Below are 72,089 nucleotides of genomic sequence, written 5' to 3' on the forward strand. Positions count from 1 at the left end.
ATGATGCCCATAAGCTTGATTTTTGTACCAGCCAATGTGTGACATTGAACTTTATCACGAGGATGAGGTGATACTGATTCACTTTTTTGAACAACCGAGTTTTGTCGGAATTCTCTTTAACTCTGGTCTAGCCTCTATAATGAAAACGATTTGCAAAAAAATAGAAATAAAATAAACAATCTGAATTTCAGGAGATAAATATAACATAAAACTACCACCAAAATAATGTTAAGACACAAATTAATATAGATATATACTAGGTTAGTTCCCCGTGTGTTACACGGGTTGAACAATTTAAACTATATAGTATAGATATTTCCTGTAAATGCAAAACAAAGACAGAGACATTTACATACCATATTGACATAAATGAGTTAATATAAATGTAACCCATCAACTCGTACATATTAATTAATGTCGTAGAGTTCGATAAGACGGCTCTAATGTCGGTTGAATGAGGTCAATCAGAGTCTATTTGATACCCTTTGTACGACTTCTTATTTTTTAAATCTTTGTATTTGATTCTAAACCTATTAATAATATTATTGATAATAATTTTAGTTATATAATATTATTATGAATTTGGAAACTTGTTTAGCTAGGATTTAAGATTCTATTGAAGTTTTAGGGGCTGTTTGGTAGCCTCTGAATGGTTATTAACAGGCTACCTCTTAATGGAACCACTAAGAATTTTATCAATGAGAAGGTAGAAGAATGTGACATGTGATGGTTTACCATTCAGAGGTTACCTCTTAACCATTCAGACTTGAGGTTACCTCTTATTCATTCAGAGGTTTTAAACCATTAAGATGTAGCATCTGAATGGTTATTAAGAGGCTACCAAACAGCCCCTTAGTTTAACAATAGGTCAATAATATATTTAGTCTAACATATTGATATTATTATGAATTTCAAAACTTGTTTAGCTAGGATTTAAGATTCTATTGATGTTTTAGTTTAACAATAGGTTATTGAATTAATAATAAGAATTTGTATTAGATTAGATTAAATATTATTATTATTATTTGTATTAGATTAGATTAAATATTATTATTAGTATTATTAATAATTTTAATCAATTAAATGAGAGAATGATAAGTGTCCCAAAATAGGTTTCTTATATTATATAGTATAGATTAGAGAACTCGGCCTTACGAACGGTTTTTAATTTTTTATCAAAAATTCGAAAAAAACCACTTTTCAAAAAAAAAAAACAGCCGTAAATGTTGTTCTAAAAAAACGGATGTCATGTTAATGTTATCAGCTTTTTACAACAACTGTAAGGGGCCGAAAACACGACTTCGAATTTTTTTACGGCCATCTTTATAGCATTTTAATCTAAGATTGTAAAAAAAATAGAGGCAAAACTCAAACGTTAAGGCCGAGTTTTATAAGTTCTCATAACTCATAGAAGTTTTCCCTTGATTATATATATATATATATATTCAAATGAAAACAATTTCTCTATCTTACCATAGCTAGTGAAAAGAAAACTAGGAAAGAAGGTAATGACTTCATGGTTCTAAATACTAGTTTATGAAGCTTTTGGTATATGAATGAATGGAACGGTGTTTCTATTTATAGCAAAATGCTTAATACTTTTTACTATTAATATGAATAAAATATTAAACAAATTACAACCTTACATTTTAATACACAACTAGTAATAAGGCCACGCGTCTTGCGGCGAGGGTACATCACAAACATCAAATAGATTAGCGCAAGCGTTATGTAATGTGTCAACCATATAAAAACGTTTGTTTTGACGTATCCGATATAAATCAACGTAACTTATACAAGCATTTAAATCAAATAACAAAATCCAAACCGGGTTGGTTCATTTAGTGGGGTTCCACCTAATTACTACACAACCCTTACATTTTCATTAAGACTTGGTGGCATCAATACGCATAGTGACTCGTATGTCAAATCATAAACCAACTAAAAACGTACATAAAAATAAGTACGAAAACGTATTATATTTGACCATGTTCGTTAACATGAATTTATATTGACATGTACATATAAAAATGAGCATGTGAGAAAATAAAGTGTTTACATCAAAACGTATAACAACCTAAAACATACATAAAAATAGGCATGAAAACGTATTATATTAGACCCGACTCATTTTTTGGAAAACTTTACGTCGGAACGTAAATGTGTACTGTTTACGTCCAATGCCGATACATGAATATGTACCGAAATGTCCATAAAAATAAGCACGTGAGGAAATAATTTTTTAAGTTAAAGAATGAAAATAAGGTGCTCGCGCATTGTGGCGTGACATTTAAGGGCACATTATCGTTCATTAAGCGCGTTGGCACCGTGACATTAACGTGTTTAAGCACACGAAAGAAACATATATAGATACGGTACGATTAAACAAAATGTATTAAGTTGTGACGAACCAACTACCCGTTTCGAATTTATAGCAAAATGTACACGTGATATAAACTAAAAACACAAAGGGAAAAACAGAAAAAATAAAATAAAAAACCAAGGTAGTAAAAGTGAAAAGTTAAAATTTTAGATGATAGAATTATTATTGTGTAAGTTTTAGGAGGAAAACAAATTAATTAAAAACTTAAAAAAAATGAGGGAGCCAAAATGAAAAATTTCAAGGAAGGCAAAATAAAAATTACATTAAAGGACAAAGTTGTAATTTTGAGTTGCTTGTCGGACTTTAAGTAATAGTAGAATTGAACGTGACAATTTTAACTCGTAGTTGGATCATTTGTTATTTAAGTCTCCCCATTCCAAGCTGTCAATTATACCTATAACATTTAGGGTTATTGGATTTTATCACCCCCAACTATCGGCCTTTGGCCATTGCCACCCCCAACTAACATTTTAACACCCGACACCCCCAACTTGACTTTTAGTTTGTGCACTCAGTTAAATTTTTACTAACTGAGTTTGTTTATAATCCTACGTGACACATAGCTGATGAGTTGGACAGGATGACGTGACGAATTCGTGGCACAAGTAGGCGTCATCATCATCTCTCTCATGGAGTCTCTCTCCATCATCCTAAACATTTTGCACGCAGTTGAATACGACTAACCAAACAAACCACTTCTCCACGTTAAATAAACCGACCAAATACGGCTTGTTTTCGGCACATGAAAATATCATGAAGTGAAAAAAAAAATCTTAGCCATGAATCAACACAGTAACATGTTCATCAAAACCACACATAGTTATACCCATGACCAAACCCAAACAACATTGGACCTAAATCACAAAATCACAAAATCGGTATAATCAGATTCAACACCACTATGTTTTCCTATTCCTGCAAAATCACAAAATTGGACCTAAATTGTTACAAAAAAAATGCAATTTGATGTGAAAATTGTTAAAAGGGGAAGAAACAAAGAAACCCAACACAAACTTCACCCCACAAACCACTGTCCATGAGATCCTCCGCCCAGCACCGCCGCCGTCTCCGGCGGCGCCCATAACACACATTGATTGATGAAACTCCGGCGACAAATAAAATCCACCACTAATCTAGCAACACCCATTGATCAAAAGTAAATGTAACCATAAAATCCACCACCATCTCCAAAGCACCACCTCTACCAACCACCACCATCTCCGACTACCACCCTCAGGGCCTCAACCCACAACCACCCTCGAATTACCCTCACCACCAACATCTTCACCAAACTGTCGAAGTACTCTCCGGGCGTCTACGGATACGACTCAGGAGTTTAGGTCTCTGCCTCCGAACGACGGCGTTTGGTGATGGTTTAATGTCGATTGGCAGGTTTAATTTGCAGTTAATTCTGATGTTGATTCAAGAGTTCAGATGAAGTGATCCTGGTGAATTTATTGGATGAATTGGGATGTGTGTTTGCTGGATGAATTCGGATGCTTTCTTTAATAAGGTGCAGATCAAAGAGAGAAGAGAGAGATATGTGCCACGTAATCGCCAATATCATCCTATCCACGTAAGCTAAGTTGTGTCACGTAGGATTGTAAACAAACTTAGTTAGTAAAGATTTAACTGAGTGGTGCCAACACAAACTAAAAGTCAAGTTAGGGGTGTCGGGTGTCAAAGTGTTAGTTGGGGGTGGCAACGGCCAAAGGCTGATAGTTGTGGGTGATAAAATCCAATAACCCTAACATTTACGAAAACGCATAAACAGTGTTTTATTATTTATTTAATATTTTTTTTTCTTTATTACTTTTTTTCCTATTTTGTCTTTACCTTTTTTTATAGTTTTATTTTTTTCCTTTTTGACTTTTTTGGCCTTTTCCTTTTTTTTAATTCTATTGCATGAGTAGTGGTTGACACCTGTATGGTAGGTATTTATTGCTTTTGGTTTTTTTCTCTGATTCAACTTTTTTTATTTGTCTTCTCTTTTTATCTTCTTGAGATTTTTTTATAGTTTTGTATTCTTTTATATTTTTGTGATTTCTTTTATATTTTGCTTTTTATTTATAGTTTTGTATTCTTTTGCCTTTTAACTTTCAGCGTTGATGCTTACAACCCTTTAAATTTATAAAAACATTGTAATCAAGTTTTACATGTTTCTATTTATTTACGTGTTGGTATAAATTAAAATTGATTTGCGTTATTTTGCATTTAGACGTAAATTTTTCGCGGAAATGAGTTGGGTCAAGTATAATATGTTCTCATCCGTATAATTATGTATGTTTTCAGTTAGTCTATATTTTAACGTAGTTTTTTGGAAAATGAGTCGGGTCAAATATAATACACTTTCGCGCTTATTTTTATTGACGTTTTCAATTTATGTGCGTTTTGACGTAAATTTTGTTCATAAACGAGTAGAGTAAAATATAATACGTTTTCATTAGACGCTATAAATTCGATTCACTTTGCGTTTTTACATCGCTGCAACGCACCGTAACTATTTTCTTGCATGCTTATTTTATTGCACGTGTCGGTATAAATTCAAGTTGGTTTACCTTTCGATGTAATTTTTTTTTTCAGAATATGTCAAGTCAAATATAACACGTTTCTATGCTTATTTTTATATACTTTTTTTTATTTCTTGAATTTTTTTCTAAACTTTATTATTTATATTTCTATACTTTTCTTTATGTTTAGTGTTTTACTTTTATGTTCCTTTTTTATTGAAGTTATATTTAAGATAACGTTTAATCTTTCATTTACAATTAATTTAAAATCATCCCATCTCGCTGTCCAATTTAAATTTATTTTTATGATTTTCGATCAATGTAAAAAATGTGTCAATATTCTTTTGAGTTTCTTACTTTCGGTTGGTTGTTATATTGAACCAGAATAGATATCGAACGAAACCCCGCAGCGTAGCGCGGGTAATCTCACTAGTTGTTTAACATAAAACATGTTTATTACGTTAAAATGGTTTTACCTGTAACTTCTTTTTATTTATTTTTAAAACATGCCACTTATTTAGTTATTTAAATTCAGCTTTACCAACTACTTTTTTTTAACGTCCAACATAAGAATTGTCGGATACTCCGTACGCGTCACCCATTGGCCGAAAGGTAGCCCGCGGCAGCCCAACCTGCACGCATGGAGCCCTTAGCCCACCATGCCACCAGTTCCGGGGAAAACCCGACCTTGCACCCGCCCGAGGGCACGACAATGCAGAGCCGGTAAAATCCGGGTGGATCAGGAATCGAACTCGAGACCATTCGATCAGGAGTCTTTCCCTCATTTCCATAACCACTGAGCTATAAGCCCAGGGTTTCAGCTTTACTAACTACTAAATGGGTTTTTGCTACTGTATTTTTGGTCCAATAATACAAAATATACAGTTATCAGTGGAATTATATATATATATATATATATATATATATATATATATATATATATATATATATATATGAAAACCATTAAGTGGAAGTTACCTTTGAAATCAATATCATCCGTTCGATTATGCTGAGATTAAATCTGGGCCGTTTAAACTCCTAAAAATAACCGCTTGAGTGGCGGTTCACGGCGGTTTTAGTTGGTTTCTTTAGCAGGTGGTTTTCACCGCCTTTTCCTGCCCATGATCTCCATGTTTACCCCCACCCCATGCCCACGCTCCCAACCTCCCACTCTCCCCGTTATTGTAGGTCAGTTATTGTCACCTACCCATAAAACTATCGTCCCATATCCACAATCTGAATCTCCTAATCAAAGCACAGAACCTCAATTTTCTCAATTCCATCTCCTTGTCGCAATCGTGCTTTGTCGTCGAGTAAAATTAGGTTTGTTGCTTCACTTTCAAATTTCAGTTGCATCTCTGCGCTGGTAATTGTGTATGTGTTTGTCTTGATTTATTAGTAAATCGAGGTTCGATTAAACTTGCTTTTGCTTTGTTGTGTTAGTGTTGACCATAGGAAACAGATAAAGACCACTGCAACGATTTAAGCGAGTTTATTTATGAAATTGGACCTCTTTTCGGACATGAAAGAGGCACAATCATTATTAAATTATTTGAATTCCCAACAGCCACCTGATTGCTAAAGAAATTGACATATGGATTCCACCGTTGAGTTATTTAAATTCATCTGATTATTGAATTATATTGATTGGTCTGTTATTAAATCATCATTTGGCTTATTTCTATGTCTCGGTGCTAACTCCATCAGCTGCTACCAAACACTTTAGTTCGATTTCATGAATGATACAAGACATGCTGGGTAATGAATTTTATGTTGGTACTTCCCTGGTATGTTTTTGTTGCCTGGTGGTAATGAGCAAGATCTTAAACATGTTTTTGACTTTTATTTGGTATTATTAATTTTGTGTTCATTTTTGCAGAATAAAGCTACGTGTTTTCCAACAATGTTACTGATGTTTGTCAATTTCCCATGGGTGATTCACCTGAGAGCATTGACTACTTTACCGTCCTTGTTCAGAACTCACGGGTGGATGCAACTCTTTCAAGAGAGTACAAACTTTTGGAACCTCAATAAAGAACAGGTTACTTGCGGAAAATGGTGAAGCTCAAGCAAAGGAGCTTATGCAAAGAAGAGAACAGGTTGACGAGCTTATAGAAAAGTAGAGTGGCCACTAAAGCGTGTTAAAAAGCGTGTGGCACTAATTATTTATAGAAGGGCTGGAAGTTTTGAAATAATTATAATTTCTAAACCACGTGTGACACTAATTATTTATAAGAAGGGCTGGGAGTTTTAAACAAAAGTGTAACCACGTACCAAAAATACCCGTTACATGACCCACCATCCGGTTCCTGTTCATTTTGCCACCTCTAATATGTAGTTGTGAGCTAAGGTACAAGAGTTTATGTTTTTGTTTTTAAAGCTTAAAGTTAGTTTTGATTTTGGCACACGTTCTTTTGTACTACAGGTCTTGGATGAATGGACGTAAATGCTACACGTATTAACATTATTTGGCAGAGGGTAGGGTTGAATTTTCTTCTCACAGTGGGCATTCATTGGATGGGGATTATTTTAGATATGCCATGTTATCTCCCTAAATGTCACCTGTTTGTACTTGGTGCTCAAAAGGCGAAAGCTTGTGATGTTGAGAGAAAAGTTTTTTTTTTTAAATGGTGGAATAATGTTGCAGCAACGAATATCTACAGATGGGGGTTCTCATGATCAAGCAAGAGTCTTCACTATAAAGGAGCTAAAGATGGCAACCAATAACTATGATGAGAGAAGGATTATTGGTAAGCGTATCTTATGATTTTCATATGAAAAAATACTAGTAAATTTGTAGTGGGTTAAATGTTAAAATTTGTCTCTATTAATTAATTTCTTATCTATATCTGGCATCTGGGGAAACTGGCGGGTCGGGTCAGCTAACGGGTCAAAATGAGTTATGGCCGAAATGGTTTATGGCCAAAATGGGTTCAGGTTGAAAGGTCGCCTTATTTTCTCAAAAATGGGTTCGGGTTAAAAGGTCGCCTTAGAAAAGAAAATAAAGGTATCAAAATGGGTAACCCAAATCGGGTTCTGGCCAAAATGGGTACGGGTTTAAAAACATTATATGCAAATTGCAGCTTGGTGATTGCAGGCGCTCTATTTCGTTAGATACCAAGTTGAAACTTCATACAGACCCAATGCTACTAATTGAAAACTTTTATGGCGAAAATAATCAGGACATGCAATTGTAAGATTAAATATATTATGTTTAATATTTAATCTATAGCCATCTTAATCATTTACATTATAGAGATCAAAATATATTAGAACCTATTATTTAATTAGTTGGTAATTGTTGATGGACCATATTACCCTTAGTAACTAATTAGGTTTCCTCCTGGGTGCTTATATAAGGAGAGTTATGTGGAGGTTTAAGGGTTACTCAGTTTCACAATTCACACCCCATAAGTCATAACATCAATAAGGTTTTAGGCCTCCTCTCCATAACCGATACCCTTTTCGGTTTCTAAGTTCCCATCATCAGTCAGCACCCTAAGGAGGAACCAGATCAAGATGACAGGCATGTCGAACTCCCTTACAGGATTCTCCTCTGCACTATCTGCTGTGACAGATATGATTTTTTTCCTTCATGAACAAACAGAACTGAACCAACATGTGGTATCAGAGCATATGTTGATTAGTCAGTTCTGTTTTCGTATCCATAATTCTGGGATTGATACTTGGAAAACGGAATTTTGAAACCTTTAAAACCTTAACAGCCGGTTTCGAGTCATAAGCATCGACTCGAAATCATGATTTTCGATGAAAAAGATTAATTGTTTGTTCACCGAATTAACTGGATTATAATTTTAGCCGAAATCTGTTTAGTAAAATTATTAAAATTCAGGTTTCGGGTTCCAGAATTTTATTTTTTATGATTAGGGTTCATCATGTTCATGTGAAAATTCGAAAATTCTGTTATGATTTGGAATGATTTAGGATTAATGGGTGTTTTTTCCATGTTTGATCTAATTTTATTTTTTAATGTTTATTCGAAACTGTTATTAGATAAACAGTTATTATTTTCGAAATATGTTGATAAAATTAGATCACTTTAAAACAGGAAAGAATATCTCTTAATCCCTTAGATTTCGAATTTTCGGTTATGATATCACAATTAACAGCTGTTAGCGAGGTTGCTACTCGAGACCACGAGGTTGCTACTCGCAACCATGAGGTTGCTACTCGCAACCATAACGTCATCACTCGCAACCATGAGGTTGCTACTCGCAACCATAACGTCATCACTCGCAACCATGAGGTTGCTACTCGCAACCATAACGTGATTAGTCGAGACCGTAGTTGCGACTCGCAACCATAACGTGATTAGTCGAGACCGTAGTTGCGACTCGCAACCATAACGTGATTAGTCGAGACCGTAGTTGCGACTCGCAACCATAACGTGATTAGTCGAGACCGTCGTTGCGACTCGCAACCATAACGTCATTAGTCGAGATCGTGGTTGCGACTCGCAATCTCATTATTTTAAGCTGTTTAAATGTGATTAAATGAATGGTTTTGTAATTTACTTAGTTAATTAATCAAAATCAGATAATGTAATGTTTTACAAAACCAGAATAGCTTAACTTGAATGAGTTTTTGATATATCATTTCTGGCCAAAGCTGACTTGATACATCTACTTATCATTCAAGTATTACGAAAGCTATGCTAAGTGTGCATCATAAGCATGAATGTTTTAATATCTGGCCAAAGCTGATTTAATTCTTTCATAGATGGCATACTTAGCAAGTGCATAACTAAAGTGATTGTTTCAATTTCTGGCCAAAGCTGATTTGTTACAACCACTTTGCACATATGCTTAAATGATTACACTTCTGGCCAAAGCTGTTTTGTTTTCGTTTAAGTAGAATTTTATAGTTAAGTCTATTATTTTGATGTTAGTAATAGACATTATCACAGCTTCATTATGTAAAATGGTCATTATTTTGCCTGCCTTAGTTTAACGTGCCCATAGATCACATTAGAATTTCTTCCTTAGTATCATAACTTGCTCATCTTATTTCCACTATCAGCACCCAACTGCGGGATTCCACCTTTGACTGGTGATAACTTTGCTGCATGGAAGGATGCTCTCATGCTTACTCTCGGATTGCTTGATTTTGATTATGCTCTAAGAGAGAAAAAGCCAGCGGACCTTACCACTCAAAGTACTGCTGCTGAGCAGTTAACTCATGAAAAGTGGACTAGGTGTAACCGCATGTCTCTCATGTTTATGAAGCAATCCATAAGCAAGGCAATCAGGGGAGCTATTCCTGATTCTGAAGATGCTAAAACCTACTTGGAACATGTGGAGGCGCAGTTCAAAGGGACGTCTAAGGCGCACGCTAGTACTCTTATTCTTAAGCTGGTGACCACTAAGTATGATGGGAGGAGCGGCATTCGCGAGCACATCATGATGATGAATGACATGGCCAATAAGCTGAAGGGGCTGGAAATGGAAATCAGTGATGGTTTCCTTGTTCATTTCATCATTACTTCGCTTCCTTCTTCTTTTGAAGCATTCAAGATCAATTACAACACTCAGAAGGAAAAATGGACGATGAGTGAGCTGGTCGCTATGTGCGTACAGGAGGAGGAGCGTATGAGGATGGATCGCCATACTGATGTTGCCAACTTTACTACCTCCAATCCTAAGAAAAGGAAGCACAATTATCAGAGGAAGGATGCTTCTAAAGTCCATAAGTCTAATCCTAACCCTAATACAAGTGCACCTTCCAGCTCTAAGAACTCCTTAGGCAGTATCCGCTGCAAGTTCTGTAAAAAGACAGGACACATGCAGAAGGAATGCCCTGACTTTAAGGAGTGGCTGGCTAAGAAAGGTAACGATTATTTTATGATACTTGAGTCCTATAATTTAAGTGTTCCTGCTAATTCTTGGTGGTTTGATTCTGGTTCTATGGTTCATGTTACCAATTCTACTCAGGGATTCCTTTCAATCCGGAAGCTGGAAAGAAACCAAAGAACGCTTAAGGTTGGGGATGATCGAGAATTAGAAGTGAAGGCCATTGGAACATTACAATTAGTTATGAAAACTGGTTTATGTATTAAACTTTATGATACCTTATATGTTCCTGAGGTAACTCGGAACCTTGTATCAGGACCAAAGTTAGACATGGACGGTTTTATTGTTTCCCATGGTCATCGCAAACTCTCTATCCATTATGATTCTGTTCTTTATGGTACTGGTGTTCTGGATGGAGGTCTCTATAGATTAGAACTAGATGATGGCTTTTCCAAATCTTTGTTGTCATATAACATTAATGAATCACTCACAAAGATGGAAGAGAAACGAGACTTAGAGACTTCATCCATGTTGTGGCATCAGCGTTTAGGCCACATTTCAAAAGAGCGATTAAATCGTCTCGTAAAGGATGAAGTCTTACCTCCTCTCGATTTCTCTGATTTTGGAACATGTGTCAAATGTCTTAAAGGTAAAATGACATTAGCGAATAAGAAAGGTGCCACTAGGAGTTCTAATTTATTAGAACTCATTCACACTGACATTAGTGGTCCCTACCAAATCGCTGGCATAACAGGACATACTTCATTTATCACTTTTATTGATGATTATTCTCGTTACATGTACTTGTATCTTATTAAGGAGAAATCTGAATCTCTAACAACTTTTAAAGATTATAAGGCTGAAGTTGAAAAGCAATTAGATCGTCAGATTAAAGTTGTGAGATCAGATAGAGGCGGTGAGTATTATGGAAGGCATACTGATGTGGGTCAAGCTCCTGGTCCATTTTATGAGTTTTGTAAGGGCCAGGGGATTGTGAACCAATACACCATGCCTGGTACACCTCAGCTGAACGGTGTCGCTGAAAGAAGAAACCGTACCCTTATGAACATGGTGCGCAGTATGTTAGCCAATACTAACTTACCATTATTCCTCTGGACTGAAGCGTTAAAAGCAGCTGTTCATATACTCAATAGAGTTCCTTCGAAGTCTGTCCCTAAAACTCCTTATGAACTTTGGACAGGAAGGAAACCGAGTCTTAAATATATGAAAGTATGGGGCTGGATTGCTGAAGCAAAACTTTACAATCCTTTCCTAAGGAAACTTGACCCTAAGACAGTTACCTGTTTCTTTATCGGGTATCCTGAGAACTCTAAGGGTTATCGTTTCTATTGTCCTTCCCATGTCACCCGTATTGTTGAAACCAAGCGTGCCGCGTTCCTGGAGGATTTCAAGGTCAGTGGGAGCAGTACCAACCCTTACGAAGAATTGCAAGAAGTACAAGACGCGGGGGGGAGAGACTCGTCGCTTACCATTACTCCGATTACTCCTCTTGTACCCAATGCAACTATTGTTCCTGAAGCTACTGCACCAACTCCAAATTCACCTCTACAATCAGAACCCATTATACCTCATGACGAAGGCACATCAAACGCTCAAAACCAAGACAACGCTGAACCCGATAATCCACTCAGGAGGTCATCCAGGCAAAGAAGGCCTCCTAATTGGGATGATTATGTTACCTACCTGACTGAAATGGATCCCGGAAAGCTCAATGATCCTATCTCTTACAATGAAGCCATTAGCAGTGATCAGTCTTCTGAATGGAATAAAGCAATGATTGATGAGCTTGATTCCATGAAGAAAAATGACGTTTGGGATTTGGTAGAATTACCCAACGGAGTCAAACCCGTAGGATGCAAATGGGTGTTCAAAACAAAACTGGATCCGAATGGGAACGTTGAACGCTACAAAGCGAGATTGGTCGCAAAGGGCTACACTCAGAAAGAGGGAATTGATTATCAAGAGACGTTTTCACCTGTCTCTCGTAAAGATTCATTGAGGATCGTCATGGCCCTAGTAGCTCATTTCGACTTAGAGCTGCATCAGATGGACGTTAAAACCGCTTTCCTTAACGGAGACTTGGACGAAGATGTTTACATGAAGCAACCTGAAGGCTTTGAGCCTGAAGGTCAGGAGCATCTAGTCTGTAAGCTGAAGAAATCCATTTACGGGTTAAAACAAGCATCACGTCAGTGGTACCTCAAGTTTGATGAAGTCATGAAGAAGCAAGGTTTTATGAAGAATCAAGTGGATCAATGCACCTACCTCAAGATGAGTGGGAGCAACTTTACTATACTTGTCCTTTACGTTGACGACATTCTATTGGCAAGTAATAGTTTAGACATGTTGCATGAGTCGAAGCGGTTACTCTCGCATAACTTCGACATGAAGGATCTCGGAGATGCATCTTACGTTATTGGCATCGAAATTCACCGAGACAGAAACAAAGGGATCTTAGGATTGTCCCAAAGGGCCTACATAGATCGTGTCCTTACACGGTATAACATGCAACAGTGCAAACCCTCCGTCGCTCCAGTAGTTAAGGGAGATGTTTTCGGTTCGTTTCAGTGTCCGACAACAGAGGTTGAGAAGGAGCAAATGAGCCAGATACCTTATGCATCAGTAGTCGGGAGCTTGATGTATGCTCAAGTCTGTACTCGTCCAGATATCGCTTATATTGCTGGAATGCTAGGCCGTTATCAGACTAATCCTGGCTTAGATCATTGGAAAGCAGCTAAGAAGGTACTTCGATATCTGCAAGGGACGAAAGACTATAAGCTGACTTATAGAAGAAGTGATCATTTAGAAGTGGTGGGCTATTCTGATTCTGACTTTGCCAAATGCAAAGATGACAAGAAATCCACTTCGGGCTATATCTTTATGTTAGCAGGCGGCCCTATCTCTTGGAAGAGTCATAAACAACAGTTGACCACAACTTCCACAATGATGGCAGAGTACATTGCTGTTTATAACGCAACCTGTCATGGAATGTTGCTTAGAAATCTGGTCACTGGACTCAAAATTGTTAATTCCATTTCTAGACCATTGAAGTTTTACTGTGATAATTCAGCTGCCGTTAGTTTCTCGAACAGTAACAGTTCGACTGGAGCTGGTTTATATCTCGATACGAAATATCTATTTGTACGTGAACGTGTTGAGGAAAATAATCTTTGTATCGAGTATATTAGTACTAAGGATATGCTTGCGGATCCGATGACTAAAGGTCTTCCTCCTAAGGTTTATGAAGAACATGTTCGGAATATGGGATTATGTAAAGACCTTATTTGAGCATATTGTACTAGCTTATGTTTTATGTTTAATGAAATTTCCTCAAGTTTGATTTTGTATGTCTATTAGAATATGTTCAACCGGTATAATGGCATATAGACAAATAAAAGTTACAAATCAAACAAAGGGCTTATGCGTATTTTGATCATAACGATTAGGTTTTAAATTAAGGCTATAGTATGATTAATGGGGGTCCTGAGTCGCATAATGATTCAACGGCTGTATTTCTCTGCTATAGTACTTGTTTAAGGCTAAAATGAGTGTTAACTCCTGATCAGGCTTATCTAATACTCATAGTAAATGATTACTCGGCTAAGTGGGAGAATGTAAGATTAAATATATTATGTTTAATATTTAATCTATAGCCATCTTAATCATTTACATTATAGAGATCAAAATATATTAGAACCTATTATTTAATTAGTTGGTAATTGTTGATGGACCATATTACCCTTAGTAACTAATTAGGTTTCCTCTTGGGTGCTTATATAAGGAGAGTTATGTGGAGGTTTAAGGGTTACTCAGTTTCACAATTCACACCCCATAAGTCATAACATCAATAAGGTTTTCGGCCTCCTCTCCATAACCGATACCCTTTTCGGTTTCTAAGTTCCCATCATCAGTCAGCACCCTAAGGAGGAACCAGATCAAGATGACAGGCATGTCGAACTCCCTTACAGGATTCTCCTCTGCACTATCTGCTGTGACAGGTATGATTTATATTGTTTTCCTTCATGAACAAACAGAACTGAACCAACAGCAATTTCCAACCACTACACTCATCATTGTGTGTGGGATGAAGCACAACAAAATAAACATTTAAATAAATACAATGACACGACAACTAATGAATAATTCATGTTTTATTAGGAATCGTAACGACCAGATACGTTTGGAAATTCCAACTTATGGTGGAGCCCCTACTGCATATGCTCACAACCAGTGAAGACAGTAAGGTTTTGTCACATTTAGATAGTGTATCTTAATTCTCTTTAATTGCTTTTCTAACATCTAATATTAAGTGGTTTTCATCTTTGGTGTCTTGTACTGATTCTTGCCTTTTTGCAGATTAACTATGTGTTGCGCGTGACAATGAGATTCTCTTTGACATTATTAGTTTAAAGGTACGCTAAATTAAACTTGTACAAAACTAAGTGTTTTTGTATTATGTTTCAACTTATCAAGGGGCAAAGACAAAATTGATGGTTCGAGTATTTTCTTGTAAGAATAAAAATGCTTTTATTTAAAAATGATTGTATTTAAATATGGTAATTTATTGATGTGTGTTTAAATTACGATCGAATTCGGAATGCGGGGCTTGGTGGGTCTCTATTAGGCCATCCTCTTTAACAGGGTTATCTTTGCAAGTAATGCTAATGTATCATTAGATTTCTGTTTTTTTTTTTTTTTTTTTTTTTGACTTTTTATAAGTTAATAAGTCATTTTTGTTTGGAATTGCTTATTTTGAGCTACTTTTAACCTTTTGACTTTTTATAAGTTAATAAGTCATTTTTGTTGTGTTTGGATAATTTGTTAAGGAGTATGGTTTGAAAAGAAAAAAAGGAAAAGTTAGATGGTTGTGATTTTTTTTTAAAAAGGAGATGAAAAAGGAGTAAAGAAGAAAAGGAGAAGCAATCCCAAATACCCTCAATATAGATTATTTATGTTTGTTACGCTATTCGTCCGACGGACGGGTATTAAACTAGTTTATTATATAACCTTGTTCAGTGTTCACTGACGAATTTGATCAAAGTTTTGACTACAATCTATACCCATTCACTTGGTCAACACTTACTAGATATCCACTTAAATCTTTTTTTTTTACTTTTTAATAATAGTATTATTACACTTACTAAATTACTTTTTTCCTAATTAATTAAAAAAATGTTTTAATTTTATGTTAATGTTGGCTATGCTCATGTGTTGCGATGGATTTTTTATGTTTCATATACAAATTTGTACTTTTAGATATTCTCTTATTTGCGACTGCTTTAGACGGTCGCAACTATTGCTTTTTTAATATATTTCTCGAATTTGCGAGCGCTTTGAAAGACGCAAATTTTGTTTTTTCATATATTTTTCGTATTTGCGACGGTCGCAACTTTTCCATTTTTTGTTTTTCTCGCATTTGCGACCATTTTCCGACGACTATTCAACTGATCTCCGACCAGAAAAATGCAGTCACAAAATTTCAACCGTTTTGCGACCGAATCTGGGTTTGTTTTTAATTTTGCGATTGTTTTGGTCGCAAAGCAGTCGCAATTTTCCGACAGTTTTATGTTGGTCGCAAATGCCTAGTTTTCTAGTAGCGTATACAGTTTGTATTAAATCTTCTGGTAATAAAACCTGTAACCAGTAAGTATTAGAATTGGAAAACGTTGTTTAAATATTAATGGCTATGCATGTATTAATAATAACATCAAAAAGGGCGGAATGTCACACATTATAACTAATTGCTTGATAGGATGTTAGAAAGCCGAGCACTCAAAATAATCACACATCATTGAAGGTAGTTTGAAAAACAAATGGCAGTCATATTTGCAAAGATTACACATAAGTGGCATGCTTTAATACATATTGTTATTTACACATTTGAATCCTCTTTTTCTTTCTCTCTCCAACTATTAGACAAGATAACAAATTGTTAGTTTTAATTTGTAATTTGTAATTTTATGGACAATATGTATACACTATTGTAAAAGAATGGACCTGTGCGGGTCGATACTTATCTCCGATTCATCCTAGATCTGCAAACAAGAAGAGAGAAACGTGGCAATGTATAGACGGCCGGTAGAGGAAAAAAATCCTCTATTTTCAGCTACAAAAGTGTGTTGCCCCATATCTCATGCCCTAATAAGGAGTTGGAGACCTCCTTATACACTACTAGAAAATCTGAAACTTCTTACACCAGTTTTCCTAGGAAATACGTCATAAAACTTCAATGGGTCAGGCCCAGTTGGGGGTTGTCTCTACGAGCCCACAACCTAGTGTAGTATAAACTACAACGCGTTAGGCTTCGCGGGTTAGTACGCAATAATAATAAACATTAACATAAAATGCGATAAGTAACGTGTAACCATTTGGGCCAGGTCAATTACCTTACCTCGTCAACTATGAGTTTTGTCATCTGCGTTCTGCAGCCAAATTTTTATTTCACAACTTTTATCTTTTATTTGTGTTTATTATTATATATACTTTAGCTTCAAATCAAATGTTCATTTTGCTTTTATAATCATAGTGGGTACAATATCTTCTTTTCTTTGAATAATTGATTATCAGTGAGTGAAAAGAAAACTATATGACTGAACATTCTGAATAGTAATTTGTATGAAGCTTTGGTATATGAACGCAATGGTATGGTGTTTCTTTTTGTAACAAGATGCTTATTTTATTTTTTATTATTATACTATTAAAATATTTAACAAATCTTAAACATAGATTTTGGAACATAAATTTAAGGGATAATTTAACCGGTAGTGTTAAAGATTAGTTGTACGTGGATCATTAGTTTAGTTATCTAGTACATGTAAACAATTATTTTACATAAACACATGTTTATTTCTTTAAATGTTTATAGAAAGCGAAAATCATGATGTTAACAGTTTGATAGAACAAATTAAGCTAAAAGAATAGTCTTCTAACTGTCGGGTTTTTCCGATGAATTTTGTATAATTTCTCTTTTAAAAATGACACATGCCGTCCAACCACGTAAATGCACACTTTAGATCATCTACCATATGCGTCAACACCAATGATATTGTCAGTGGTGGAACTAGCCCATTAAATCAGAGGTCTCCAAAAAAAATTACCGTACTATCATACAATATTAAAAAAAGATAATAAATAAATAAAGTAAACAAATACCTAATAGATTTGGCCTCTTCTTTTTTTTTTCATAGCTTGAAGTCGTGCCATCACATCGTCGTCTTTTACTTTATGAAAAAAAAAACCCTTTTCGACAACACAAACATGGCATTGTTAAAAAATTCAGGACCCATTTGATTGCGTAAATCCGTCTTGATAATCTTCAATTTCGAAAAACATCTTTCAACGGTTGGGGTTGCAACCGGTAAAACCAAAGCTAGCTTCACTACCCGATAAACCAAAGGACAAAAACTGTGTGTTCCCATTTCAATCATAAGACACGCAAGATCACTTATTCTATTATATGGGCTTTATTAGCTATTACAATTTGCACTTAATTATCATAAAACTAATTATTTGGGCTTTCTTACTAAACAGGTTTTTGGCTTAATGAATAATAGCAAGTTTCATAATTTTCTCTTAGGGGTTATCCTCGTATAAGTTTTTGGGTATGTTATGGTATAAAACCGAAAAAAAAAATTACACTGCGAATACGAATATGAATACGAATACGAGGTTGAGCCGTAGTCCGTGCTACGGCTCAATCTACATTGGTTCCGCCCCTTGATATCGTCGCATGTTGTACAAATACACCAACATGCAAATGTGGATAGCATGAGACAATCTGCCTCAGTCTAAACCACTTACTGATCCGACTTAACCGATGTTGGCGCATGGACTCCCCCTTGACCCGCCCAATCTATTTCACAGTAAAAAAATGGTTCTTTTTTAATTTCATCCATCCAACCACCTTTCATACTACCAGGACTAAAAAACTTTACAATTAAGCCAAAGAAACTCTAAACCTACTTTTAAATATACACCAATTTTCACCATGAGACTAGAACTTGACCCATTTGAAGAGATTGCGTCTTATAGCATCTCCTTACGGTTCACCAAGATACTAAAAAGATTTTTTGTTTTCGTTAACAAAATAAACAAAGAGATCATCTTACACCTGTAGGTGAATTTTAATTCAAACTATCAACTATATACGTTTCACCGTGTATTTTATAGATGATATTTCGACTTTGCACACTTTATCGTCACATGTTGTACAAATACACCAATATGCGGGTGTGGACCGCATGAGATAATTTGCGTTCGTCTTGACCACATACTGATCCGACTTAATTGATGTTGGCACATGGACTTCCCCTTTACCCGGAAAATCAGTTTCACAATAAAAAAAAAATTGTTCTTATTTGATTTCATCCATCCAAAACTAGTTTTTACCCTCTCGATTCTTTTAGAACGGCTAGGTCACACACACTCTAAATTTACCCTTTAATGTATGTTAGATATTTTAGTGTAATCGGGGATTGACTTGGTGATCAAAGCGAATAATAATACACATCAAGCGAGTTAGGAGGTGCAGGAGTGCACTCTTGTTTGAGTTATTATAATTTGGAGTGTACGGGCGGAGCCCGTATCCTACGGGGGTTCCAAGGGGGCTGCGCCCCCTTGGCGGGGGTCCGGGGGCAGCGCCCCTGGGAGCAGGGTCCAAGGGGCAGAGCCCCTGGCTGGGGTCGAGCTGTATCAGAAAAATTTATTTTCTGGAATTTATCACATTTTCGAAATGATAAAAACCGGCAGTTTTTGAGCAATTTTGTCTGAAAAATAGAGGTAACTGCCTAACGGCAGTTATAACCCCAAAAATACCAAATTCGTAGACAGTTTTTTTTTTATCATTCTCTTCTGGTTCATACAATTCACGCAAAAAACATACCCTGGTTCAATTTTCTCAAAATCAGAGTTGTATCCGATTGAATTATTCGGGTGAACCACCGAAATAATTTGATCTGAGAGTGATTACACGCCTCTCTAATCGTCCGGTTTCTGAAATTTCCCCAACAATGTACACCAATTTTCAAATATGCTTTACATGGTTCGATAAAAATGAGACTCACACTTTATTCTTATGAGGCATAAGTTTGATAATTATATGGGAATAAAAGCAAATAAACAATATGTTATTAGATTCTGTGTTGTTTTGGATCTGTTATGACTCTTAAGATTATCAAATATGCTTTTACGAGAAATTGTATGTTGAACAAAACTTATGATACCCAAGATGAAGAAGTAAAAACACGTTGGTTGATGACATGGTTAACGATGTCAGGCTTAAGTTGCAACTATTGTATGAAGAATAAGATCTTCATATGTACTGTATCCACTGGCGGAGCATGACCCTCCATGATTTTATTTATTTGTTTATTTTTTTGTGTTATTTATAGGCTAAATCCAGATCCACCCCATGAAAGTTTCATACTGAGTCCCATGGAATTACAACCGACATCTAAGAAAAACCAAATCAGAAATATGGAATTACAAAACTGTCAAAAATCAAATTAGAAATTTATAAAATTTCAAATATAAATAGAAAAACTGAATTAAACATGAATATAGTAATATGAACATTTAAGCCCATTTGTTTAAATGTTAAGTTGCATAACAGTTTAAGCCTAGCTGTTTAAATGTTAAATTGGTTAAGTCCAATTGCACAAATGTTAAATATTTTAAGCCCATTTTCTCTTTTAACCTTATCCATGACATAGACCAATTATGTTACGTTTTTGTATTAAGTTTAAACTAATGGTGTACTTCATCATACTTAGGGACCATGTTCAAAATTTTAACAAACCTCTAAGAACTTCTCGTGTACTTTATTTATTAAAAAGTAAACAGATATACACAACGTTTATATAATATTTAACCTATATATAGAAAATATCTATAATTTTGGTTTACATACAACAAACACACTTTATAACAGAATTACATTAATAAAAGCTGATAATAAAGCTTATTTTTATGACAAACTTATCAACTTCATATCCCATAGATATGCACTTGGTATTGCTTTTAGTTCTTCATCATATATCGTAACTTGTAGCACTTGGTCTTGGTTCCAAGTCTTTGTCGAAAGGTGCATTGTCCTTTGTGTTTACTCTGTTATCATAAACAGTAGCACTTGGTCTCGGCTCAAAGTTTGTATCAGACGTTTTCATGCCATTTTGACCAGCTACATAACTTGTGGCACTGGGTCTAGGTATAAAGTCTATATTGAAAGTTTTCTTACCATTTTGACCAGCAACATAGCTTGTTGCACTGGGTCTTGGTTCAAATCCCGTGTCAAAGGTTTTCTTACCATTTAGACCAGTTACATAGCTTGTAGCACTTGGTCTCGGCTCAAAGTTTGTATCAGACGTTTTCATGCCATTTTGACCAGCTACATAACTTGTGGCACTGGGTCTAGGTTTAAAGTCTATATTGAAAGTTTTCTTACCATTTAGACCAGCAACATAGCTTGTAGCACTGGGTCTTGGTTCAAATCCCGTGTCAAAAGTTTTCTTACCATTTAGACCAGTTACATAGCTTGTAGCACTTGGTCTCGGTTCAAATCCCGTGTCAAAAGTTTTCTTACCATTTTCACCAGTTACATAGCTTGTAGCACTTGGTCTTGGTTCAAACTCTATATTAAAAGTTTTCTTACCATTTAGACCGGTTACATAGCTTGTAGCACTTGGTCTTGGTTCAAATCCCGTGTCAAAAGTTTTCTTACCATTTAGACCAGTTACATAGCTTGTAGCACTTGGTCTTGGTTCAAAGTCTATATTAAAAGTTTTCTTACCATTTAGACCGGTTACATAGCTTGTAGCACTTGGTCTCGGTTCAAATTTTGTATCATAGGATTTCTTGTCACTTACACCAGTTACATAACTTGTAGCACTGGGCCTCGGTTCAAAGTCTGTATTGAAAGCTTTCTTCTCATTTAAGTGTGTTATGTCTTCATGATCTTTATCTTTTATGTTGCCATATGGACTTTCATCCTCAAAACTAGAAGCTTTGAGTGTTGTCTCCTTCAACGTGTGACAATGAGCTTTATTTCCCTCAAAAGGTGACACTGAATCACTCTTTTGAAATATTAAGTTCTGCCAGTATTCTCCTGAATCTGGTCTAGCCTCTATGATGAAAACGACCTGCTCAAACAATATTTGAAATTACAAAGTTGAAAAAATAATACAAATAATTATCGTAGTATTTAATATCCTTAATTTATAAGGATAAATATAACATATCTATGTATGAAAAGAAATTATTCTATTTTACCATAGTGAGTGAAAAGAAAACTAGGAAAGAATGTAACGACTCCATCTTTGTGAATAATACTTATTGTATGAAGCTTTTGGTATATGAGTGAAATGAAATGGTGTTTCTATTTATAGCAGGATGCTTTCTTTTTTTATTATTGTTAGTGTTACTAAAAAATATTTTACAACTTTTATAGCACGATGCCTATTTTATTTTTTATTATTAATATTATTAAAAATATTTAACTAAATCTAAACCGCAGATTTTTAAACATAAACAAGAAAACCATTGTTTAACAAAAACATGTTTATTACGGAAAACGTTTATAGAAAGCGAAAACTATGATACTAACGTTATCCAACAAATTAGAAAGAATAGCCTTTAACTTTTTGGTGTTACCTGTGACTTTTGTGTTAGCTTAATGATTGATTTAACCCCTCTTATCCTAAGTTTGTTGTATTAAAGGGTTAGGAGTCATTGTGAACAAGTTGTATATCTTTTGGGTTTTATCAAAAAGGTTTGGGTATAAATTTGATAAAAGGTTTGTGTTAGCCTAATTATTGATAATAAGGTTTGTTGTATTAGTGGCGTTTTTTTTGTAGAGCAAGACGATAAAATACACTAACAAAGAAAATAGATTTTATTATTTGGCGTTTTGTATTCAATGACTTTTGTGGTTTTTTTTTTTTTTTTTTTTTTTTTTTGACGTTTTGAAACTAAGGAGAGAAATATAGTATTTTATTATTTGAAAAAAAAAATTACACAAATGAAAAAGAAATTAAAACTTCTCGTCAGAAATGACTTTGTATGGGAAGTATCCATCACTTTCTTCGTCGTCTTCTTCGGAGCCTTCTTCTAGTCGTCTTCTTCGGAGTCTTCTTCTAGTCTCTCATCCAAGTATTCGCTTTCACTTTTATTGGCTTCTTGTTCTTGAAGATTTTGAATCCTCCATTTGAACATGTCCTGCATCAATGCCATTTTTATGTCCATGTAAGTGTACAAACATGTGGCGTTGTGTAACTCTTCCATGAACCCAACCCCTGCTTGGTCATAATGTCTTCAAGCATGTAGTTTTCTTGCTCTCCGCTGTCACATATAACAGTCACTATGTCTGTTTATTCATCAAAACGCCATGATATGATAACTGGGTCCATTTTTTCATCTGCTTTGCTTGGTCCAAATATCCTGGTTAATCTTCTTATGAACAGGTACTCAGGGAAATCGGGGGAATTTGTGAAGAGTGATAATAAAAAGCTAGAGTTGGAAGCAAATTAGAGTTTAATAAAACTATATATATTTAATAAATTTAGACACTTATGTTATTATGTTTGAGACCGTTGTATCGTTGTGGGGGTTTTCTTTTTACATATGGAATTTATATTTTAATTAAGTTATTAATTATTTCTTATTACCGAATTGTGTAACACGTCAGCCCTAATCGAGGCGGGGTATTAGAAAAAAACCTTTACAATTAAGCCAACCAAAACTAGTTTTTACCCTCTCAGTTTTTTTAGAACGACTAGCTCACACACACTTTAAATTTACCCTTTAATATACACCAATTTTCACCATTAGACTAGAACTTGACCCGCTTGAAGACACTATGTCTTACTTATACCATCTTCTTACGGTTTACGAAGAAAAGAAATTGATTTTTTTTAACAAAACAAACAAAGAGATCGTCATACACCTATTTATGAATTCTAATTCAAACTCTCAATTATATACGTTTCACCGCGTATTGTATAGATGATATTTGGACTTTGCTCCACTAGGTGAGATTCTACTTATGACATGTAAGAAAGAGCTGTAAAAAAAACAAAGATCTAATTTGCTAATAAATATCTAAATTACAAAGACGACTTATTAAATGAAGTTCAAATCGATTCGCTTAGGGGGCGTTTGGTTCGTGGAATGTGTAGGAATTGGAATTAGGAAGTTTTTCTTTGTAAAATTGATCTTGGTTGGGGGAGGGAGGAATTTGAAATCCTTCACTCTAATGAAATTTGTGACTATTTCAACATTCCATTTCATTCCTTCATTAGAGTGAAGGATTTCTAAGGAATGTTGAAATAGTCACAAATTTCATTAGAGTGAAGGATTTCAAATTCCTCCCTCCCCCAACCAAGATCAATTTTACAAAGAAAAACTTCCTAATTCCAATTTCTACACATTCCACGAACCAAACGCCCCCTTAGGTTTATGCAAGGAAGTTAGCTAAGTTACTAGATATCTTTAAAATAAATAATTACTTTATAGATTGTTGGTTTAACATATGTGATATGTTATATTATACTGCATCGATTTTTTATGAAATATTGAATATTGATATTACTTTACATGGTTCAATAAAAAGGAGACTCACACTTTATTCTTATGGTGAGGCATAAGTTTGATAATTATATGGGAATAAAAAAAATAAACAATATGTTATTAGATTTTGCGTTGTTTTGGATCTGTGTATGAATCTTAATTTAAGATTATCAAATATGCTTTTACAAGAAACTGTATGTTGAACAAAACTTATGATACCAAAGATGAAGAAGTAAATACACGTTGGTTGATGACATGGTTAACGATGTCAGGCTTAAGTTGCAACCATTGTATGAAAAATATGCTCTTCATATGTACTGTATCTATCCACTGGCGGAGCATGACCCTCCATGATTTTATGTATTTGTTTATTTATTTATTTTTTGTTATTTATAGGCTAAAATCCAGATCGTCCTCATGAAAGTTTCATACCAAGCCCCATGGAATTACAAACCGACATCTAAGACAAACCAAATCAGAAATATGGAATTACAAAACTGTCACCTAAGAAAAACCAAATTAGAAATTTATAAAATTTCAAATATAAATAGAAAAAACTGAATTAAATACGAATATAGTTATATGAACATTTAAGCCCAATTGTTTAAATGTTAAGTTGCATAACAGTTTAAGCCTAGCTGTTTAAATGTTAAATTGGTTAAGTCCAATTGCACAAATGTTAAATATTTTAAGGAGGGTAGGGGCGTCCATCACTCACCACTCATGCATCACTAACAACATCCAATCAATTTCCATCATGTCATCGAGCTTTATTCCATCACTAGTGATGGTTTTTAGTGGAAATATCCATCACTCACAACACACTATCAAAATCATTAAAAACAAAAAACAAAACTAAATTGCATGTTCTTCACGCGTGAAAATCTCAACGCGTTATGAAGTTGACAAGTGATAAAAAGTGGTGGCGGCAGTGTTCCCTTGCATTCCACGAGTGATGGAGGTGCCATCACGGGGTGCCCCGTCTCCCCTAAGACTTTAAGCCCATTTTCCCTTTTAACCTTTATCCATGACATAGACCAATTATGTTATGTTTTTGTATTAAGTTTCAACATTTTAACAAACCTATACGAATTATACGAACTTCTCGTGTACTTTATTTATTAAAAAAAAATAAACAGAAATACACTTTTATATAATATTTAACCTACATATAGAAAATATCTATAATTTTGGTTTACATACAACAAACACACTTTATAATAGAATTACATTTAATAAAAGCTTATAATAAAGCTTATTTTTATGACAAACTTATAAACTTCATATCCCATAGATATGCACTTGGTATTGCTTTTAGTTCTTCATCATATATCATAACTTATAGCACTTGGTCTTGGTTTCAAGTCTTTATCGAAAGGTGCATTGTCTTTTGTGTTTACTCTGTTATCGTAAACAGTAGCACTTGATCTCGGCTCAAAGTTTGTATCGAAAGTTTTCATGCCATTTTGACCAGCTACATAACTTGTGGCATTGGGTCTAGGTTTAAAGTCTATATTGAAAGTTTTCTTATCATTTATACCAGCAACATAACTTGTAGCACTTGGTCTTGGTTCAAATTCTGTGTCAAATGGTTTCTTACCATTTAGACCGGTTACATAGCTTGTAGCACTTGGTCTCGGTTCAAATCCCGTGTCAAAAGTTTTCTTACCATTTAGACCAGCAACATAACTTGTAGCACTTGGTCTTGGTTCAAATTCTGTGCCAAATGGTTTCTTACCATTTAGACCAGATACATAGCTTGTAGCACTTGGTCTCGGTTCAAATCCCGTGTCAAAAGTTTTCTTACCATTTAGATCAGCAACATAACTTGTAGCACTTGGTCTTGGTTCAAATTCTGTGCCAAATGGTTTCTTACCATTTAGACCAGTTACATAACTTGTAGCACTTGGTCTCGGTTCAAATCCCGTATCAAAAGTTTTCTTACCATTTTGACCAGTTACATAGCTTGTAGCACTTGGTCTTGGTTCAAAGTCTATATTAAAAGTTTTCTTACCCTTTAGACCGGTTACATAGTTTGTAGCACTTGGTCTCGGTTCAAATCCCGTGTCAAAAGTTTTCTTACCATTTAGACTAGTTACATAGCTTGTTGCACTTGGTCTTGGTTCAAAGTCTATATTCAAAGTTTTCTTACCATTTAGACCGGTTACATAGCTTGTAGCACTTGGTCTTGGTTCAAATTTTGTATCATAGGATTTCTTGTCACTTACACCGGTTACATAGCTTATAGCACTGGGCCTCGGTTCAAAGTCTGTAGCACTTCGTCTGTATTCACTCTTTTGAACAATTAAGTTTTGCCAGCATTCTCCTGAATCTGGTCTAGCCTCTATGATGAAAACGACCTGCTCAAACAATATATGAAATTATAAAGTTAGAAAAATAATATAAATAATTAGCTTAGTATTTAATATTCTTAAATTATCGGGATAAATATAACATAAAGGTATACCAAAATATTGTTACCAAACATATATATATGAAAAGAAATTTTCTATTTTACCATAGCGAGTGAAAAGAAAACTAGGAAAGAAGGTAACGACTCCATCTTTGTGAATAATACTTATTTTAATGTATGAAGCTTTTGGTATATGAGTGAAATGAAATGGTGTTTCTATTTATAGCAGGATGCTTTCTTTTTTTATTATTACTAGTGTTACTAAAAAATATTTTACAACTTTTATAGCACGATGCCTATTTTATTTTTTATTATTAATATTATTAAACAACTTTTATAGCACGATGCCTATTTTATTTTTTTATTATTAATATTATTAAAAATATTTAACTAAATCTAAACCGCAGATTTTTAAAGATAAACAATGTGAATGATTGGGTGAACTGGATCATTATTGTAGCTATTTAAGTCGCACGATACAAGAAAACAATTGTTTAACAAAAACATGTTTATTACGGAAAACGTTTATAGAAAGCGAAAACTATGATATAAACTTTATCCAACAAATTAGAAAGGATAGCCTTTAACTTTTTGGTGTTACCTGTGACTTTTGTGTTAGCTCAATTATTGATTTAACCCCTCTTATCCTAAGTTTGTTGTATTAAAGGGTTAGGAGTTGTTATTGTGAACAAGATTGTGTGTCTTTTGGGTTTAATCAAAAGGTTTGGATATCTCTTTCTGTTGATTCACAGTTCGAGTTTTGATCCCATAAATTTAACAAAAGATTATCATGTATAGCAGGATAGGGAAACAAAGTACAAAGAAACATATTCATATGACACTTGAAACTTCATGTATAGCTGTTTAGTGCATTCACAATCGATTCTCTACCCCATCTGTATAATTACACTAAAACTCACTACATTTCATCTTCTTTTTAGTTAAATAATACTTTTAATTAAATAATACTTTCAATTAAACAATACTTTATTATACTTTTATCTTTCTTCCACTTACAACCGCTTTCAAATAATTTAAAAATTATAGAGAAATTGTGTCCCTCCAAATATACTTGAAGGGGAATTGTCTCAGATCTCGCGTCAGCACGACCGCGAGTGACCATTACCCTTATCAAAACCCCCACTAGCTAACAACTTACATGTGTCCGTGCGGGTACACGCGAACAAAGCGGTCGCATCCAATCTGCCCAATGATGGAGGAGGACTAACCTGGAATATGAGAACGGTATAGCAATGCGGCATGGCGCCGCATCTGGTGTATGAGAACGGAAGTGGTCATAAGCGATGTGGCCTAGCACCACATCCAGTGAACACTTCTATCAATACAAGGGAGCTGGATAACAGCAACAGTCACCACAAGTGGCGATGCGGCCTAGCACCGCATCCCACAGTCTTCGCCATAGTGAGAACGCGGAAACGGCAGCGGTTACCGCAGGCAGTGATGCGGCTCAGCACCGCATCTTGCCCACGAGGCAAGTGGGACTGACATCGCAAAGCAAGTGGCACCAATGACAGTCGCCTGTCAGACCACACGTAAGCAACAGACTGACACTGCAGTAAGACGTGGCGCCACCTCCACAACCGACATGTCTGACACACCTACATGAAGGCTGCACGTCGTCAGTCCGTCCTTTCAGCTCCTCCTACCCTCCTCGGCTATAAATACCAACCCCCAAACCAAGTTTGAGGTATCTCTTCTCAACTCTCTCACTACTACTACTATCACACTTTGCTTCCCAAGCAAATGACTGATTCTCACGCCGGAGAGTGGTAACAAGGAGCACCCCCCCACCCTATCCTCCTTGTTACGAGTCACGGTTTGTTTCCTTGTGCAGGAGATCAACCAGCGGACGATCTAGCTAGCGATCCTCGGGAGGAAGGGATTAACCCTTCTTGACGAGACCATTGAGTTAACCCTGCCCGGTTAACCATTGTTTCATCATTGGCGCCCACTGCTACTCTTAGCACTTTCTTAACCATCCCTCTCCCTCTCAAAAGATCATGTATGATCGTCTAAATAACACTACTGGGATAACCTAAATCCCACCAACCCAGGGCCTGCGGGGACCATTCCCCTAGTCCCAAATCCTGGCCACATCGGCACATCAACGCAAGGGGCCGCATCCCTTACGTTTGGACATGACCTATCACAGTACGCAACGGTGATCCCTCCAGGCATGAACCTTCATACCTGTTACGACCAGCAAACAGCTCTACTGGCAGCAACATACAACAGAGCCTGCGCAGATGCGCAGGTATCTGCCGGCCCTACCCCGGCACCACATACCCCTGCGGGTCGTATTTTACAATACGACGGCAGGGCTTCTTCACGCCCAGCCTCCCGAAGCAGGCGTGAAGACCGCAAATCCTCTTACTGTGAGGTCCGCACAATTGATGAGGACGATTCCTCATATGAGTCTCGTGTTAGAGGCCCAATACAAAGCCGCCTCGGCCCTCAAGGCGATAACAAGCGGCAATACACAGCCCACCGCGGCTCCGGCATCCAAAGTCGGCTGGGACCGCAGTCCCATCAAGAAGGATATGGTCGTACTGACCCGGACGACCATACATATTGCGGGGAATCTCATGCCACTAGCAGCAGACCAGGAGAAGGCATGTGACACTTCGGGTTTCCCGAGCAACCTTCTTGATTTAACATTGTGTGTACGTATATTATTAAATGAGAAATTATGGATTTTTCTGTTATTATGTGTTGTATGTATGTACGTTATATATATATATATATATATATATATATATATATATATATGTGTGTGTGTGTGTGTATATTACTAGTGAGCCGAAACCACAAGACCCGACTCGAGACCACCTGGTCTCGAGTAACCCACATCGGTTGGGCCGCAACCCCCTTTTTGGTCCACCCGAAAGCCCATTAGTGCACACCATGAGATATAAAACCCATCACCCACCTTTACCACACTTCCCTTACACTCTCCCTCATCTCACTCACTCTCTCCTTCACTAAAACCCTAAAACCCTAGATCATCATCAACCTCCTCTCATCTCCTTTCTCTCTCGGATCAAAACCGGTAATAGCAAGGACTTTCGGTTCAAGCTTCGGATCTTACTTGGAAGCTTATTCATCATAATCTCACACCTTAAGTCTAGCCGGTTAGTATCTCTTTTGGTTGAATGTTTAAAGATTGTTGTTGTGTAGGATGGTTATGTAAAGATGCTTGTTTGATGATATGAGTAACATGTTTTGCTTGATTTACCATGCTCCTTCATGTTTTGTATGTGAACGGTTTGGTAAAAAAAGAGGATTAGAACCATTCGGATTATGTGAAGTGTTAGAGTGATCCTTCTATCTTAGCTATTTTGCTCATAATTGATTGGTTGTAAAGGATGAACATGTGTGTGTATGAATCAATGTTTGATGATTATTACCATCCGATTTATAATGATAAAATAGGGCAAATTTGGTGCTTAATGATTGTCTTATCTCATGTTATGAAGTTGTGTTAAGAACCAAGGATTAAATGTTAGTTGATTTGTTTGAATATTTGAATATGCATGATGAACTACTTGAAGATCATGAAAAATATTTGAATAGGCTATGTTTGATCTGAATATGTGGTAAATGAGACAACAAAACATGTTTGTGCACCCTCATTGGACAGTACACATTATCATGAAATCAAAATGCTATTGGTCAGTACATTGGACAGGTTCTAGAAGGATTCTGGTGCACGTAACAGTGGTTGCGAGTCGGAACCCTTGGTTGCGACTCGAGACCAAAGCATGATGAACCGAGACGGGCTTCAGGGACTCGAGACCGACTAAGTCTCGACTTGAGACGACATGATCTCGACTCGAGACTGGGCTCGAGACTCCTGAGATTGCGACTCGCAAGCAGCACACTCGAGACCAAAACGTGATTCTTCGAGATCTCCTGGTTGCGACTCGAGACCGTGTATTCTCGAGTCGAGACCACCCTTGTCTCGACTGGGCTGCCTACGTGTTATTGGGCCACGACTTGTTGGGCTATCTGTTGACTGGGCTGCATGTGTATCTGTTACTGTTTGTTTGTGAAAATGTTAAGGCAGGCCCAATAACCCAACTGTGAATGTATGCATGTTAAGTGTGTCTATACGTGTTTGCTATACGTGATTACTTGTACCCCAACTTGACCCATATTTGGTAACCATGCTAGGACGTGGTGACCAACGTGATTGACCCGGGTAATTATCTACCGAGCAACCCAAGGTGAGTTCACAACCTAAAGCATGCGTTCCCGGTGGTTTGGGAAACGGAACTAAAAACAACACTATCCCCTTATGAGGGATACAACTTACTTTTCTTCCCTTGTTATTGGGAACCTTTAGTTAATTATTGTTTATACGGATTGCAACAAACGGCACTAAACGAAACTCTATCACTCAAGTCCCTACTACATAATACCGATTAGTCGCCGGGGCCAGGCGAACGGGTTATTAGTTGATAGCGCTATTTAGGTCTTACCAACCTCACACCGTGCCATGGTATGGGATCGGCCGTGAACTAATGTACTCAGGCATCCGTCAATGATGATAGAACATTGACATCGGGGCATCCTGCGGAAACGCAAACGGTTACCTAGTGTTCGGTATTGGAAAAACAGTTTAGTCGCTAACTTTTGGGGTAGCTCCCCATGGCATGTATAAACGGGTAAATTAACTGGTGAAACAAGTTTTTTTGGTAATTAAAACTGGACAACTAGTGAACTCGCTCAACATTATTGTTGACACCTTACTGCATGCTTTGCAGGTAACCAGTGACTGAGGAGCTTGCTGCTTGGGGATGTGTAGTGTTCGTCCACCCCTGTGTTGGGTGTTAAATAAGCATGAACTATGAACCTTGTTTCAAACTGTTTTATTTATGCTTCCGCTACGTACTACTATTTGAACTTAAAACTTTAAACTCTGAACATGATATTTACTGATCGTATGGTTAGTAAGTATTACTATGGTTATTAAATTCAATTATTCAGTATAATTGGTGGCTGGATCCTGGTCAGTCACGCCCTCAAGCGGATGGTACTCCGCAGGTGGAATTTGGGGGTGTGACAACGCAACTATTTTGCTCCCACTCACCCCCGAAACACATACCTCCACGCTGCAAAGCGCCCCGAGAGCCAACCCTACAGGCCAAAAGCTGCGGCCGAAAACTCCAAATTCGCCCCAGAAATCGCCCACGCCCATGTCACCACCACCAAATTCACATTTAACATTGAGAAATACAACGGTTCGTCCGACCCGGACGATCACATGAACATTTTCATGGGCGCAGGGTGAAACGGCAGGTGGGACGAGCCCACCTGGTGTCATTTTTTCCCCCAGACCCTCACGGGTCTGGCAAGGGCTTGGTTCGATTCTTTGCCAGTAGGATCACTGGCCTCATTTGAGGACATACATGCAAAGTTCCTCGCACATTTTAGCCGGCAACGACACCACGAACGTGATTCGATGGACGTCATGAATATCTGGCGCAGGGACGATGAATCTCTTGAATCGTTCGTCGTCCGATACAACTAAGAATGCCTGTAGATAGGCGACGTGGCAGACCAAATGGCACGCAACCACTTCATCAAAGCCGTCAGAGACGAACAGATGGTTATGACTATCTCCGGCAAGGACGGCTTGTCAAAAAAATGGGAAGATGTCATGGTTGCGGTCAAGACATATGCCCAGACTCAGCGGTCCCTTAAACCGCACCTCGCAAAGGCACAGCCCCAATCGGAAGGCCAAGCCTCCCGCCACAAGCCCAAGCGCAACAATAAGCGCAACCGGGACACAGGGAATCGCGGCAGCGACCATAAACCATATTTCCCGCGTACCAACCAGTTCGACGCAAGGGCAACAATCAACGCCCAGCAGGATAACCGAGCGTCAAAGAAAGAATCTCGGGACCGCAACTGGACCGGGATCACTAAGTCGCCAAGCGACGTCCTTCTTACGGACGCGCAGTACCTGAGACCGGCCCAACCAATGAAGTCCAAGAAAAATCAGGATCTCACTCTCTATTGTGAGTACCACAAGGACCAGGGCCATACAACAAACAACTGCATCAGTCTCCGGCTGGAGATTGAGCGCGCCCTAAAGGAGGGGAAGCTGCAGCATCTGTTACCAGGTGGGCAAAAAGCCACCAAGCGCATCACCCCCCATGGCGAGGGCACCTCCTCCGGGAAGAAGACCATGTATATGGCCTCGACCCATATGATTGATGGAGGCAAAGGAAGACCGCGCAAGGCGGCGAGAAGACCGGACAATGACTGGAAAGACGAACAAGTCGTCTTTCCAAAAGTCCGAGGCGGCCCGCGCGACAGGCTCGCCGTCGTTATTACAGGCCACCTAGCTCATTACTGCACCGAGCGATTGTTCATCGACCCGGGCAGTACTTCTGACATTATATATGAGCAATGCTTCAACCAGTTCGATCAGGAAGACAAAGATCGATTGCAACCGGTGGACTACCCTTTGGCCGGGTTCGCAGGGGAAACTGTTTTCCCCCTGGGCCAAATTACTTTTCCTGTGCGCCTCACAAGCGGAAGGCACACAAGAACGGAGGAGGTGAACTTCATGGTTGTCACACCCCCAAAATCCACACGCGGAATATTACCGCTTGGAGGCGTGACTGACCAGGATCAAGCCACCAATCATATAGAACAATGTAAATAGTAAATGTAATTAAACCAACCCAATCCATATGAAAGGTGTTCCAAAACATAAGTATAATAACAAAGTTTAGCGGAAGCGTGTGAGTAAAAGCCCATTCATAAATAAAGTATGTAATGTCATAATGTTTAAATCAAGCATTCACGATCCTTGTCCACAACGATCGCGCCTCCCAGTGCAAGCTCCATGTCTACCTAACGACCTGCGAGGCATGTAACAGAGAGTCAACAACTAGTTGAGCGAGTTCACAGTAAGTAAGTTTGTAATAGTAAGTTCCTTTCGTAACGTGTGGCTCTACTGGGCCGATAGTATGTTCTATTGTTGGGGGCTTCCCATGTTTGCATATACACTAGACGATTCGTAACCATATGTGTTCTTCTTAACCTGAGAACAGTAGTACGTACAAGCTTTACGTAGGTTTTACATAAGTGTCCTTCTTTACCCGAGGACAGTAGTACGCGTGGGGTTTACGTAGGTTTTACGTAAGTGTCCTTCCTGACTCCGGAAGACAGTAGCATATGAGTGTTTACGTAGGTTTTACGTAAGTGTCCCTCGAAACCTGAGGACAGTGGTAAGTACTTGTTTACGTAGGTTTTACGTAAGTGTCCTGCTTATCCCGAGGACGATGGTAGATAGTCTAGTAACAGTGTAAGCACAAGTATCTATTCAATCTCATTCCTTCAATCCCATTCCCAAACCCCGGGAATCCCATGCCTTGGTAAGAGTGTGAACTCACCTTGGTTTGCTCGGTATGTTATTGCTTCTAGTGTTAATTAATAGTTAGGTCCTTTACACACGACCTAAGGTACATTGCACATAATTCGATGTAAGTGTTTATATTCAATTAGGGTTTACAAGTCTTTGGTATCCAAACAAATGTGATGCGTATGATAATTGTGTACTGAATGGCATGAGATAGATTGTTCACATATACGGATCATCCAGCAACATACAATAACATACAGTTATATACAGTAATGTACAGTAGCATATACAGTAACATGCAATGTGTTCTTCATTCAGGGTTTTGACTCAGCATTATACGTAAACTCAGATCCCTATATCACATACAAACTCGGAGCATATACATCATATGAAATTCGGACAAGGCATCATCAAAAAGGTCGGACAAGGTTATCAAGCATAAAAGTCGGATCATATAACAAGCCAAAAGTCGGACCAAGCATTCATGTTACACAAATTCGGACCAAATCCCTCCTTGTGAAACTCGGACATACATAAACATCACAAAGGTCGGACCCTAGCAACATCATAAAAGTCGGATCCCCCCTTAACATTCAAAAAGTCGGACCACTTCAATCCTTAAACAAAACTCGGACTCCATGCTACACAATCAAAAATTCGGACTCCCTTGTTTCACAATTAAAGTCGGACCCTTGTGATATGTAAAAAGTTCGGACCATACTTGACATCACTAAAGTTCGGACCTTTATATCTTTACAAGAGTTCGGATATTACAACACAATCAAAAGTCGGACGTTTATATCTTTACAAGAGTTCGGATATTACAACACAATCAAAAGTCGGACCTTTATATCTTTACAAGAGTTCGGACTATATGTGAAATCAAAGGTCGGGCATCAATCATGCGAACATACCAAGTCAATGTAACAGTTATGTTTATACGTTTATACGATCATGAAACCCTAATTTCATACATTTGCATTGCAGTAATCAAATCCACAATCAAACATTCTAACATATCATGCATCTTAACATTCAGCAAGTGATTTCACAACTAATCATAACCATTTCACAATACTCAGAATTGATCAATAAACACAGAACTATTATGTGAAGAACTAGGGTTTTTGCATGAATCAAACAATCAATGATTAACAACAAATAGCCATTAAACAATTACCTTGGATTGATTCTAGATAGAGAGAGGAATCAAGAGTGATGATTGAGAGCTTGTGCCAATGATGAAGAAGATGATTGTAGAGAGGATTAGAGGATGTGAAAGTACGTGTATTGATTTTTGTGTGATGATTAGTGAAGGAGGTTAGGGTTAAGGGTGATTAAGGTTTCACTAACTACTCTACTCACCCCCAAGTATCATCTTTTACATAAAACACCCATCACAATATAATTTACAGTTTCATCACCAAGTTCATGTATTTGTCAACACTTAACACATAACCATGCACAATCACAATACACTTTATTGAACCAAACGTATACAGTTACAAAGCAAACCAATTGTGCAAGTAAACAACTAAACAAACAGTGAACGTGCAATAAATGTGAAAGTGGAATCTCGGAAACTCGAGTTGTCACAATGGTTTTGCCTCACACCTCCAAATATGACGTACTTCTCGGGAGAGAATCCCAAGGCGACTTTAATATGATTACGTCCGTACCCCACTCTGCTGTCGGTTTCCCAACCGAAACAGGGGTCGCGATAATCTACGCACGCAGAGACGTCATGCTGTCGGACGAGGTGCGTCCGACCAAGATAGCAAGGCCTACCCCCAACAACCAACCAGAAAAATGGGCTCTCAACGCGAGATACCCAGAGCAAAAGATCACGTTGGGCCACGCCTTGTCCCCCAACATCAAAGCGCACCTGAAGTAGCTTCTCTTCAGGAACCAAGACATTTTTGCGTGGACACCCGCAGACATGACTGGGGTCCCACGCGAAGTTGCGCAACATTTCTTAAATACCTTACCAGGTATCAAGCCCATGATCCAAGGCCATCGCCACCTTGGATCCGCAAAAAACCAGGCGATGCAGGAGCAAGTCGAAGAGCTGCTCTCCGCAGGTATCCTGCGAGAAGTCAAGTACCAGACTTGGTTGTCCAACCTAGTCATGGTAGAGAAACCATCCGGGGGCTGGCGCATGTGCGTCGATTATAAAGACCTCAATAAACATTGTCCCAATGATTGTTATGCACTTCCAGAGATCGACGAAAAGGTCGATAACCTCGCACCATTTCGATGGAAGTGCTTCCTCGGTTGTTACAAAGGCTACCACCAGGTACAGATGGCAATCGAGGATGAAGACAAAACGTTCTGCACACCTACCGGAAATTACTGCTATACAAAAATACCGTTCGGATTACGCAACGCGGGCGCAACCTACCAAAAATTGATGAACGACACTTTCCGCGGGCAATCAGCAAAAGTGTCGAAATCTATATGGACGACCTGGTTGTCATGAGCATGGAGGAAGATAACATGCTCACAGATATCAAAAGAACATTCCAAACTCTGCGAAGCGTCAATATGAAGCTCAACCCAGGGAAATGCGCGTTTGGAATGGAAGAAGGCAAATTCCTTGTATTCATCGTAACCAAAGATGGATTCAAGGTAAACCCGGAAAAAGTCCAGGCGATCGAGTGCATGCCATCGCCTTCAACGATGAAAGAGATGCAACAACTAGCCGGCAGCTTAGCCGCACTAAACAGATTCTTAGCCAACCATGCAGCTAAGTCTTATCCCTTCATCAAGACCCTGCGGAACTGCCTAAAGAAATAACAATTCCAATGGACCGCAGAGGCTGAAAACGCTTTCTGGGAGATGAAAGAGTGTTTGATATAACTCCCAACTCTAACCGCACCACGCAAAGGTGAACCACTTATATTATACCTATCCGCCGCGGACAACGCGGTAGGGGCGGTACTAATAGTGGAGCGCGAGGGAGTTCAAACACCCATCTACTAAATCAGCAAGATGCTCAACGACCCAGAGACAAGATATTCAATAATGGAGAAGTTAGTACTAGCACTGCTACATGCGTCAATACGGCTATGACGCTACTTCGCAAACCATGTCATCACGGTATTAACCAACTACAGGATCGGCCCGATCCTATCCAAACCTGACATCTCCGGGAGATTAGCAAAATGGGCAATCGAGCTGGGCGCGCACACATTGAACTATAAACCGCGCCCCGCAATTAAAGGCCAAGTTCTGGCAAATTTCGTTGCCGAAGTACTGGCAAATCGCATCCAAGAATGCGAAGAAGAACAAAACCCTGCACCACCACCATCTTCTTCAGAAACCTGGGCACTTTTTACCGATGGTGCGTCCAACGACGAAGGTGCAGGCGCAGGTCTACGACTCGTCAGCCCTGATGGTCAAGAGCTTACCTACGCAATCCGCCTCGATTTCAAAAGCACAAATAACGAGGTAGTATATGTGTTACACCCTAACACGTTTAACCTTAAAAAAATGACGCAGCGGAAAAGAGCTTTAAAATTTCTTTCCTTATTAACGACATTACTTTCACGAAGGTTCCAAATTCTAAAAATGTTAAACGTTCTATAAAAGAATTCACAACATTCATACTAAAATTTAGATTTCTAGACGTTATATACTTCAACTATGTGACCGATCTATCCGTACAATCCTTGCTCTTGACTCGATCTACGTCCGCTTCATTTCCTTAGCACCAGAAGAAGTCCGTGTAGTACCTGTGGGCATCACATACAACTTAGCCATTAGTCGATGACAACATCATATAACATTAAACTCAAATAATTAAAGATTGAATAACGTTCGATAATGTAACTTGATCCATTCGAATAACCCTTCTCCTTCTCTTGTTCCAGGTTCGGCTTAAATTTCATAAGAATCCAATGTACTCATTCCTGCATTACATACCGACCTCAAACGCATAATTAGTAACGTTAAAATTCTAACATATCAATTCATGCATACATACGTACTTATATACAAACATACATACACATCTACATACATACATACCTTTCCTACAACTTTACATACGTGCATACACTCATACATGTCTTTACACATTCATACATACACAACTACATACGTACATACCTTTCCTACATCTTTACATAATCATACTATATTTACATGGGTCTTAGGCTTAGGTTTAAAGCCCATAAACATCTAAGGAACCATAAAAATCATGTTTGGAAGGTCCGTCGTAGTCCATGGATAACAAACCGAGGCCTACGATACATAAATCAACTTAAATAACAAGAATTTAGCTTTTGAGACTTGAGGAGGCCGTCGCCGACGGCCCTAGGGGCGTCGGCGACGGGCCTTGCATTTCCCCGTAGCCCAAAAACCCCGTAGACAGGTAATTAACCCCGTCGGAGAAAAACTGACTTTCCCTTACCCGTCGGCGACGCCCCCATACCCGTCGGCGACGGGCTCTCTAAAATGCATTTTTCCTGCAGTTCCGTTTCGTCGTCCGTGCGCACTAAAACGCCCATAACTTTAGAACCGGTTACCCGTTTAACCTCCCGTTTCTTCCTACATACTTGTAAATTCACATTCTATCATATGAACTTAAAATCCTACCTCCGGATTAAGGAACTTCTTAACTTACATGCATTCGACTTATTATCATTTTCTAACTATTTGACCCGTTCGTGCATTTATCAACATAATCTGTTTATTTGACCTCAATCTCATATGAACTTTAATAATTTCATTGGCGCCTATCATAAAAGATTAAATTCTCGGACGTCTTGCATCCTCTTAACCCATTTTCGCTCAAAAGCTTATTTTTGACCCGATATGGGTATTTGCGCATTAAGTGGACTATGACATACAAAACCCTATACTTCGCTTTCATACTTGACCAAGACATTACTCTAATCGAATAGCTCGTTTCCAAACGACTTCTAAGGTCGTTTGCCCGAAATACCTATCAAGGGCATTTTAGTCAACTTTGCTCTATCCTTAATACCAAGGAATTCCTTACATAAGTAACCAATCCTACTACTTAGCTTCAATTCTTAATCACACGTACCTTGCTCGGATCAAAACTAAGATCCGTTTAATACTTCATTGACATCATACAATTCATTCCTATTTGACCTCAATTATCATATACAATTAAGTTGCATATAACATTACCTAAACAACTAAGAAGTGATTACGGAATCACTTACCTCATGCATCCGTGTTCATATTCGTTTCCTCGCCGCTTCTTGACCCGTTAGCCTTCCGTGCTTGATTCCGTCTCGACATGATTCCTATACTTCCACGTCATCGAAATCACATTCTTATTAGCATACACAAGTTTACATGTTGAAGATCATATCAATTTCATATTTCACATTTGACTTTCAATAGTCAATTATAACAAGCTTAAGACATATACCCACTTTCACATCCTTTCGACTCATATGATTCACTATGTCATTCTATATAACGCGTATTGATGTAACATGTAACATACGATTTTCTAATATCCTACCTTTACAACAACAAGTCAATTTATGCTTCTTATGCGTAGACGCGTAGTTGACTTTCAGAAGTCAACAATTTAACATATAACTTACGATTTAACCTCATATATCCGTGTCATTATATTAGGCTATACTAACATCACTAGACATATATCACAATTATGATGTAATAGGCTTACAACCACACCATCACCTAACTATAAACACTTACGCATTCACATATACATACTTCCACATGTTCATGCTTTCATTATCTCACATTTGACATCTACATACAAGGTGAGCTTATATAAACGAAGTCATATCATCATTACTATCAAGTTTACATGTATTCCTCCTACTATGCTTCTCTTATGCTCAACTATCGATAATTATACCATTACCATACTCAACACATAATCACCCATTAGCTAGCATGCAATTTCATATACTATTCTACACTAGGCATTTCATCAAACACCTCGTGAGCGTACTATTATCTAAGCTCAATGTACAAGTATCTTGTGCATACTCTTACTATCTCATATCAAAATCACTAATTCAATAATCACCATACCATTTTCATTCAAATTAGGTTCATTTTACAACATCATACAACATCTAACTTCACCCATCTAAATTCTATAGAACATATCACATATAGTCATCATCAACTTCATTCTATTATGACTACAAAAGGTTTTTTTTTCCCAAAACATCAACATAATCGAAATTAAGCATGCTTTAGTCTCTATGTAATCATATTGCCTAGAATTCCTACTCAATTTCAATAAACATTCACAGATTACCCATAACCCACTTAACCAAACATCACCAAAACACTTAATTCAACTTACTTTGTGTTAGAGACACTTAATTGATTAACATTCAGGTTCATGCATCCGAGCTTTCTTGAGATTTCTTCCCAATTTGATGAAATTAGTGAAACTAGGGTTCCACCTTTCCCCTTGCCCTTGTTCGATCGACCCAAAGCCAGCACACCCTTGGCTTCTTTTTTTTTATCAAATATATAACACATTTACACATTAGCCCCCTTGTCTTTCAAGGTATGTTTAAATTTGTTATTTCCTATACTAACTTGATCTCTTTTCTTAGTTTAACTTAGTTACACACATAAATCTAAACTTACTGTCATTTTCTTACGGTACCATTTAACGGTCACCATTTTCTGTTATTTAGCATCAGAAAATAATATTATTTCATAACATATGGATTTGGGGTGTTACAATATGAGGCTCTGTTGGCAGGACTACGTCTGGCAATCAAGCTCGGCGTACAACATCTGGAAGCACATGTCGACTCCCTTTTAGTTGCAAGGCAGGTGCGCGGTGACTATGCCGCGAAAGGGGATATCATGATCCTCTACCTTGAGCAAGCCTTGTAACTAAAATCGAAATTCACTTCCTTCAATATCCGTCACATCAACAGAAGTGAAAACAAATCCGCGGATGCACTGTCAAAACTCGCATCCACCAGCTTCCAACACCTGGCAAAGGAGATACGTATAGAGATTCTGCAGAATCCCTCAGTACCCCTGCGCCAAATCAATGTCATCGAGTACGGTACAACGTCATGGATGACACCAATCATTGCATACTTGCAATCTGGTGTTACTCCCGAAAACAAGTCAGAGGCACGTAAGTTGCAATACAAAGTGTGCCATTATCAAATGGGGGACGATATCTTGTACCGTAAATCATACCTAGGCCCACTCCTACGCTGCGTCGACCCTCAAGATGCCGCATACCTTATCAGAGAGATCCACGAGGGAATGTGTGGCATACACGCAAGGCCACGCATGGTAGTGGCTAAAATTACGAATGCTCGGTATTACTGGCCTGGCATGCACCTGGATGTAGTCAAAGAATTGCGCAAATGTATTACGAATGGTAGTGGCTAAAATTACGAATGCTCGGTATTACGAATGCTCGGTATTACTGGCCTGGCATGCACCTGGTAGTGGCTAGAATTGTCAACGACATGCTCCCAAAACTTTGCGCCCCAAGAACAACTTGATCCCAGTCACCACCGCATGGCCCTTTCAGAAATGGGCAATTGACGTGGTCGGACCTTTTCCGGACGCACCAGGTGCGGTCAAATTTATCATAGTAGCTGTCGACTACTTCACAAAATGGGTAGAGGTAAAACCACTCGCCTCAACCACTGCTATGATAACGAGGAAATTCATTTGGGAACACATCATCTGCCGTTTCGGTTTACCAATGTGCATCGTTACCGATAACGGCACCAACTTCGCTGCTGACGAATTTCAAAAATGGCTAGAAGAATTACATATTGAACACATATTCTCCTCCGTCGCACACCCGCAAGGAAATGGCCAAGTTGAGAGTATCAATAAAAGTCTAGTTGAAGGCATCAAAGCAAGGTTGGGAACAGCCAGGCGTGGCTGGGTCGATGAACTCCCAAGCATCTTATGGGCTCACAGACCGAGCCCAAAAACGAGCAACGGGGAGACACCATTCAGCCTGGTCTATGGCTCAGAAGTGGTAATCCCCGCGGAAGTAGGTCTTCCTTCACCTCGAATGTTGGCTATCAACAAAATAGCCAACGATGAAGCACGCAGGCTTGACTTGGACCTCCTAGAAGAAAGGCGTGAAAACGCTGCCATCAACGAGGCCAAGTACAAAACCAAGCTTGAAAAATACTACAATTCACGCGTGCGGGTTTGTACCTTTAACCCGGGAGACTACGTCCTTCGCGATAACGAAGCATCTAACGCTGAACGTTCAGGAAAACTTGCCCCCAAGTGGGAAGGACCCTACCTCATCAAAGAGGTCTTGGGCAAAGGCGCGTATAAACTACAAACGTTAGAAGGCGAAACTATCGCACGCACATGGAACGCACAACAGCTTCGACGCTGTTACATGTAAGCCATGTTCTTTACATTTCCATGTAACCTATCGGGCCGCAGGCCATTTGCAAATAAATAAATGAGCGATTTAATGCAATATTGTTTATTACTACTAGTACAAATGCGTGTTCCACTTTGCGGTATCTGCAAAAACAGATTGGCAAAATCTTCATTCGCGATACCCACACAAAGTGGTGACCACACACAAATATTGTAATAGGCCAGCAAAGGCAAAACATTAAGTGTCTATCCGGCCGGATACACACATACGGTTTTTACAAAACCTACACAATTCCTAAACCCTAACGGGACGAACACAGGAATTGACTAATACTCATACGACAAAGGTATAGAGTATACTCAACCGCGTTTACAACAGGTAGAGTTCTACATACACAAGTTCAACCATGCAAAAAGTAAAAACACTTGTACAAATTAAGCAAAAACAGTTAAAATTTATATTCAAAAAATTCTTACACCCACGCGGTGTACAAAGGATTTACATAAAGTTCTAACATTTACACAAGAGGAAAACAAAAAAGGGCACGCAGGCCAACCTAACCCTACTTTATACCGCTGGTACCCGCGCCATCTTTGCCGACACCAGCAGCCCCTTCCTCTTCCGATTTATCAACATCAACATACAACATCCGTAAACGGTCTACATAGTCGTCCGCATCCAAACATTCATCAAGCTTCTCAAGGGCAGAAATAGACATATCATAGAATGATGCAAGAGTAGCATCAAGAAGCCCTTCGGTATCCACACCTTCGAATCCGGACCGTTCATCGGTGTATTCGCCTTGACCCAGGATGTTCATATGACTGATGCATCGGTTGTAACCAGCTTTGAAACCAGCATCCCGGGCACACTGCTTAATCAGGTCTATACCAGTTGCAGTCTCAGGCGCATCCAAGATAGCCTTAACAATCTGCAACTCACAGGCAATAAAGTTATCACATGCAAACCCCAACAAAAGCAAATAGTACCAGATACTTACATGCCCAATACCATGACACCGCATCCACTCACGGTCAGTATTAAGCTGATTAAATTAAGAGGTAAGGCTATCTCTAGCCTTAGCAGCCTCATTAGCCCGTTTTTCAGCTTCAGTTGTGCAGGCAGTAGTCTCAGCAAGCATGACCTCGCGATTCTTCACTTCAGCCTTTCAAAAACATAGAACACAAGCATACAAAGATAAGCATTTATGAGAGCAAAAGAAAAGTTCTACAGAAAAGGCAACTCATACCTGGAGGCTCCCAACGACCTGGTTCAAACGGGTGCGATCAGCATTCGCTTCCTCAAGAGCCTTAGAAGCGCGGCCCTCCCTCTCCTTGGCCTCTTCAAGAGCCTTTGCAGCACGGGCCCCCGCCTCTTTGGCCTCTTCAAGCGCCTTCGCTAACCGGGCCTCTGCCTCCTGGGCCTTACCAGCAACCGCCTCAGCCACAGTTTTCTCCTTGCCCAAAGCAGCATTCGCTGCCTTGACATTAATCAACTCCTGACGCACACGAAACAATGTTTCATTCTGTTTGGCCCAAGATACTTTCCAGCTCTTGCGCTCATCAGAAAGTTTTTTGTTCCAACTCTTGCGTTCATCAGAAAGTAACTTGGCAAGAGTACGAACCTGTTTAAGCTCAGCGGTTGCAGCCCACTCCTCGGTCTGCTTATGCTTCTCAAAGGCCGCCTTATCCTTTTCAAGCTGCTCCGCACCCTCGCGAGCAGCTTTCACCAACTCTTCCGCCTCGGCCCGCAAGCGCGCAGCCTCCTCCTCCCTGCGGCCTAACCTCTTGTAGTCTTCCATACTGGTAGAGAGTTGGTTGATACAAAGTTCACGGGACGCGGCACGGGCACGATCAACTTCAAACGGAGTGCCCAGACCACCTAAAATCTCCTTGCAAGCAGAAGGATCATTCGAAATGTCATCCCCCTGCATAACGCTCCAAGGGGATCGGTGATAGCTCGTATTCCGATCCCGGGTATAGGTGCGGTAGTAGTACTCTAGTTCAGACTCTCCAGGCTGAATTGGAGGCCCTTCATAACCCGCACCCCCAGATGCGGAACAAGAAACCTTCTCTGCAAGGGGAGACTTGTGCTTTTCAGCATCAGACTTTTGTTTTCCAACATCCGAAAACCTCAAATTCAGGTCATCAGTATCAGTTGGAGTGATCATATTGTCGGAAGAATCAACGGTGTCAAAAATGTGAGCCCCAGTCTTCTCCCCGGTACCCTCTACTTGCACAGAAGGCTCGTTCACCACCTTGGCAGAAGGATCGGTGAATTCTTTAGTCACCCCCGCATCCGCAGCTGTGTCACGCGGGGGAAAAGAAGGCATCTCAAACAAAGAGGAGAAGTCCTTTCGTTGCGGTTCTGCAAAACAAAAAAGCAATAACTATCAGAAAACAAGTTGTACATACAAACACTTACAAAAGTTATAAATCACTTACCAGAAGTAACCGCAGGTTTCTTTTGCGTCGCACCAGTTGACCTTTTGGTCTGTATCTTCCGACGCTTTACTTCACCAGCACCAGCAACTTTCTCCTCTGGTTTTCTCTTCTTCTCACCAGCAGGCTGCGAACCCGCAGAGGTCCCACCTGCAGCCGCACCACCACCTAGAACACCCAAGCCCTCAAGGGTATCAGATACTACCACGTAATCGGTATATCTGCGGTAACAAGAACGAGAGATACCTGCCGCCTGCGACACCAAAGGAGGGGCAACAGAACCCTCAGGTTTTTCCTTACCACGACCTCGCGCGGGTTTCTTCACATGCTTCTTCTCCGCATGTTTCTTAGGGATAGTTCTCACTTCAAACTTCCCCAAGGCCCCAAGATTACCTGCGTTTGAGAAACCAAGCAAGTAAATCACAAGGGGAACCTTTAGTAACAAGGAAATTTTAAAATGTACCTGTGCCTTGCGGCAGGGGTGCATTCAACATGTCACGTGTGGGAACGCGGAAATTGTCAACAATCTCCAAGTTAAAGCCTTCACGTTCCACACACGGAATCAACTCAACCTTGCCCTTGAAGGTTGGCTCAAACATCCTCCACAGGGGAGCATTCTCTGATAAAACATACAAAATCCGTACAACAAATAAGAACGCAAGGAAACCGTACAAGAGAGAAAATGCTTACCACCACTTTTTTCTCACAAAACGGGCCTTGCCTTCCTATCCGGCCTGGTCAACATCATCCGCAGCACCCAAAGCGCATTGTTGTCCAGCCTCTTCAACTCAATAGGCTTCAACCTGGAAAACCAATCAACCGACTTGGCGGTAGGAGTAGCAATATCCTCCGCAGGAATGCCCTCGTTCACATTCCGCAACGCCATGTTCACATGAACCGCACCAGCCTTAACGTAGAAGAACTTTCTCTTCCACTTGGTAGTACCCTTCGGAGGAGTCATCAGCTTGGGACTCCCATACCGTTGGTTGAAGGAGAAAAATCCGGTGTTCAACGTCAACTGGTAAAACCGCCGGAAATTCGCAACATAAACCTCCAACCCAAGAGCACGAAAGGTGTACTCAAAGTTTCTGATCCGAAACATCCCAATAGGACTTAACTGGGAGATGTGTATCTGATAGAACTCTAAAAATTCGGCAACAAAAACTGTCAGTGGCAATCGGAGGTTGCCGTCATAGAAGAACTCAGCCCTCAGTGTCAGATATCCCGCCGGAGCATCAGCACCAGTATCACCCTCCTGTGGGTATGTAGCCCCAAACTCTCCGGGCATTTGGATACTGGTCATTAAGATATCAAAACCACCTTTCGACCACTGAAGCACCGGTAAACCACCACCTGATGCTGCACCACCATCATCTTCATCCTCATCAGCCACCGCCGGCGACTGTCGTTCAGGGTTTTCACCCTCCACATTGTGTGGATTCGATGGTTCAGCAATGGAAATATAGAAAGAAGAGAAGAAAATGAGTATCAAAACTCAAACAGTCTCACCGGAATTTCAGAAAACTTATCGGAGAAGACGAAGGAACTTTTTCTCTCTCACCGGAAAATTTTGAAATTTTGAACAAGTGAGGGGAAACCACAAACGGTTTCCCCTTATATACTCATCGCAATAAATGCGGAAGAGAAACTGAATCATCACGTCCAAAAAGAACGAATTACGCGACGCCACGTGTTTAGCGACGGTTCCGCTGACGGTTACCACGCGTGCGTGGCCGCACACGCGCCTGACATAGGAGACGTTTACACTCCTGCTACAGTGCATTTATGACCTCGGGCAGTGCAAATGTCCTTTCATTTCGGCACATGCCAGGAAATCTCACCAACTTCCACCAACTCACACGTGCGCTCAGCCACGTATGCAACAAAAAGCGACAACATTATCCAAACATAAGCGGCATGCGGTTTCTCTGGTATACCGCACCATAACCCATACCGCATGTCGTTTTTTTACACCCCCTCAAAAAAGGCAAAAAATATATATCTCTATATTATAAGGGTATATAAATTATATGCGGAAGCGATACACACGAGCCCGTACAGGTGTGTCAGATGCCCAGAACCAGCGTTGTTCTTTGGACTGAACCGCATCTCAGAAACAGGTAACCTGCATTGCCTTCATTCTCTTCAAGCTTCAAATCCCTCGTGTCCGGTTCACAACCACATAGGGTGCACAAACAGCTTCTCCTTAAAGAAAAAGGATGGGAATGTACGCGACCGCACATCAGCAACCCTGACTCCTGATCCTTCAAGAGCCACATCAAAGCAACACACTCTTTTCAAGCGAGTCTGGGGTTACAAAACCGCAGACACTTATGAGTCACTGCGGACGCACCTATAGCTCCGCAAATGGTTGCTACGGTAGAGCCACAACTAAGTCATCACACAGATGAACGAAGCTACTTCAAGGAAAGCTCCTCGGCATTGGAGCGTGAAGGAAAGTGGCTAAAAACAAATGCGGACGAGATTTCCAGTCATCATAAGAAGTCTCGTTGAACAACAAGTGGCCGAACAGCGGTAACAAGTCTGCTTATGACTTTGCTGGCCCACTTATGAGACGGACAGAATAAACAATGGCGGGCATAACCATGCCTATGACCATGTTTATTTGACCATTATCCAGATTCAAATTGTTCGACCAAACACGGCCAACAATGACGCAAGTATCTAACATTGTTCGGCCAAACGCGGCCAACAATGCCAAGCAACGAGGTAACCGCAAAGGACGTGCGGTTACTTGAGAGCTAATTGGAAGAACATGAAGACCCCACAAAAACAGGGATCATCATTACATGTCCAATTGCTTCTGAAGACCACTCTCTTCTTCATTCACCATCTCAGAGGTTGGTTCGAAGTTTGTGGACATCTTCAGCCACGATCTCAGAGGTTGGTTCGAAGTTTGTGGACACCCCCGGCATGATCTCAGAGGTTGGTTCGACACACCAACAGGTGGCACCCAACCCTGATGACATCAGAAACAAAAAAAACCTAGGCTGAGAATTTCGAATCAGACGAAATTTTCTCACCGGTACGGAAGAGGCGTCACATGACCCTACCAGATCTCCAGCTTGATTTACGAAGAACGAAGACCATCTACATGGCCTAGAATCTTCTCCAGACTCCAAACTACCTTCTAGACACCATAGTCCAGTACTCCTCCCACATGCAACTTGCATATGGCAGCAACACTAGACTGGGGGACTTGAAGGGGTATGGTCCCAGATCTCGCGTCAGCACGACCGCGAGTGACCATTACCCTTATCAAAACCCCCACTAGCTAACAACTTACCTGTGTCCGTGCAGGTACGCGCGAACACAGCGGTCGAATCCAATCTGCCCAATGATGGAGGAGGACTAACCTGGAATATGAGAATGGTATAGCAATGCGGCATGGCGCCGCATCTGGTGTATGAGAACGGAAGTGGTCATAAGCGATGCGGTCTGGCACCACATCCAGTGAACACTTCTATCAATACAAGGGAGCTGGATAACAGCAACAGTCACCACAAGTGGCGATGCGGCCTAGCACCGCATCCCACAGTCTTCAACTCTTCGCCATAGTGAGAACGCGGAAACGGCAGCGGTTACCGCAGGCAGCGATGCGGCTCAGCACCGCATCTTGCCCACGAGGCAAGTGGGACTAACATCGCAAAGCAAGTGGCTCCAATGACAGTCGCCTGTCAGACCACACGTAAGCAACAGACTGACACTGCAGTAAGACGTGGCGCCACCTCCACAACCGACAGGTCTGACACACCTATATAAGGGCTGCACATCGTCAGTCCGTCCTTTCAGCTCCTCCTACCCTCCTCGGCTATAAATACCAACCCCCAAACCAGGTTTGAGGTATCTCTTCACAACTCTCTCACTACTACTACTATCACACTTTGCTTCCCAAGCAAATTACTGATTCTCACGCCGGAGAGTGGTAACAAGGAGCACCCCCACCCCATCCTCCTTGTTACGAGTCACGGTTTGTTTCTTTGTGCAGGAGATCAACCAGCGGACGATCTAGCCAGCAATCCTCGGGAGGAAGGGATTAACCCTTCTTGACGAGACCAGTGAGTTAACCCTGCCCGGTTAACCATTGTTTCATCAGTACCGATAAACAATAATATTTTATCTCTCATTGAATCACAACCACTCTATAAAATACAGAGAATGCACTTAGATAAATATGGAGGATCGATTGTGAATGCTTTTGCGTGATTACTGTAATTTTTTGCTTAAAATTAGTTTGATATTAGGCAGGATGGGTGTGGGTCTGTTAGAGACCGATTCAAGATAATCAACCTCCCAAGTATGGACGAAGCTTAAGTAGGGCGGGAGGGGGCGGCTAACCTCTCGAACTTTTCGCTCAGTAGTAGAGAGTATGTAATTTTTGTATAGAAATTTTTGGGTATATACGTTTTCGACCCCCGGTTTTATATAAATTTTTAGGTCTGCTGACTTCCAACCTCTCGATCAGAAATCTCAAAATTCGCCACTGCTTCCAAGACCCGTTGAGTGGGTTAACCTCCAAAGAAAACAAGATAAGAAAAGAACAATCCAAATTTTCAACTTAATTCTTTTTCTACTAAAAACAAACTTTAAATAGCCTTACAAATACGAGAACTACCACTAAATTAAGATGTTGAAGTCGTGACCCACTATTTAATTAACTAATAATTACTAACCAAATAAAGAAATAAGCTTAATGAAAATAAAGAGATAAACCAACTAGAAAACTAAGAATCTGAAGAGAAGCTTGCACTTGGACTTCATGATTAAAAGGTGGGTTGCATGGATAGGAGTTGTGGTATGGTCGTGTCATGCAGGTAGGTACACGTTTCAAGGTTTACTAAATAGCTAATATTGCTTCCTTCTTAAAATAAGGCTGAGGTTCCGTCATAACATGTCATATCTTCCAAATTCATCTCATTAATATTATATAGATATAGATAATATAATTTAGAGTAAATTGTCAAAATCGTTCCTAAGGTTTGGACATATTTATCATTTTCATCCAAAACAACTTTTTTGTACCATATAGTCCTTCAATTTTAGAATTTTTTTTGCCATTTTCATCTAAACGTCTGACTTTTTTTTGCCAAAATCGTCCCATAGATTTGGGTTATTTTTGTCATTTTCATCCAAATATTTGATAAAAAAATTAAAGAAAATTAAATGCTTAAATGAAAATGACAAAAAATTCCTAAAAGTGAAAGACTATATAGAAAAAATTATTTTACATAAAAATAACAAATATGCCCGAAACAAATTTGACAATTTACTCTATAATTTAACTTCTATAAAATCTAAAACTCGCACACCCTATCATATGACACACCAAGTAAAAAAATAAAAACAAAAGAAATTAGCCTGTATCTTTAACATAAAGTTAAGAATTTATAAGATGACGTAAGCAGTGACATATATAAACCGTGGAACCCTTGAGGACCTTCTTTAAAGTTCTTTTAAACACCAGATATTCAGTCCCTAGTCCTACATGCATGTATGTATATATACCAATCACCTCATTTAACACTTATCATATGAAATACATAATCAGTATCCACCACACATAACTACAATGACTGGTTCAGATGTTATACTGCTAGACTTCTGGGTGAGTGCGTTCGGTCTGAGGGTGAGAATTGCTCTAGCTGAAAAGGGTATTCACTATGAATACAGAGAAGAAAACCTGCAGAATAAAACCCCACTTCTCCTTGAAATGAACCCGGTCCACAAAAAGATCCCGGTTCTCATCCACCAGGGCAAACCCGTATGCGAATCCAACATCATTGTTCAGTACATCGATGAGGCGTGGCACGACAAGTCTCCGTCATTGCTGCCTTCTGATCCTTATCTTCGAGCTCAGGCCAGGTTCTGTTAGATATTTTCATGTAATTGAGATTAATTTGGTGACTAAAAGGAATTATGATATACATCGAACAAGTTATGAAGTGCGGGAGTGCATGCTTGTTCGAGTTGTTATAATTTCAAGCATTCGGGTGGAGCCCTTAATGGGGTTCCAAGGTGGCAACGCCCCTTGGCGAGGGTCCGAGGGCAGTGCCCTCGGGAGCATTATCCAAGGGGCGGCAGTCCCTTGCGAGGTCCAAGGAGCTGAGCCCTTTCCTTATTTTAATTAAATTGTTTTATAGAAAATGTCTTAGAAAAATTAATTTTATAAAATTTGTCATAATTTTTGTAGATAAAAATTAAGGGAGTTACAGGAAATTTAATTAAAATACAAAATTTGAAATATAAACGTCCTAGGAGCAGTTATTTGCAGATAATCCTCAAAATTCGTAATTGTGTTTTTGGTAAAAAAAAAAACGGTTCATACGAATTCCAGACACACACATATTGTTGTTCTAATTCTCGAAAATCAGAGTTGTATCTGATTGAATTATTCGGTAAAATTACTGAAATAATTTGATCTGAGGGTGAATATACGCCTCTCGATCAGATCGTCCGGTTTCATAAAATTCTCTAACAGGTTCTGGGCTGACTTCGTTGACAAGAAGGTATATGAGAGCACGAGGAAGATATGGATGACAGAAGGCGAAGAAGATCGACAAGTGGCGAAGAAGGAGTTGATAGAGGTGTTGAAGGTGTTAGAAGGGCAACTTGGGGAAAAGCCGTATTTGGTCGGGGAAAGCTTCGGGTTAGCGGATATCGCACTAATTCCGTTCAGCATGTGGTTCCATACGTTGAACGAGATTGGGAAGATGAACATCGAGAGAGAATGCCCGAAGCTGGCTGCTTGGGTCAACCGCTGCATGGAAAGAGAGAGCGTCTCCAAAACTCTTCCTCATCCTCATAAGTTTTACGAGTTCATCCTGGAAATGCAGAAGAAGAAAGGCCACTGATTATACAATTCAAGGGAATGTTAATAAAACTTTAGTACGTAAAAATGTAAAATAAGACACTTGGGCGTGTCTTGTATTCATATCGTGTCGGTATTGATGTATATGTGTTTGGAGTATTGTATCCAATAAGTATTTATGAATAAATAAGTGTTGTGTATTGGCACACAACTTGGCTATTTGCACACCAAACTCTACATGTACCTACATTGCGTATAGACATATACGCTACGTATAAACCTAAACGGAATAGTATTGAGACGGTATAATATATTCGAACCATACCCGGAAATTTCAAAATATTTAACGGTATAATATTTTAACGTAATAGTATTCGAACCGCACCCATACTTGGTATAGTATTTTAATTTAAACGGTATAATATATTAGAACCGTACACAAGTATTTAAAAATAATTAACGGTATGATATTTAAACGTTTATAGTATTCGAATCGCACTAGACGTGATATAATAATTTAATTTAAACGATAACAATATAATTTATTCGAAGCGTATATACGTTTTTCAAAAAATTTTAACGTATATAATATTAACGGTATAACATTAACGGTTATATATTTTAAGCGAATTAACATTGGAACCGGGTGAGAATTTATAACGCAAATACACCAAAACAACCAAACAAAATTCTGATGGGTTATATACGTTACGCTGCGTATAGAGCTATACGCAACGTATATAAACCCTAGTTATATGTGCCGATGATTGTTGGGCCAGGCGCTGATTTTCATGCAACTTATACGCTGCATATAACACTATGAGCAGCGTATATAAACCCTAAATATGCAAATATACAGCGTTAGTGTGCAAATTGTTTCAACCAATAAATAATTATATCATGCTATCAACGTTCAAAAAGAAACACAATTTGAAAGATATTACAAATTTTTTTTGTATTTTACTGAATTTAAAATAACTTAAGATTTTAATTTTAAAATAAATACATTGTGTATTGTGTATAACTCATTAAAACACATATTCATACTAAAACTAGAAAACAAAACAAAAAAATAATTAATTTAATGGTTCGAATGAAATCCAAGGTTTTTTCCGCTTCCCCATGTACAATCTTTTTCCTTAGACCATGTATATTGGGTATGTTGTTGGTTAAACCACATGTAAACGCATGCTTTACATCATCCCCTTTCCATGTAGTTTATGACATTTTGAGCAAGGTTTGTATTATGTAGTGAAAAGGAGAGATAGAGAGATGGTGGTTGGTTGATTAGCGTGTTAACCAATTCCTCTTTTATTTTTTTTTAATTTCAAATTCGTTAATCTTACATGTCTCGTCACTACACCATTTACCTAATTTTCAGACTTTGATAACGTGGACGTCACATGGCAAAAAAAGTCTCACCATTACATATGGTCTTACGTCTTATACACATGGTTGCAAAAGTCGCTAGACGCTCCCTAGTCGGTAGACTGGGGAGTTGAGAGTACTCGGTCTAGGCGGGGAGTACTCGGACATGTAAAATTACAAAGAAATTACTTTTTGGAGATTAAATATATGTCAAATAACATAAATTTACTAATATTTATAACAAAATACGTGAAAATGATATTCATTCTTTAATATGATAGGCATAGAAATTATGTTTTATTATTATTTAAGTCAAACTAGGCCCGAGTTGACCTACTAGATCCAATTCTGGTCGAGGTTGACCGTGTTTGACCGACTCCGAGTAATTAGGCGGAGTCGAAGAAAGTCGCCTCGGCTGCCTACCTTGTAGCGACTACTCGGGGAGTACTCGGCCTTGGAAACCTTGTTTTACAACCATGCTTATACATCTAGCTCTCCAAAGCAACTGATAGAGATGATTTAAGGAGTTTTATTTTATTAAGATTGTTATGAGATGTGTATGCATGTGGATAAGATACATTGTATGTGTCCTAATTAAACAGATAAAACTTTGATAAGTAATTACTTTAAATAGAGAAAGATTTAATAGCGATTAAAATAAAGATTTTATATTTTAATTATAAATAAAACTTAAACTAAGATGTAGTTTAAGTATTGGTAATCTATACTATATATCATGCATGAGATAAGAACATTTTAAGATATCCAAAAGTTAAAAACTTTTTTTTACTTTAATGCATAAGGTAAATTCTTAGTCTTTCCTCGATGATGATTCAGTCGTTATCTACAAAACCAAACAACGTGAGACTTGTTACAAGAAGGAGAGACTGGGGGTTCTCCTTGTAACCACCCTCCGGCGTGAGAATAAATATCGTTTAAGAAGAATAAATGAGTGTGTGTGTGTTAAGAGTAAGAGAATGAGAAAGTCGATCCTTAAACATGTGGTTGAAGGCCGCTATTTATAGCTGAAGAATGTGAAAAGAGAGATGTGTTGATGGGCTTTGGGCCGGACTTCTCCAACAAGGAATATCCTCTTTATATCCTCTGACACAATTGTTAGTGTTTGCAAAGTATAAAGACGTTCGCTCACGATAATTGGAGCCACATGGCCTAACATTTGTCCTTGTTGTCGAGTCTGTCACCAGCTGCGAGTGGATATCATGGAACAGTTGCGAGTGGATATCATGGAACAGTTAACGGTGTAACCTGGTTGGTTCCACGTCACTGTCCTGTTGTACCTCTTGTCCCCTTCACGATTGGTCATCGTGGGAGTTGTCTGGTTAGGGTCTGGCGCAAGTTGATTGGCTACGCCTCTTGCCACCTGTGTACTATTTGTACTTGTATTAGTTGTCGTTGTGCTGGGTGCGCCGTCGAGGGCTTACAAGGACGTCTAGTGAATATGAATAATTATTATGCTAAATCTGGTTATGGTCTACCCCGCGTGTGTGTTATAACTACTTGCGTAGGATTTGAGACCATACCCCTTCATATAACAATGGTTTAGCTTTTATAAGCTAGATTTAGGGTTTCTAACTACCTGCATACGGGTTGTACACTATGGGTGAGGCCAGGGGCGGTTCTTAGAAGGGCTGTGGCAGGGCCACGGCCTGGGCAAGTTTTTCGGCCGTAATGCTAATTTTCCGCATTTCGATTGAAATTTTTTATATATACGATGTTTGGCCCGGGCTTGCCCGGGCTCTTTTTAGTGCCCGTGTCTTTCGGCCCTGGCATGTTCAACGGGAAAGATCCGCCACTGGGTGAGGCCACACCTTCATTGAATGGGCTTTGATGCAACCCAAGTTAAATCATTTTGCCGGTCAGGCAACCTTCTTGACCTAGTACAAATCGTATTCTTGGATGCTTCTCCAATCCTACTCCAGCTCTTCACAAATTCATACGAATGATGTGTGCAACCGCAACTTCCATTTTAGGTATACCCCTCTTTTGTGGCAAATTGAATATGGGTTAAGATCCGAGTGTCTCTCCTTCCTCAGGTCCAAGTAGTCCGAACTCACTTTTGGATCGGAATACTTCATTGGATCTTCGCTTTACCATTTTATGGATCAAACGACTTCATTAGGCCTAACGTTTTGTTGGATCTTCTTAGTTTCATTATATTAATATATAAATTAAGTATGGTCATGTGACTTGCACATGAGGGCATCTTTATCATTTTATCTTTCAGAAGCTATTTTGCAATGAATTATTATTCAGGGACTATTTGTAAAATACTGGAAAATAAAAAAATATAAAAACTCTCCCTCCTCTCTCTCTTCTCTCTCTCTATCTCATCAACTTAATGGGGGGGGGGGAAGTGAACTTCCGAATTATTAAGTTTTAACGAAAAATACAAATAAATAAAATAAATATAGAACACTTCTGAACTTCTGATTTCGTAAGGTAAGACAACATCAATGAGCCAATGATCTTTAGATGAAGTGGTGGAAGGCTACATTTCTCTTGGGAGATGCAAGTTCAACTCTTACTTGATGCAGAGTGAGACACTGGTGGGCAACGATAGAAGACCCATGGAAATCTGGATTCGATCCTTGAGCCAAACGGGTTTTACTAGTAATCTCACTGTCATGCCTACGGGCGGGTGGGTTAACAAGTTTTCTCCGGAATTGGTGGTGAACTCGGGTTACTCTCGGTGGTCCAATGAGTGTTTCGAGAGTGCTCGGTATTGATTCTGTTGACCGTTTAAAAAAAAGCCAACATCAATATGAGTAGCCAGGCCCGAGCAGACTCCTAATCTCGTATCTGGACTGCAAGCCCAAATCGGACCAAACAAATGGGCTGGTTGTTGCTGGACTGACTATGGATAATTTGTTGATTTTTTTTTTCTAAACTGAGCTATGGGGCCTAAATATTTTGCTGCCCTGGGCCCTCATTAAAAAATTTCTGAAGTTGGGCCGCCTCTCCATAAGATCTATATTATTTGAATCTCAAGCAACATTCAAATTTCAAAGTTCTATTATCATCACATCCTCTGCATTTTACATTTTACATCTAAAATATATTTTTAAACATTATCATTATCGTTATCGTTATCATTATCATTATCAATCTGTTAAAATTAGAAGCTTGTGAATAGTACCAGGTGCCAGGTGTCAACTCTTCATTTGTTTTTTTTTTTTTTTTTTGCCTCCTTATTAAATATGTATATAAAGGGCTGGTCTTCCAACTTCTATATATAAGTTGTCGTCGTCGTCGTCGTCATCATCATCATCATACTCAATAAATCTCACCAATAGCAAAGAAAAAGTAGGGTCTGCGGAGGGTAAGATGTAGACAGCCTTACCTCTACCCCGTAGGAATAGAAAGGCTGCTTCCAGTGAGACCACCGGCTCGATAGTAGTTTTGCATCAAGCCTTGGACATAAGGCACAAAACACTCAGTAATCGGGACAGAGACCGATTAGTGCATGTACCATTTTGTCTTTCAGCTATCAACGCCACTACATGATGCATGATTAATCGTCCTTAGCTTTTAACGTTATTTTCACGAAATTAGTAAACTAACGTTAAAATTAGTGCACTTTCACTTTTGCCCCCCGATGGCCCACACATATATACATTATATGCGCATACCGCAATTTCTATATATAAGTGCAGTTGGTAAAGTGGTTGCCTGCCTAACTGAACTCTTCCTTCACGGTGCAGGTTCGATCCCTTAACAAATAAATTTTTTTCATAATCCGAATAATTTGTTGAATACGAAAGGATTGGGGTGTAGAATTGTACCGTTTGGAACGAGGTTCATTTTTAATGATAATAATATATGATTTTTTCTGCAACTGTTGAATCATATTGTTATTGAACACCGATAATTTGTTTGATTCCTTTATTTTCTTTTTGAGATCTTTGGTTGGACAACAATGGCTGTATTGAATTGTGATTTCTTAAAACAGATCCATGATGAAATGTTGAGGTTTGTGCTAAATGGATTACGATTCCTTTCTTTCTACAATTGTGATTGGTGATAGATCTGTCAATCATTTTTTTGGATTGTGCTAGCACAAAGAATATATATTTGTCAAAAATATTATTTTTTAGCATTTGAATCATAACCAAATCTTTTATTGATGAATTTACTTGAAGCAATTAGTATCATATAAAAGAAAGGTTTGATAAAAGATTTGGCAACTATGTACCACGCTGAGTGTTAATTTTTTTTTTTTTTTGAAAATTAACTTTCATTAACACCAACCAAAACCGACAACTATCTCCAAGACGGAGAAAGAAGCCGAAAACCGAAAAAACAACGTACAACCATTCACGTTACATCAAACATACACCAACGAGTCCAATCCACAACCCCACCCTTAAACCTATATTTGTACCATAGAAACCCCAAGGACTTGATCTCCGCAACCAGTTCCACCACATTAGGATCTTTACTATTAAACACTTTGTCGTTTCTAGCTCTCCAAAGTCTCCAACAAGTAATTATAATAATGCTATGGAGAATCGTTTTCTTGACACCCGAAACACTACTATGCTCATGCAAATGCACCAAATCGTTAACATGAAAAACGAACGGTCTAGGAATCTTGCACCAATTAGAAATCTCGTTCCAAACCCCCATCGCCATAAAACAACCTGTAAGAACATGCTCGATAGATTCATCATACGCGTCTTACATAGTCAAGAACTTTTAGAACCAAAGAAAATGTGAAGAGGTACATGCTTGCTTATTTATCCTTTTTTTCTGTTAAAGATTATGATTGCTTCACTTGAGAAGATGACATTCTATGTTTTGCTAATTAATCATCTTAGTCAATATCTTAGTGTAGGTGTTTAGCGTTTGTTAATTTTCTCTTACCATTTTGAGTTGAATGATAGGTTTATTTCTAATTATATGTTGTTTTAGGACTCTAATGAACTAGAATTGTGATATTTCTTCTTTCTTGAATTTACAAATTTTAAATATGAAGAGTAGTTATTAACTAAAAGAATAAATTACTATCTTGCCTAAATAATAAATCAATCGCTCGGTAGAATTATTTATACTTTGATTACAACTAAAAACATAAATATTAAACTTACGTGTCTAATGACTCGATCCGTTTTTATCAATATAAAAACTACTAGATTCGTATTATATATAAACTTCTCGCTCCATCCAAGTCATATAGGCCCTACCCATAGTCCCATACCATTTTAATGTTGACATCACTTGAGATTAAAACTAGTTGACTTGATAAAAAGGTTTGTGGGATGTGTATGGTAACTCATAAGAATACATGATATTGTATTAACCATATTATATATAACAAAAATAATTAAATTCCTATTAAAATTAACAAAATTGGAGAGGGTTTATGCTTACAAAAAAAAAAATTAGGGCATGCTAATATTTTACTATGTACAAACAATAATAAAACCGTCACAACTAGGACCAATAAGGCTATACAATACACACATACTTATCAATCATATTTTGACTTTTATTGGCTCTTCTTACAAATCCTTAAATAAATATGACTAATTAGTTCAACTCATCAAATGATGACGAAGAAGAAGCTATGTGGTGATTCTTTTCACTGTACACGACGTGGGAGCGATAAATTATGAGATTTGGTTTTAAGTCGAAGTTTCTAACGAATAGATCTTTGTTTAATTCCAAACCGTCTACCATAGGCAAGACATCTTGAATCGGCTTTGGTATGGGTTCATCTTTCATTATACTTCTCCAGTATTCTCTAGGATTGCTTCTTGCTTCATTAGTATGCACAATCTAATCATGAAACCCATGACAAACAACACAAAATTAGGGTTTATTTCATTTGGAATACTTCTTTGTTTTATCTAACGAGTCATATTATTTATAGAAGAATACACCTTGATGTAAACGAGAATACACCTAATGCTATATATGGATCTAAATACCACTTTTGGGTATCGTCCAATTAATCACTTGGTGTGTGTCAACTTACGAGAAACAGAAGTTTATCATATTTCTTCGTTCTAGTTAAAAATAATTAAAAATAACGGATTAAACATAAGCGATTGTGATGAATTGTTATGAAGATGAAGTTAGAATGAATGCTTACCAAGAGAAGGGAGAAGAAGATGATGAAAGTTGAGAGAGAATTCACCATGTCTTTATCTTGTATTTATCTTGTATGGTGTTGTTCCATTGCTAGGGCTTACTATATTTATAGATTGATAATAGTTTGACCTAAAACTCTTCATATCTAAATTGTTGGTCCCATGTTAAGTACTTGTAGGCCCCATCTACATAAACTAGATATTGATGCCCTCAATGTTTAGACTTTCTATTTGTTGAATTATAAAAGAATTGTCTAAAAACTATAATTTTGTCATAATTGTGATCTAGATAACAACATAAATTTAGATTATTCAACACAACCATGTTAGCTGAGGTGTCAGTCAGGTTGGTTTTGGACTTTATGTCTAACAAAATCATCCAACAAAATTGTTTTTTAAACTGAGAATAAGTGATGTGCATTTTGTCTCTCAAGTAACCTTATTACATATAAGAATTTCAATAAATTTCTTTTTACCAATGATTATGACATATATTAACTGTACTTCTGTACACTAGATTTGTTTTGAAAAGTATTGTTAATTAAACTGTCTAACAATATGCAAGACACAAGACGTGTTTCCTTAAAATGAATCTAGTTAGCGAACTAACATATGTAGCGAAAAATCAAGGCTATACATTATGGTCATGAAAAACTCATTGAGAAAAAAAAAACTTTCGAAAGAAATAGCACAAGTAGTTTACGGGTTTTTAAGCATTTTGAGAAAGCAAAAAAACGCCGGTTGGATTTAAAAAAAAATATTTAAAATACGATTTTTATATATGTAACATATGTAAATAGCAAAGTTTACATAACTTTTTTTTAAAATATCCATTTGACGCTTTTTTTTTTTTTTGCTCAAAATGTTTGAAAACGTGTAAACTATTTCCACTATTTCTTTCACAAGAAAAAAAAAGTTTTTTTTGCATGACTTTCGTGACTAAAGTGGATTTTCAACTTATAATATATATAGGAAAAGTGAATCGTACAATTGCTCTTAACATACATTACGTACGCGAGTATAAATCGCACGTTATAAAAAAGCGCGTTCATGAATCTGGAAAATCGCATGGATGAAATCGCATGTTATGTTTTATGGAGTGAAATCGCATGGGGGATGAAGATCTAACGGCTGGGGTTATCACATACGCAATGTACGATAAGCCATTTTGTACGTAACTGACCTCTATTATAAATTTGTGGAATAAACTTATTTTTTAACTATTCTAATTTATATATTATATTATATATATAACAAATACAATTATATTTCATAAAACATTTACTAAGATTTGCATCACTTTAACCATCATTATCTTCCATCGTCAGATTGAGAAATGAAAAATGGCACGACACAATTGGAAGTCAACTTTGTAATATAACCCAATAGCTAAAAGGCAAACAAAGCATTTTAGTGGTCCCTTGGTGCTTAGATTTTCTCTCATACATGTTTAAACTTTGACCGCAATATCGGCACTAAGTGAGGTGTTTCTAATAAGTTACGATTTCATAAGGACCATAATTTAAAATATTCGTTTCACAAAACAGTTTTAAAATATGTTCACTAATGACCCTCAAACTATATTCGTTTTTTACTTGGCATACACTTATATTTTCACGTGACAACTTGGTACATATAGCCGACAAAACATGGGATCACCATATTCTAGTTGACTTTTGGAAAATGTTGTTTTACACCACATGTGAAACCCTTAACTCCCCACTACAAGTGCTTTGTGACATTATTCCACTATTTTCCAACCAAGTGCCATATTTTATATATATATATAGAGAGAGAGAGAGGGAGGAGAGAGAGAAAAAGACATACATATATATTAAATGTTATCAGCTTATTTTTGTTGTTAACTTTTTAAGCTACGAATAGTCGTAGTCAACTTTATGACATATCAAAAGTCATGTGTTGTATAGCGTTTGGTTGGAGTATATAATTAAAAAAATGCACTAGCTAGCTTCAAGGTCAGCTTGTCACAATTCGAGACACACAAAAGCAAGTTTAACCTCATTGAGACGTTGACTTGAATCGCTATTAGATATCTCTATGGGACTACTCTTCAATCAAATGGTTAAATCACACAGTGTTATAGCGTAGTGAGGGGAGGACGAATTTGATTTTTAGGGCTTTGCCCTACCCCTGACCACCCCTTCCCTTTATTTAATGTGAAGGACAAAGCCTACATGATCTACGTGGCACCTATATGGCAAGGTGGGGGCTTCGCCTTTGCTCTCATGACTGTGTATAATCTTATGAGCTTAAATCATGCAATGTGCAAGTATGGTGTATTTATTCTAGCAAATTTAGGAAATGTTGTTAAAAAAATCAAGCTCAGATGCAAGAGTAGTTAGACCGTGCGGTATGGGGGTCGGCTCCCCCCGTCCCGGCTCGTCCTCGGCGTCCCACACCGCCCCTTGGCTGGCGACGCGTCACTCCGGGCACCTGCAAGACGGAGGCGACGATGCAAAGTTGTGGGCCCCCCTCTGACTTCTCTCTCCCCCTTTATTAATATATTAATATTATATTGGTTTTTGGGTAGTCTTTCACACCCTTGGGTAGTCCCTAAGAGGGTTGGTCCTCCACCCTTGGTGAGGTGACGCCTACGTGACGGATAGTCTCTTTAAGGACTAACCAAACCATACCCTCTAGTCTTATTGTATTCTATATAGAGAGAAGGAGTGAGTAGTTTAAACGAGATAGACATTACATTTTAAATATTCTCTTATATTTCATAAGTTTTTAAGATTGAAACAATGAATGATTTATTTATTCCTTATTATCACAATAGTAAAGTATATAAATAGTTCCTATGGTTTACTAAAATTTTAAATTTAATCGTCAACTTTTCAAAAGTATAAAAATGGTCCCTGTGATTTGTATTTTATAACACGTTTAATCCTTAGGTTTTCCAAAAGTACATGGTGGTTCTTATGGTTTGTACTTGTAACATATTTAGTCCCTGACTTGGACATGCTAAAATCTATATATTTGTTGGATGGGGACTAAATGCATTACAAAGTGCAAACCACAGTGATCATCCGTGTATTTTTGGAAAGCTAGAGACTAAATCCAAAATTTTGGTAACCTACAAGGATCAGCCGTGTAGTTTACTCTTTTCTAAAAAAAAGTGTATTAAGAAAATAGTAATTATCATTGTGATAATATTCTTTTTTTTCTTAACGACGATAATATTCTTCTTATAACCTTACTTTACACATTAACTGCTAATAACGTATTAAAACTTATCATGACCTAACAAAACAATTCAATCCAATCTAAACATGTTGGTTTTGACTCGTACCAAAATATTACCGTCTTTAATCTTAAAGTCAATCCGTCTGTTACCAAATAAAAACCGCATTAAATGAAACCGAGAACAATGATTCATCGAATAAGAAATTTTAGAAGGCATCGATATCTTTGACTAGATTGAAATGTTTGTTCTATTGTTAGCAATTTTTCAATCAACATTTTGAATACTATGGCGACATTTAACTTATTTGTACGGCTTTACTCTTAACTTCTAATGACGTATTAAAACTTATCATGACCTAACAAAACAATTCAATCCAATCTAAACATGTTGGTTTTGACTCGTACCAAAACATTTCCGTCTTTAATCTTAAATTCATTCTGTCTATTACCGAATAAAGACTGAATTAAATGAAATGAAAACAATGATTCGTCGAATAAAAAAAGTTTAAAAAGCATTGGTATCTTTGACTAGGTTGAAACGTTTATTCCATTGTTAACAATTTTTCAATCAACACTTTGAAAACTATGAGGACATTTAACTTTTAGAAATTCCATTTCTTGGACAAAACTTTTTGACGGCAACTCTACTATCACTTTAATTGGAAAAACTCAACAAAGAAGTGTGAATTGGATTATTTCAGAAATTCTTTTTGCATGTGACTGCTGCTTTAATTAGATATGTAATTGTGGATAATGTGAAATTTTGCTTTTGTGTGCACAAAGTTTTCATGTAGTCCCTCAAATGTGTCTTCAACTATTGTTGATAAGCATGATTCTATGGTCAAATATTCCATATCTATAAGGAACATGTTCATCCACAGGAAAAAAAATATATAATGTGCTATAGTATAAAGTTTTAAAAAAGATTAATAAAAGAAGGGTGTACTTATTGGCACACCCAAATGCCTCTGTGCACACCAAAAATGTTTTTTTTTGTCCTATATAGACACGCCCTGCAGTGTCGAGCACTCGAGCTGTGGCCAAAGCGTGGCGTTTTGGTCCGGTCAACCAGACAAAAGACTGACGGGTCTGTTGACCGGATCAAAACGCTGAGCTTTGGCCGCGTTTTGGTCCTGTTAGCCAGACAAAAGACTGACCGGGAGTCTGGATGACATGACCAAAACGCGGCCAAAGCTTGGCGTTTTTGTCCGGTCAACAGACCCATCAGACACCCGTCAGTCTTTGTCTGGTTGACCGGGCCGAAACGCTGCGCTTTGGCCACAACTCGACACTACAGGATGTGCATATAGAATAAAAAACCCTTTTTGGACTGACTATCTACACACCAAGTGTGCAAATAGTCTCCCCTAAAACAGAAAGTTGAATTGGGGATGAGAATGGGATTTTTGTTGGGCCATCAAGTCTCGGTCCCTATGAGTTGCACGTGTCTAAGAGCACCCACAATGATATGCAATTTCAAATCATCACTTCGGCGGTCATATCATATTTTAAACCAACCTATAAAAATAATTTTTTTATCTAATTTTAAAACATTTTAAACCTCCATCTTGCACTCTATTTTTATATAAAAAAATATTTTAAAAAGGAATTGTTTGTGTGTGTGATTCCCACCATCTTCGTTTGACATAGTCCGTTGAAAAGAACTGATTTGAAATTCCAAAACCCTCCAATGATACACCATAGTTTGGAATTTCTAATATGCCACATATGCACCATTGGAGGTGCTCTAAAATAAATGTTACATATGTCGTGTGATTTTTAAGGGCAATCCAAGAGCATCGACAGTGTTGAAATTTGTGGATGTAAAAATCCACAGGGCAAGTTTGGGTACATTGTGGCTAAAGTTAGAAGTGGAAGTTTGTTTCGAAGTTAGAAGATGAGGTGACACTTTGTGGATGTTTTAACATACTTTTATATATTTTTATTACCTGGATCTTTCAGAATTTAAATGCCCATCTTTTGGGTAGAATAGAGACACCATCGTTCAGGGGCGGATGTATAGTGTATCAAGGGGTAGCCTCCGCTACCGCTTGGTCGGAAAATTTTTGACATTTTTAGTGTAAATTTTGGAAAAATTTGACGTTTTTTCGATTTCATTACCGCTTATTTATAAAACGTTCCCACTTGGTCGGAATCCTAGATCCGCCACTGCCATCGTTATATTGGTAACAACGTATTCGATAGATATAACATGAGGTCGTTTGCACAGTTATTAATTTATAGAGTTAATTGCCCGGATGGTCCCTGTAGTTTCACGTTTTTTCACGTTTAGTCCCCACCTTCTGAAAAAACCACAAGAACTTGGTCAAAAACAATTCAAATTCAAAAGAGTTATTAACGTTTAAAAAATGGGGGGGAATTGGAGGAGAGAGAAACTATTTGCTTAGATTGACTAAAATGCCCTTAAACAAACTCACGCGCCTCTTTTCTTCATTTCAATTTCCCTGATTTAATCTTAGCCCTTGATTAACTTAATGGATGGTCAAGATCACTTCCTATCCTTCCTAGCCAAATAAACTTCCTATTGTATCTCCACCCTAGAATTATAATATCAATGTACAAATATATAGTTAAGTTGCCAAAGATTTAGATGAAATGTTAATCAAAATCGTAAAAATATTAAGTTATTTTTATGATTTTCTTCATTGAATTGAGTGGGTTTGTACGTACCATTAAAATGTGTAAGCTGTTGCAAGGAATCTACAAAAATCAGTTGTCGGCCATAAAACCATTTTCAATTATCCAGAAGTCAACCTCCAATCACAACTCTTGTATTGTAAACATTTTTATATTATAGCTTCTTAAATGATTGATTATTTCGTTGTGATGCTTCATATCTTAAATATATTTTTTAATTATATAAGTTTTAATTAGTTATAGGTTTAATAAAAAATAAAATAATACATCATATGTAAGCGAGGGACTATAATTTTATCGCAAGTTAATACAAACACATTTATTTGATAATAATAATATATAGTTCACAAATAGAATTTAAACTAAAAAGTTATCACGTCATACATCAACTTCAACTGGCATAGAGGCTGGTCGTTGGAGAGATTTGATTGATTTGAAATCACTTGGATACCTTTGGGTGAAGAGCCACTCAAAGATCGCGCCGCTTGAATGGGAGCAATGGTGTAATTTTAGTTTTCTGTAAAAACTAGAATTGAGACCCGCCGCAATGCGGCGGGGATTCTTTAGTTATAGCTAAGTCAACCTACGACCCGCACGTTATGTTAAACCTGTCAAACGGGAAAAAAATAGACGATGTAAAAACGTTCACCCATACACACACGTTGCGTCATGTTAACTCGCAAAATTTAAAACGAAACGTAAAACGTTAAACCAAAGACGCACGTCGATGCGTTAAGTCACAAAATTTAGAACCAAGCATAAAGCAAAAAATTTGCGAAAAATAAAAACTATAAAGGATCAAAGTTGAAAGTAAAAAAAGTTGTGAGGATAGATTGCAAAAGATAAAAAGTTTTGGGTTATAAGTAAAAAAAAACAAATAGTTTTGGGTTAAAAGGAATTTATGAAATACTTCTGGGTAAAAAGTAAACAAAAATCAATTTTTTTTTTTGGAAAACCCCTAAAGCCAAGGTTACGACAACCATATGCATAACCATTTTTTCTTTGGAAAACCTCAAAGTACACCCCGCGTTGCGCCGGAGCGTAAAACAGTGTCAAATAGTACTAATGTCACACAATCGTCATCGAACATGAAAAATAGAGGTAAAAACGTTGAACCAAACATGCACGTTGCGCCGTGTTAACTTGCAAAATTTGAAACAAAACATAAAAAGTTGAACCACACTCGTACGTTGCGTCGTATTAACTCGAAAATTTAGAACTATACGTAACGAAACGTAAAAACGTAAAACCAAAGATGAAAAGTATAATTGACAAAAGTTATGAAGTTAAATTGCAAATAACGAAAAGTTTTGAGTTAAAGTTAAAAAACAAATTTTGTAGGGTTAATATTGCAAAAGGTAAAAACCTTTGGATTAAAATTAAAAAATCAAGTTTTTTTTTTTGAGAAACTCTCAAAGCATATGTTACAAGTGCTTATGCACCAAAAGTTTGCTTATTTATATATGGAATAATATGTAAATTTAGGTTGACCTTTGGGTCTGTTGGTTTGTTGTTTGTTTATATTGGTTTCAATAAAACAGCCTTTCAAAAAAAAATAATAAAAAAAAAACTGGCATAGAGGCATTGACATATCTTCCTTAACGTTATCAGTTAGAGCATTCTCATCCAATCCATCAAAACTTGTGAGGGTGAGTTTTTATATTGTAAAGGGTATAAAAAGTGGTTGTGAGTGGAGGAGAGAGCAAATGTTACTGTTCATCTGTATATTTAGGGGGACACTGTTCACCCAGTATAATTTTTTTAATATATATTGAAAGTGGTTGTGAGTGAAGGAAAGAGAAAAATGTGATGATAATATTATTTAATTGAAAAGGAGAGAGAAAAAGTATTTGTTTTTAGTGAAAATATATTGATATAGGAGTTATTTTTTAGTGGAATGTATATATAATTTGATGGATTGAATGAGATCCTCATATGTATCGTGCAAAATAAATAGGCATATAAAACCAATCATAACTTGGCAAAATCAAGAAGTACACGGTTCAATTAGAGAGAGATAAAAAGAGGTTTCACTATAGGTAAGATGTAGAAACAGTAGTCCGTTAGTGAGTCAAATTTTTGTTAAAAAAAATAATTTTTCCTCTCGTATAGAATCAGTGCTTCCATGGCCGGCCCTAGGGGTGGGCGGGAAGGACCACCGGCCAGGGCCCGATATTTTGAAGGTCACTTTATTTTATGAAAAAACCCGATATATATATGTAAAATATATTTTTTAATACTCATACAAACACCAACATAGACCCACTTACAAAACTATTCTTATGGTTTAGATTAGTTATTAGCCCACTGACATTAGCTTTAGACCTTTCGTGAGCCCAATACCCAGTTTCGATAAGGCGTAAGAACACGTTTTTTTGAGTTCGAAGAGGTACACGAATTCTGAGGGCCGGCCTGAGTGCTTCCAATCAATGAAACCTGCTCTAGAATTTGGTAACAAGATACAATATATAAACTTATTAATCAAGTTGGCTATTTTAATGATTTTTTCATATTATGAATTATTATATTATTTCCAACTTTAGAAATATTAAAACTGAAAGCGTTTGACTTTCAAAAGACAACATATCTTTTATTGGATTATTATACTTAATATTCATAAATTGGAAATATTAAATATAAATAAAATAAAGAAAAGGTGTTTCAAAAATAATAATATCATAAAAGAACTTGATATGCTTGTCCCTCCAATATAATTCACACAATTGCTGACTTTTCATCTTTGCATCTCTTCTGAAAAATAAAAAATAGCCATGGCTTCTTCTTCTTCTTCCAGTTGCATCATCATCTTCTTCTATGCTCTACTGCTTATACAGGCATGCTTCATAATTTCTACACTTTTGCATATTTTTTTTTTTTTTTTTTTGATAACCACCTTAAAACAACAAAAATCTATAGGTAGTCACCAAAATATATTAAAAAGTTATATATCATCTTGATCTTGATCTTTATATTTAATCTTTTGATCTATGACAGTTTTGCGGTGGTCGGAAAATCGCACACAACAAAGAAAATCATATAAATATATACGGGAAAAATGATCTTGATGATTTGGATCCGGCTCTAAACGTGTTCTTCCACGTAAACGATTTACATTCGGGAAAAAAGATGCCGATTTATTTTGCGGTTAACGATCCTTCAACAACGCCTCGGTTATTAACAAGAGAACAATCCGATTCGATACCTTTTTCGTCGTCAAAACTTTCGTATATTCTTGAGCTCATATCATTAGCCAATGGTTCACCACAAGCGTTAGCGATGCAACAAACTCTCAAACAGTGTGAGCTTGAGGCAACACCGGGTGAGACCCGGTTTTGTGCAAGCTCTTTAGAGTCCATGCTGGACTTGACACGTGGAATAATGGGTATGGTCAAACTGAAGGCGTTGACCACCAATATTCATAATTTGTCAAACACCCTTTTGCAAGAGTATACTTTTTTGAATGAGCCATTGGAAATTAATGTTTCTAATATGGTTGCTTGTCACACTATGGCTTATCCCTATGTGGTTTACTATTGTCATGGTCAAAAGGGGTACAATAGGGTTTTTGAGATTTCTTTAGGGGGTGAGAATGGAAATATTGTTGATGCTATCGCGGTGTGCCACATGGACACTTCTAATTGGGATAGTGATCACGTGGCGTTTCGTGTTCTCGGAGTCCAGCCTGGCAGCTCGCCGGTGTGCCATTTTCTCCCCGCCGATAACATTGTGTGGATACCGTCACCATAGACAGGTAGATGATGAGGGTTATGTAGTATTGATTGTAAAACATGTTTGTATGTGTGTAATATGTAGAGTAATAGCTAGTGATTTGTGGTAGAATAGCATAAATATGTTTGTTTTTGAGTATTTATGACATGTTTTTATCTAGTTTTTATCTATATAGTTATTAATATCAAGAATAAATATCATGTATAGTTGTGGTGTTGTTTTTGCTGAAGCCCACATGTAATTCTCACGGCCCATCTTTGATTTAATTGCAATCCAATTATAGTGTCCATCTCAAATTTTTTAGAGTTAAATACCATTTTAGTCCATTTGGTTTGGATCATTTTGTCAGTTTAGTTCAAATGTTTCATTTTTTCCATGTGGATCCAAAAAGGTTTCACCGTTGCCATTTTAGTCCACTAGGTTAACTTCATCCATTATTTATGTTAACGAGAAGGGCAATTCGGTTATTTTCTATGTAATTATGTTAACTAGAAGGGCAATTCGGCCATATAAAATGACTGAATTGCCCTTCTCGTTAACAAAAAAATGGATGAAGTTAACCCAATGGACTAAAATGGAAACAGTGAAACCTTTTTAGACCCACAAACGAAAAATAAAACCTTTGCACTAAACTGGCAAAATGGTCCAAACATTGGCGAAGCTTTGAAGGGGCCGGGAGTGGCGCCCGACCCCCCGAACTTTTCGCTCAGTAGTGTTTTATATGTAGTTTTCGTATACAAATTTTTGGGTATATACATTTTCGACCCCCCGATTCTATAGAAATTTTGGGTATATATGTTTTCCGACCCCCCCCCCCCCCCCCCCCCGTCAAAAACGTCAAGCTTCGCCACTGGGTCCAAATCTGCATTTATCTCAAATCTTTTATATGTATATTTGATTGATATCTTAAAGGCCTTGTAGTATATACAATAAACCTAAAAGGACTGAAACGTAAATATATGCTTAGAATAATAAGTTATGTTATAGAACAAAACATAAAAACCGAAAACAACGGTCTTCACCTCCGTAATCTGCATTCACGATATCTTCATCAGAATCTGATTTCAGGTTTTCGGTTTCAAAACGATGTCGATTCTAGGTTCAAATATCCCCAGCGAGGTAATCGATTTCAAACTCCCCATTTGTTCTTCAAGTTTATTTTCTATATTATCATGATTAATTCATCAATTCTTTATCTATATATGATTAATTTTATTAGAAATCCTCCACTGAGGAGTTTTGGATTCAAATATTGGAATATGTTGTTCATTCAAATATTGTAAATAGAAATAAGACCATCTCAATAAACATATTTATTATATGCATCTAACTCAATAATGTGTTTTAAGAAACAAAATTCTATTGGGGATAGAAGAAATAAGGGACAAAATCATGTCAAATACGTTTAGGTCTCTAGCCCCGGAGGCTTTGGACAAAATTCCTGAACAGGGTCCAGCGGGTCGTGAACAGTAATATCTCGACCCTTAAGAGTCGCTTCGTCTTTAGTAGGACCGGTTTTGCAATTCAAAAGGGGGTTGCGGCGCAGCTTGTTGCCCGTTTACCTGCCGTTTGTTTGTAAATTGTTGTTTTGGCATTTTATAAATATAATCAAGGTAAAAAATTGCTAAAAAAAGAGTTAAATGTCATTTTAGTTCCTCTGGTTTGGGCCATTTTGCCAGTTTAGTCCAAAGGTTTCATTTTTCACATGTGGGTCCAAAAAGGTTTGACCGTTGCCATTTTAGTCCACTAGGTTAACTTCATCAATTTTTTCTGTTAACAAGAAGGGCAATTCGGTCATTTTATATGGCCGAATTGCTCTTCTAGTTAATAGAACTACATATAAGATGACCGAATTGCCCTTCTTGTTAACAGAAAAAATGGATAAAGTTAACCCAGTGGACTAAAATGGCAACGGTCAAACCTTTTTGGACCCACAGACGAAAAATGAAACCTTTGTACTAAACTGGCAAAATGAGCCAAACCACAGGGACTAAAATGGCATTTGACTCGCTAAAAAATATAGGTATAAATTCTTGGTATGTAGGAGGACCGTAGTATATTGTAGTGCGAATGATTCATACATTTGGGGACTTGGTATACATTATTTCATGTTTATGCAACTACTCATAGGTATAAATTATGAATATGTAGGTTGGTCTGCGGTTGCTTCTTTGCCCACTTGGTTCCAATATTGTCCTAAAAACAGCATGGTATGTTTTCTAATTACTACACCGATACAGAAAAAAAGGGGGAAGTAAGGTAACACATTGCATTCTTTCTGCAGCTGTTCTGTAGGAGTTATTTTACCCGTTTATTCTACGTTCAAAGCAATCGAGACAAATAACAGAACCGAGCAACAAAAGTTGCTTTTATACTGGGCAGGTTAGTTTTATTTAAAGCTACATATATCATATATTTCTTAGCACCCTTGGTGAAATTCAAATATGTTAAATCATCAAACTGGAAGTATGTATGTGGCAGTAGTCGTATACTCGTATCTTGTTTCTTTCCACTAATAATGCAATTCGAAATGAGTTAATTACTGTTTTCGTCCCTATGGTTTGTCAAAAATCACTATTTCAGTCCATTAGTTTAAAAATTGCGATTTCAGTCCCTGTAGTTTCACTTTCGTAACCATTTCAGTCCATGTGGTGATAGGAACTGAAAATATGATTAAATTGAAACAAGAACAAACACGATAGTCGGCCCGATTCGAGAGGGGCTAGTCTCCTAAATTCTGATCAGAGATCACAATACAAATAAAATATCCAAACCCCTAAAAAACCAAACAAAACCTGAATATAAAGACTCTAAATCTAATGGCAGTTAATCAGCAGTTATGCCCCACTTCCCTCAATTTCTGGATCATCCAAACTTCCTGAATTTTTGAATACTTTCCCTCCAACCCGTTTACCTCTATCCAGCAATAATTCTGACCTAACAACTCTGGGTTTGTATCATGTGGTTTCACTTTCGAAACCATTTCAATCCATTATTCTGTTAAGTACAGGGACTGAAATGGTTACAAGGTGGACTGAAATGGTTACAAGGTGGACTGAAATGGTTACGAAAGTGAAACCACAGGGACTGAAATCGCAATTTTTAAACTAATGGACTGAAATAGTGATTTTTGACAAACCACAGGGACGAAAACAGTAATTAACTCATTCGAAATTGTTGCTTGCAGCATATGGGACATTTAGCATTGCGGAAATATTTGCAGACAAAATTATATCCTGGTATTATTTTTTTTTTACCCAATATGATTTACAATAATTAA

General features: G+C 37.8%; 5 protein-coding genes across 5 annotated transcripts in view; 3 read left to right on the top strand and 2 right to left on the bottom strand.

Moving 5' to 3' along the window:
- Positions 1–20,567: 20,567 nt before the first annotated feature.
- Positions 20,568–22,093, bottom strand: LOC118491249 (protein argonaute-2-like). The gene is made up of 2 exons (XM_035988856.1): positions 21,990–22,093; positions 20,568–21,859 (listed from the first exon to the last, which is right to left on the bottom strand). The coding sequence occupies exons 1-2, from the start codon at positions 22,032–22,034 to the stop codon at positions 20,753–20,755; spliced, it is 1,152 nt and encodes a 383-aa protein (XP_035844749.1). The 5' UTR covers positions 22,035–22,093; the 3' UTR covers positions 20,568–20,752.
- A 3,390-nt stretch (positions 22,094–25,483) lies between these two features.
- On the bottom strand, positions 25,484–26,884 carry LOC110938217 (protein argonaute-2). The gene is made up of 2 exons (XM_022180673.2): positions 26,803–26,884; positions 25,484–26,644 (listed from the first exon to the last, which is right to left on the bottom strand). Exons 1-2 carry the CDS (start codon positions 26,845–26,847, stop codon positions 25,610–25,612), a joined length of 1,080 nt encoding a protein of 359 aa, XP_022036365.2. The 5' UTR covers positions 26,848–26,884; the 3' UTR covers positions 25,484–25,609.
- A 23,527-nt stretch (positions 26,885–50,411) lies between these two features.
- LOC110938216 (probable glutathione S-transferase parC) lies at positions 50,412–51,953 on the top strand. The gene is made up of 2 exons (XM_022180672.2): positions 50,412–50,788; positions 51,405–51,953. The coding sequence occupies exons 1-2, from the start codon at positions 50,496–50,498 to the stop codon at positions 51,775–51,777; spliced, it is 666 nt and encodes a 221-aa protein (XP_022036364.1). The 5' UTR covers positions 50,412–50,495; the 3' UTR covers positions 51,778–51,953.
- A 15,830-nt stretch (positions 51,954–67,783) lies between these two features.
- On the top strand, positions 67,784–69,013 carry LOC110938215 (BURP domain protein USPL1). Its single transcript, XM_022180671.2, has 2 exons — positions 67,784–67,914; positions 68,075–69,013. The coding sequence occupies exons 1-2, from the start codon at positions 67,852–67,854 to the stop codon at positions 68,825–68,827; spliced, it is 816 nt and encodes a 271-aa protein (XP_022036363.1). The 5' UTR covers positions 67,784–67,851; the 3' UTR covers positions 68,828–69,013.
- A 766-nt stretch (positions 69,014–69,779) lies between these two features.
- Positions 69,780–72,089, top strand: part of LOC110938214 (HVA22-like protein k) — a 4,893-nt gene continuing 2,583 nt past the window's right edge. Inside the window, exons 1-4 of the mRNA XM_022180670.2 lie at positions 69,780–69,928; positions 70,961–71,019; positions 71,094–71,191; positions 71,997–72,048. Coding sequence (XP_022036362.1) covers positions 69,896–69,928; positions 70,961–71,019; positions 71,094–71,191; positions 71,997–72,048 — 242 coding nt within the window. The 5' untranslated portion in view covers positions 69,780–69,895. The remainder of the gene's footprint in view (positions 69,929–70,960; positions 71,020–71,093; positions 71,192–71,996; positions 72,049–72,089) is intronic.

The sequence above is a fragment of the Helianthus annuus genome, chromosome 4 (assembly GCF_002127325.2).
Source record: "Helianthus annuus cultivar XRQ/B chromosome 4, HanXRQr2.0-SUNRISE, whole genome shotgun sequence".
In the NCBI taxonomy this organism is placed as follows: Eukaryota; Viridiplantae; Streptophyta; class Magnoliopsida; order Asterales; family Asteraceae; genus Helianthus; species Helianthus annuus.

Excerpts from the sequence above, each read along its gene's own strand:
- LOC110938217 (XM_022180673.2), bottom strand. The coding sequence starts at position 26,847 with ATGGAGTCGTTACCTTCTTTCCTAGTTTTCTTTTCACTCGCTATG. Across the intron at positions 26,645-26,802 it reads TTTTCTTTTCACTCGCTATG|GTCGTTTTCATCATAGAGGC; the intron begins GTAAAATAGAAA and ends TTGTTTGAGCAG.
- LOC110938215 (XM_022180671.2), top strand. The coding sequence starts at position 67,852 with ATGGCTTCTTCTTCTTCTTCCAGTTGCATCATCATCTTCTTCTATGCT. Across the intron at positions 67,915-68,074 it reads ATGCTCTACTGCTTATACAG|TTTTGCGGTGGTCGGAAAAT; the intron begins GCATGCTTCATA and ends GATCTATGACAG.
- LOC118491249 (XM_035988856.1), bottom strand. The coding sequence starts at position 22,034 with ATGGAGTCGTTACATTCTTTCCTAGTTTTCTTTTCACTCACTATG. Across the intron at positions 21,860-21,989 it reads TTTTCTTTTCACTCACTATG|GTCGTTTTCATCATAGAGGC; the intron begins GTAAAATAGAAT and ends TTGTTTGAGCAG.
- LOC110938216 (XM_022180672.2), top strand. The coding sequence starts at position 50,496 with ATGACTGGTTCAGATGTTATACTGCTAGACTTCTGGGTGAGTGCGTTC. Across the intron at positions 50,789-51,404 it reads TATCTTCGAGCTCAGGCCAG|GTTCTGGGCTGACTTCGTTG; the intron begins GTTCTGTTAGAT and ends ATTCTCTAACAG.